Here is a 72,089-nt window from a genome sequence, read left to right as displayed (position 1 = left end):
GGCTCTTTGGCATCCCTGCATCCCTGTGCCCTAAGGACACCTCAGGGGTGACACGACCAGGACAGAGCCCCAGCACAGACAGACATGGGTGCAATCAAATGGTAGAGCCCAGGTGGCAGTGCTGGAGGGCCAAGGAGCCTGTGTGTGCCAGGTGAGGGTCCACCTGCATGTGCTATTGGGAAACATCATGTCTTTGGGGAGAAATGGTTTCTGTTAATGTAGATATTTAAAGAATAACAAAGGCAGAAGAGAAAACCCAAGTGTGAAGTTCGGAGTTGTCTGCAAACTGTAGAATAAAGCAAAAATGAGTTATTAAAAAGTGAGCTCATATAGACAAATAAGTAAGAAAATTGATGTATTATCATAGCTTGATAGATATTTGCTTTTAAAATTATAATTGTAATAATCGTAGTGCTTTGAATCATCAGTCCTTTGTATAATCTTCACTCTCATCAGACTAAAATACATTTTAATACAAATGAAGGGATGGCATTTCATTTATTTTAGAATATTTTCACAGATTTCATACATCTGGAAAACGTAATTATATGTTAAATACATATCTCATTTCCACATTTAGCGTATAAGAGGAAAATTATTTGAGGTCAAAACTCCTTTTGAAATTCCTTTAAATCAACTGTAAATTATAGCGTATGCATGTATTTGTGTACATAATCCTTTTAAGTAATAACTATGCCTCTCGAAGTGTCGAAAGTCACTGAGTTAGACCAAAAATTTAACGAAAAAGAAAACAACACACAGGTAAGAAGCTGTCCAGTCCTCATCATGAATGGGGCATACTGGAGAAGCCACAGGTGTTCCTTCTTGCCGGCAGGGTTGACTCTATTAGGTTCCGCTGTGAACCCCAGCAGACAATCCTAGATTACCTTGTTGTGAAGATTAAGGAGCTCATAGACAACACCTTGCTAAGATTGAGTTTTAATGCTGGTGCTTTAATTATCCTTTCATGCTATAAAACCATGTGAGGCAAGGTATTAACATTTAAGTTTATTTTAAAAGCATCAAGAATTCCAAAATCAGGTACAAAATCAAAAGGCAGATTTGCAAACAGAACATTTGAAAAGTGGTTCTTTAATTCTTAAAGGATCTCACCCTTTTCCACAACAGAGAAGTGTCAAGAGAAGTGAGCAAGAAAAACTTTCTTTGGACAGAGCTTGGTGAAGAGACATCTTTGTGTTTAAAGGCAATCTTGAAATTCATGGGAACTGGGGTCTGGGATCTGAGTCCTGCTTAGGATGTGTGAGGCTCAGAAAGGGCTGGTTTCCTGTAGGACATCAGAGCTGGGAAGTGCTTCTAATCCTAGAAGGGACCTGGGCTCTCGGAAGGTACTGGAGGAAGGAGACTTCATGTCCTGTGCACCAGAAATGGGTAAGTCCTGGGCTGACTGTGGCATTTGGCATTTATTGTCCAAAGAGAGATGTGTTTGAATATGAGCATGTTTGCTATTGATAATTATGCATAAAAAATAGACAAGGCTGGGAGATAAGCCGGGCAATCAGAACCCTGTGGTCACTCTAGCCATGCAGAGAACCAGCCTGGCAATGGTGCCTGGGCAGAGTCTGAGTGAGGTGGATGAACAAGTAAAAGCAGTTGTGGAGGTTCAGGAGGGGTCGGCAGAAGCACACTATGCATTGCTCAGGGGGATCGCCGTCTGCGTGCCTGACAGGGTACCTTCCAGGAGCCCATGAAGGTCTATAGAGAATGCATCAGACAAACTTCCACCAGACCAGAGACCTCAAGCCAGCTGAAGACAGTATGTTACAATCGCTCCTGTCTCTTTTGTGTCCTTTCTTCCCTTTTCTCCCCCTTCCCCTCACCAACCCTGGAAAGATTAGAAACCCTGGAAAGAAGAGAGGGGAGAGAGAAGAGAAACTTTTCCCACCGTTTCCCATCAAAGTCTTCCAGCCTGAGCTGGGAAAGCAAATAATTTAATGTAGAATTGTTTTTGAAATTTTCTGTAATATTTTGAATTGATTATTCTAATTTAGACGGTTTGCAACTTTTAGGGGAACACAGGATTATTATTGACCCTAAGAGAGGTGGTGGAAAGTCCTGGGCTAGCTGAAATTTTCATCCATTTATAGGAAGGATTAACTTATTGGAGAAAATTTAAGGGCTCAGGGAGACAGAATCATGGCATTTTAATGATATCCCATAAATTGCATATCCAGTGTACCTATTACTAGTGATTTTCTTGTGTTTCCATTCCTCCTATTAACAAATACTTACAAAATACTGTGTGAATCACTTTCTTTAAGAAATATAATTATGATATGACTTCAGCTTACTTAACACATGTTGTTTAAAGTTCAAAGCATTTGTGTAAATGCTTTCATTAATCTAATTCTTCTTTACAATAAAAACATAATCCCTCTGGCTTAATACAAAGAAAATTCCCCTTAAAACATTTTGAAGATATTAAGAAGTCTGGTGTATGTTAATGTCTCCCTCAGCCTCCTACAAGTCAGTTTCAAGTACTTTTTACATTTTACTCTGAGGCTTCAGACTGTGACAAGGGGGTTAACTTGGTGAACAGAAAACTACCCTGCATTGAAAAGAACGCTGCTGGATCCACATCCTAGGTTCAGCTTTTATGAGCGGTGGGGCTCAGGGGAGAGGAGATTTACTAAATACATGATCCGGAGGAAGAATAAAAAGAATAGTAATAAAGAACAATGCCCTGAAGATTGTAAACACTGAAAGTTGTTGGCTGAGGTTTATCCTATCATTTAGGATTTTTTTTCGTCTTAAGTTTCAGAATTGCGGCAGGAACCAGCTCAGAGCAGAAGTTGTCTGGGGCTGTTTCTGGGAGGCTGGGTGTTGGGGGTGGAGGTGGGGAAGGCAGGGACCTGAGTCCCAAGGACTGGAACGAAGCCAGTGCCTTTCTCTCCCTTCCTGGTGATCTCAGTTTGTCTGGTCTTGGTTTGGATTCCTTTGTTCCCACAGCAAAGTCTTCTCTACAAGGTTAAACAGCACCCATCTCTCTCTCCAGCCTTTGTCTCTGGTGGCAAGGCTGATTTTACTCCAGTTTAAAACTTTAAAAATCTAGAGAGAGTCTCAGAAAGGCCTGGCCTGGTTTCCATGCCTATCCCGAATCTATCCTGGGTGAATAGGCAGCTAAGATTGTCCAGGTTGGGCCAGATTCCTCCATGGGGTCAGAGGAAGGATGGGGTGCATGCTGCTGTAAAAACTAAAGTGGAGCTTCCTCTTCAAAGAGACTTTCCTCCCCATCTAACTAGGAATAAATAGTAACTCCTCTTAGAAGCAAAATTGATTCAAAGACCTGTGCTAACATTCTTAAATATCTGCTAGCCATAATAAAGAAATCAATGTACTTTATGTTCTTAGCTCCCGCAATTTAGCCTAAATATTTGCCCTGGCATGCTTATACTGAACCAAGCAAGCGTTAGGTCATAGCCTGTTCCTCTTCCTTATTTGGAGGTGTTTTTACCTTTCTCAGCATTCCACAAGTTACTTCCACCTTCCTTTGTTCTCCTCTGCCTTTGACTCTTTTAAAAAGTTCTAAGTTGCTAGCCAGTTGGGACAAATTCAGAATCGGAGGTCCCATTCCAGCCAATAGAAAACAGACATAGCAGTAGGGTGGAACACATCAGGTTATTAATGACCCTGCCTCCTTTGTTCAGTGTGCTCTCATGGCAAAATTGCTGGCGAGTGTACCCTTTCTGCAGAAAGTAAAAAAATGGCCTTGCTAAGAAAATTAAATTTATGTTCAAGTGCTATTTCTTTGCAACATCAGGGAACAAGCATTTCTAACACTGCTAAGAAAAAGGAGAAGAGAAGCCTTGGAGGAGGATCAAACAGAAAGTGGGAGACTATTAGATTTCAATGTAAGTCCACCCAATAAGCCTCTGAGTGTCTACCAGAGGCAGGCAGATGCTGCTGCTTGCGAAGGAGCCAAAGATAAGAAACGTATGTGCATAACCCTTGTAGATGGCACGCGTTCACTATGAGAAACAGAGCTTTCACCCAACAATCACAGCACACTGTGAGGAGCTACTGTAGACATGTTAGAAAGCAGCACTGTGGCAGCTTTCAGAAGGGGTTGGTGGTCTCTGCCCTGGGCAGGTAGGCACCAATGACCTCCTAAGATTCTCGATTGAGGCCTTGTAGGATGAGTAACAGTGTCCCAAAGACAACAGTAGGAGTGGCTTCCAGACAAGGCATGGAATGGCATGGCCTCAGGCAGAACCTGAATGGTCTCAGATTTTGGGATTAAAAGGAGTAAGTAGTAAAATAGAAGAGTCACACCTACTCATGGATAAATGGGCAGGTGTTAGCAATGGAGGGTATTGCCACCATGCTAAAGAGCTGGCAACTTGTTTCTGAGCATGGTTATAAAATAAGCTGGTGACAGGACTATCATGAAGAATAATAACAGATCCTCATAACTGTGGACTCTGGATAGGCATCATGCTTTGTGTGTTTCACCCCTTGAACAGGTGCTGTTCTAGTTCTTTATTTTATTTATTTATTTTTGAGACAGAGTCTCACTCTGTCACCCAGGCTGGAGTGCAATGGCGCAATCTCAGCTCACTGCACCTCCGCCTCCCTGGTTCAAACGATTCTCCTGCCTCAGCCTCCCGAGTAGCTGGGACTACAAGCACGAGCCACTACGCCCAGGTAATTTTTGTATTTTTAGTAGAGATGGGGTTTCACCATGTTACCCAGGATGGTCTCAATCTTTTGACCTTGTGATCCTCCCATCTCGGCCTCTCAAAGTGCTGGGTACGGGCGTGAGCCACCGTGCCCGGCCCGGTGCTCTTCTAGTTCTTACAGTGCAGGTGAGAAAACTAGGCTTAGAAGATCTGTATGCTTCATCCAGGATCCCTCAGACAGTAAATGGCAGATCTGGAAAGTCACTTCACTACACTATACAGCCTCTTGAAAAAGGCAATGCATGTGGCAAACACAGAATATACAGAAATACTGAAAATGAGACGTTATTACTTTCAAGCCAATGTCAGAAACAAATAGTTAATATACTGGACTTTTTAGAATATGTGAGCTCCCAATTTGCCCTGTGAAACTCATCAGCATTTTCCTAAACTCCTCAAATGTCCATTTGAGTGGGGTGAATCACAGTTTGTATTTGTTTTACTATGATTTCTGTGAACCGTGTTTTGAATTTCAACATTTCTTCATCAGAGAATAACCAACAATGATTGCAGGGAAAGAACAAGTTCCACTTTCTTACTAAAACTGGCTATTTCTTTTTTATTTATTTATTTATTTATTTATTTATTTATTTATTTTTTTTTTTAAGATGGAATCCCACTCTGTTACTGACTCTTGAGTACAGTGGTGTGATCTCAGCTCACTGCAACCTCCACCTCTTGGGTTCAAGTGATTCTCCTACCCTAGCGTCCTGAGTAGCTGGGACTACAGGCTTGTGCCACCACACCCGGCTATTTTTTTTTATTTTTTATTTTTTATTTTTTTGTATTTTTAGTGGAGACTGGATTTCACTATATTGGCCAGGCTGGTCTCAAACTCCCAACCTCAGGCGATCCACCCACCCCGGCCTCCCAAAGTGCTGGGATTACAGGCATGAGCCATTGTACTGGTCAAGAACTGGCTATTTCTTAAAGCATGCATGTGTATGTAATAACAGTTCATATTCATGGAGCACCTATTCCATGCTGAGCTCTTTATGGGTGGTCTGCATTTGAATTGCTAATTAACTGCCAAAGACTTAAGTGTGGTTGCACAGAAAAGGATTAAAGTACTCACACACAAAAAAACAGTTACCGATTATGACAGAGCTTTGTGTCAGGCATTGAAGAGAGCAGGAAAAGAAAAAAGAAGAAAAACAAATGGGAGAAAGGATACACCAGGATGAAATAAGCCACCTTAATAATCAGAAGTTTGTCAGGCCTCTGAGGCCAAGCCAAGCCATCGCATCCCCTGTGACTTGCACCTATATGCCCAGATGGCCTGAAGTAACTGAAGAATCACAAAAGAAATGAATATGCCCTGCCCCGCCTTAACTGATGACATTCCACCACAAAAGAAGTGTAAATGGCTGGTCCTTGCCTTAAGTGATGACATTGCCTTGTGAAAGTCCTTTTCCTGGCTCATCCTGGCTCAAAAAGCTCCCCCACTGAGCACCTTGCAACCCCCACTCTGCCCGCCAGAGAACAAACCCCCTTTGACTGTCTTTCTGGATGGATCTAATGTAATTCTTACATATATTGATTGACATCTCATGTCTCCCTAAAATGTGTAAAACCAAGCTGTACCCCGACCACCTTGGGCACATGTCATCAGGACTTCCTGAGGCTGTCACCAGCGTGTCTTCAACCTTGGCAAAATAAACTTTGTAAATTAACTGAGACCTGTCTCAGATTTTCTGGGTTCACAGAAATTTTATACAAAAGGAAAAAAGAAGTTTCCTTTAGTAAAAATCCTTGTTAAAACATCTCCCATTGCATCTTAAGGCTGTATATTTTCCTTCCTATTATGTTGGTGAAACTTTTTGATGGCCCACATCCATTTGAGAGACAGGACTAGCTGGATTTCCTAGGCCGACTAAGAATCCCTGAGCCTAGCTGGGAAGGTGTCCCTTTCCACCTTTAAACACGGGGCTTGCAACTTAGCTCACACCTGACCAATCAGATAGTAAAGAGAGTTCACTAAAATGCTAATTAGGCAAAAACAGGAGTTAAAGAAATAGCCAATCATCTATTGCCTGAGAGCACAGCAGGAGGGACAATGATCAGGATATAAACCAGGCATTCCAGCCGGCAACGGCAACCCCCTTTTGTTTCCCTCCCTTTGTACGGGAGCTCTGTTTTCACTCTATTAAATCTTGGAACTGCACCCTTCTGGTCTGTGTTTGTTACGGCTGGAGCTGAGGTTTTGCTCGCTGTCCATCACTGCTGCTGGCCACCTTCGCAGACCTGCCACTGACTTCCATCCTTCCAGATCCAGCAGGGTGCTCCTGATCCAGCAAGGCGCCCATTGCCACTCCCAATTGGGCTAAAGGCTTGCCATTGTTCCTGCAGGGCTAAGTGCCCAGGTTCGTCCTAATCGAGCTAAACACTAGTTACTGGGTTCAATGGTTCTCTTCCATGACCCACGGCTTCTAATAGAGCTATAACACTCACTGCATGGCCCAAATTCCATTCCTTGGAATCCGTGAGGCCAAGAACCCCAGGTCAGAGAACACAAGGCTTGCCACCATCTTGGAAGTGGCCCGCTGTCATCTTGGAAGTGGCTGCCACCATCTTGGGGGCTCTGGGAACAAGGACCCCTGTAACACTTTCATCCTTGAATGAGAAAATATCTGGTCCAGCATGGTATTGTAACATAAACATGGCGGGTGCATTTTCTTTTCCTTGAATTCCTTCACCATTTACCCAAATTTTCATTCTAACATTCTCGAATGGAGCATAGTCAAAGCGAATGTCCAGTAACCAAGCAACCTGAGGGATGGAGAAGGATTGGGACTGCCAGTGGTCTGGGTAAAGAAGTTGCTCTGTTGCTTTGTCTTGTCTGTGTTTGGGGATTCCCCTGTATAGGGAGCAGCTGTCTGAATCTGGATTTTGGTCTGGTCTGACGTCCATGCTGGACAGCTCACATGGTCAAGTTTAGCCCCTTTCATTTTTTCTTTCTGACCCAGTAGAGAGACAGCTGGCCATTCTTGGCTGGCCCCTGCTGTAGGTCCTGGGGGCCCTACCTGGGACTTCCCATCACTGGTCTTTTATAAGCTGGTCATCTTTGAATGAAAAGAGCTCCCCATTGATGTGAGTCACACCTGCCAGGTGGGCTGCCCTCTCCGTGTGCCCACTCTCATTCATAGTCAAACACAGTGGTGGGTTCGGCCAAGATCTCTGTGCCAGCTGATGCTCTTTAGGTGCAGGTTTCTGGAAGCCCTTCTCCAACTGGTTTCAACAAAACAGAAGAGTTCACTGATGAATAGAACTACAAAGCCCAAGAGTAGAACTGACTGACTAGACTCAGGGGCCGGAATGACGAATCCAGTCTCTTCCTCCTTCTCTGTGTCTTTGGTAAATGTTAGATTTCATTTTCAGATTCCACTCACCATCTCAGGCTTCAATAATCTATATGTTTAGTGATACCTGAGGAAAAAATGTAGTATCTTTATCTGATAATTTCTTAGGAGTCCCAGAACTCACACTAATAATCAGCTCCACCTATTGAAAATTCATAATAATCAGCTCAACCTATTCAAAATCCTAACACTTAACTGTGGCCACCATGGTCAGAGGGATGGAGTGAAGAGGATTGGAGAAGCCCCAGTCATGTGCCTCCTGGTTCCTAATGACAGCAGCAGGGAAGAGGGTGGGTTTTTGATGCTCTGATTGGTCAGAAGGAAAGCCTCATTAAAATCCCCAGGTAATAAAAATAGTGAAATCAAAATAAAATTTGGTACTGTGAGCCCAACAAATGAGTTGGGACATGAACAACATCAACAACAATTGTCTGCTCCGATAGCCACTAATTACCTTTGGGTGAGGCAGCACCATTTTGCTGGAAGAGGTTCTGCCCCTTGTGGTTATGGATGGTTCTCTATTATTGTTACCAGCCCATGAAAGTGATATGGCGCCGATTAGTGGAGGAACACCAGGTTCTTCGTCTCAAGTCAAATTAGAAAAAAAACGACGGGAACACACGTGGAGTAGTTTTAAGGAGCAGAGAGTTTAATAGGCAAGAAGCAAGGGAGAAGACAAAAGGAAGAAGCTCCCCCTTACAGAGACAGAGAGGCGGAGCCTCCAAAGCCAAAAGAGGGAACCCCAAGTGTGGTTGGATACCAGTCAGGTGTATGTAGAGGCTGAAGGAGGCGGTGTCTGATTTGCATAGGGCTTAGGGGATAGGTTTGACCAGGCATGTCATTTACATAGCCCTGGAAAAAAACTGACCCTCTCACCCTAGCCTTTTAATATGCAAATACAGGCCGCCATGATGTTCTACACAGGTGGGGATAGGTGGGTGTGGCCATGTTGCCGGGAACATGTGGGGCAAGGGCAAGAAGGCAGCGGGAATCCCCATGTTTGGGTGGACCTAGTTTCTAATGGCTCACATTTGCTTATCAAAGGTTGCCTGCCTGGCTCTAACAGCTGGGGCTTTCCAGCTAGACAAGAAACGTCTTTAAAAATGAAAATTTCCCAAGTACTCCTTTTTCTCTCTATCCGCCTAAAATAATTTCTTAATAACTCCTACCACAAAAGCATCCTCCTTCTTTAAATACTCCTTTGTTTATTTTACTAGGGAGAAAGAGTTGGTGTTGTCACCATTGTTCAATTTAAAGACCTAATTGGATTTACTCAATTTTACACAATTTCTCAGAATGGGCATCAAATTCCCTGGGTCCATAATCCACATAAAAAGAGAGATTAGGGTGTTCGGCACCTTTCTTAATATGCAAAACTAAAATTCCGGATACTATTAATAAGATAGTCCTTTCTTTTTCAGACTGTCAGAAACATTACAGCCAAACAAAGACTCTGGTTTATTTTTCTCAAGGAAAGTGGAACTGATGTTGGAATTGCGAGGAGATTTAGACATCATCAGAAACAATTCATGTCATGATGTTGGAAATCTCCTTTCTTCTTTAGTTCTGACAATGCGATATAAAAGAGTATATATTTTATTTAAATTTCTATCTTTATTCAGATACAATTGATAAATAAAATTGTAGACATTTAAGATGTACAACATGATGTTTGGAAATACATATACATTGTGGAATAATTACCAAAATCGAGCTATTTAACATATTTCATCTCACATAATTATCATTGTGTGTGTGTGTGTGCGTGTTTAATGAGAGCATTTAATATTTCAATCCTTAGCAAATTTCTAGTATATAATACAGCATTATTACCTATAGTCACAATGCAGTACATAGATCTCCAGAACTTATTTATCCTGCATAAGTGAGATTTTGTACCCTTTGACCAATATCTCCCTATTTTCCTTTCCCTGCGTCCCCTGGCAACCATCCTTATACTCTCTGCTTCTATGAAGGTAATTAGTTTTAATTCACCTCCTGGGGTAGCAGTTTCAGTAATCAAACACTCACATTCCTGCATTGATTAGCAAATGCCTAATTAGAAAGTCCACAGTCCAGAAGTTCTCATTAAAGCCTGTCAGCTGTCATTTTCTATGTCTGCTCAACACTGGAGGTCTCACTAGCTAGTGTAATTCATCTAGAAATGCTTTTTCCTTGGAAAGTTTAGTGGTGTGTTCTCTAGCAACATGGATGTAGAAAATGGGCTTTCATTGATGAGAAAGGCAGATGGAATAAACTGAATCAGTCACTCCCCACACCTGCAAAACAAGGTCTCACCATCTCATAAGCCCCACACTCTATACTTGTAGGGAGAACACATGAAGTCAAACCCCTAAACCACCCTCCATCCAGTCACTGAGATGGCAAATTCTGGTTGCCAGATGCCAACTGTGGCGGATTTCTTCTTTTAGAATGTTGTTATAGCTGTCTCATGGGGATCTTTTAGGGCAGGTGTTGTGGACTGAATTGTGTTCCCCAGGACTCATGTGTTGAAGTCTTTGTTTGTTGTTGTTGTTGTTGTTTGAGATGGAGTTTTGCTCTGTTGCCCAGGCTGGAGTGCAGTGAGGTGGTCTCCACTCATTGCAACCTCTGCCTCCCAGGTTCAAGCAAGTCTCTGGTCTTAGCCTCCCAAGTAGCTGGGATTGCAGGCATGTGTCACCACACCCAACTAATTTTTGCATTTTTAGTAGAAACGGGGTTTCACCATGCTGACCAGGCTGGTCTCAAACTCCTGACCTCAGGTGATCCACCCGCCTTGGCCTCCCAAAATGCTGGGATTAGAGGCATGAGCCACCATGCCAGGCCTCATGTGTTGAAGTCTGAACCTCCAATGTGACTGTACTTGGATATAGGGCCTTTAAAGAATGAATGAAGATTAACTGAGGTCCTAAAAATGGAGCCTAATCCAGTTTGATTTGTGTTCCTCGGAGAAGAGGAAGAGACATGAGAGATGTGCACAATGAAAAAAGACCAAGCGGGGACACAGTGCGAAGGTGGCATCTGCATGCCAAGCACAGGGACCTCAGAAGAAACTGAGCCAGTCAGCACCACACCTTCGTCTTTGACCTCCAGCCTCCAGAACTGTGAGAAATACCTTTCTGTTGTTTAATCCATCCAGGCTGTGTCATTTTGTTATTGCACACTGAGAGACCATTACAGAATGTGTGGTTGGATCACCTATGAGGATAGAGGATCTGGGCATCATACAGTTTACAGAATGTATGGACCGCTATGTTCCTATTGATAATATGTACTAATTATCAAATACTCATGTGTATGGCAGAATTTGTCCTGAGGCTTTGTTTCCTCTTAATCTGATTGTGAAGTTGGAGGAAAGGCTAATCCCTTGCCCAGCTCAAACTCTGACAACTATGTAATATTATTTCAAAAATGGTTGTCCATGACCCAAACGGCTGAGGCTACTTCATGGCATTTGCTCTTTGACTCACCTGGACAATCTCTAGAAATGCACCTGAACTCGCCTGATGAAGTGCCCAATATTTCCCATTGCTCTGGGGAGCTGGGGTCTTTTTAGCATGGAAATGAGATGATAATGAAGCCTGAGGTCTTCTTGAAGTCATTTGGTTGGCTGTCTCGGCTCTAACCAGTTTCAGCTAGTCTGGTTACAAAGGGAACTTTTTATTGCAGGCATCCTTAAAGAATAGCAGAGTTAGGATAGGGTAGAAATTCAGCTTTGTCACATAGGCATTATACTAGGTAACACTAACACCAGAGAAGAGATAGTACCCTTCTCACGAGTGGGGCACTGTCACCAAGGAGATGGTGGGGTGGAGCTCTGCCTACCAACCAAACCCTACATCAAGACTTTATTCTCTTCTTATGCTCTAGAATTTCACGGTAGTATTGGAGATAGGACATTTCCTTAAAGAAAGATGGAAAGCTAAAACAGGTTGCTATTGATCTGCTGGATACAAACAGCTTGCATGCCTGCAAATTATTCTGGTTGACTTGTGCCCAGTCCTGTTCATACAAGGACTTCAAAGACTCACTGGTTCATTCTGGAAACACAGATATTTAAAAACCTCCCATGTTGGCCAGGCACAGCAGCTCTGTAATCCCAGCACTTTGGAAGGCCAAGGCAGGTGGATCACTTGAGGTCAGGGGTTTGAGACCAGCCTAGCCAACATGGTGAAACCCCATCTTTATAAAAAATAAAAATTAACCGGGCATGGTGTTGGGCGCCTGTAATCTCAGCTACTCGGGAGGCTGAGGCGTGAGAATCGCTGAAACCTAGGAGGTAGAGGTTGCAGTGAGCCAAGATCATGCCATTGCACTCCAGCCTGGGTGACAGAGCGAGACTCTGTCTCAAAACTGAAACAAAAACGACAACGAAAAAACCTCCCATGTTCTTAGGCTCCGGCTCTGTCCAGGACATCTGCTGTCCATAGAGGAACCTGAGGGCTATTTCCAGCCACTAATTCCAGAGGTTTCCAGAGAGTTTTCTTCCCTCCTTCTCTGAACACTGCAGTCCATCAGAGTTTCAAGCAGTTTCCCAAAGTCTTGGTTGAAACGTGAAACACAGGACATTTGACCAAAACAAAACAAAACAAAACAAACAAACAAACAAAAACAAAAAGGAAAAAAGCCCCTATCCTAATGCCACAGAGACCCCAAAACAATTCAGCAAGCGCATCAGGCCTTAGAGAATCAAATCAACTCTTTCAGCCTCTGCCAATGGCCACTCTCTCCGTAAGTCTCAGGTAAAATTCCCGGTGGGAGGCAAATGAAGCCATGTGTACACATCTGCTGCCCTCCCTCCCACACACCCTCTCCACTTCCTTCCTTGGTAGGTCACAATCAAAACGTCTATGCAAACTTAGTGATTCTTTATAATTTCTTATCCATTGAGCCTCTCATACTGTGCTTTATCAGTTTTCCATGACCACGAGACGCTCGCAGAATGAGCTAGTGCTTGGGACAACTGAAGATGAAAAAGAGATCATTGGAGGTTGGGATCTAGCAAGGAAGATTAGGTTTATACCTAGAAATGTTAGAACAGCAGGAGCCTAGAGAGCCAGGGTGTCACCATTTTAAAATTAACTCCTTCTTTAAACTCGCAACACACATTCCTTGCCAGTCATGACCCGTGGTTATAAGATGTTTACTGCTGAGGAAACAGCTTGGCAATGCCTGCAAGGACAAACTCCTACAACAGCAGAAAGTCCAGATGTCCCAATATCACATAATAATATGTGCTTTTAAGAAATGTATAATCATGCTTTCATGTACTTATAAACTAAAATGCCAAGGATAACTTTCTTTAAGTGGCCAAAGTACTAAATCTTGTCCCACTGTCCGCCACCCACACACAGAGATAGCTTAGCTTTTATGTAGATAAGACCCCTGTGTAAGAAGAGTTTAAAACAAAGACAGGGCATTCCTCCTCTTGCTTTCTGAGGGCACCCTCTTCTGAATCGGAAGAATTGTCAATAAACGATCTCTTCTCACTGCACTCTATGACTATGAATTCCTTTCTGCACGAGGTCCAGAAACCCTCTCTTGAGGTCTGGATCATAGGGACCCCTTTTTCCAGCAACACAAACACTGACAATATAAAAATAAAGAACATGTTTATCTCTGATATTGATGTCTATATCCGTAAGCATACCTAGCTCAAAATCTGTCTATTTAGTTATCTAACTATATGTCTATCCGTATCTAATTTCTAACATATTGTTGTAGGAGGTCATAACAGAACCTATTATAAAGTGACAGCCTCTTTCTCCTATTTTCTATTATTTCCCATTCAGTCCAGATAAAAGTCTTTTTGGAGGACCCTCCCCCCCACCCGCTGGAACAGTTACTCTGGCACAGCTGCTGCAGCCTGGATCTCATTTTTGCTTCTCCTGGACTTCTCACTGTGCAGAGGTTAGACTCACGCTCTCCGCTGGCCTCCTGCTCCTGCTCTGAAAGTGAGCAGTTGTCCTTCTGGGTGGCATTTGAAGTCAAAGTTGGGTCTCTTGACAGTGCCCACCCCTGGTATTCCCACTGCAGGAGGGAGGCCTCTTCTGTTAGCAGTGACAGTTATTACAGAACAATGCCTGGAGAGATGACAACTTAGAGCAATTTCATTGTCTTTCCGCTTGACAACTCAGCTCCCACGCTGGAGCAGGTGAGGCAGTGCTTAGGAATCACAAAACAAAATCGCAAAGCCAGGACTTCCTTGAGTTTACTTTGTTTTCTCACTAGATTTTTATTATTATTATTATTTTGAGATGGAGTTTCACTCTGGTCACCCAGGCTGGAGTGCAATGGCGGGATCTCAGCTCACTGCAACCTCTGCCTCCCGAGTCCAAGCTATTCTCCTGCCTCAGCCTCCTGAGTAGCTGGGATTACAGGCACCCGCCACCAAGCCCGGCTCATTTTTGTACCTTTAGTAGCGACAGGGTTTCACCATGTTGGCCAGGCTGCTCTCGAACTCCTGACCTCAGGTGATCCGCCTGCCTCAGCCTCCCAAAGTGGTGGGATTACAGGTGTGACCCACGGTGCCCGGCCTCTGACTAGATTTTCGGAAAATTTCATAGAATGATCCAGGGTTCCAGATTCAATTTACTTTTAGGTGAAATAAGTGGGCTGGTTAGCAAGTGGCCAGCTTTTCTTTGGTATGAGGATAAAAAGAGGGTGGCTACTTTCTGTGGCTTTCCAAACAGTCTCCGTTTCACTTAGTTCAAAAACATGTAATGTTCATATAACAAAGAAATGATACATATTTGAGGTGATGATATACTAAGTTGCCTAATTGAATCATTCTGCCATGTATACAGGTATCAAAGCATCACATTTTATTCTATAAATATATACAATTACTATTTGTGAATTTAAAATAAAACTATAAAAAATACGTTACACTCATGTTCTAAGATGACTTCTGAGACATTTAGCATGTATTGAGTACTTATACTATGTCTCTCACTGCTTCTACTCATTGAAGAGGTTTGCATTGTAAGTAAACATAATTATTATATATTCATTTTACAGATAAGGAAACTAAAGTGCAGAAATAAATATTTGTCCAAATCTGCACAAGAAAGAGGTTCGACACAGGGCTAGCACCGAGGGATGTCTAGTTTTCAAGACCCACCCTCTCGCGTAGTACACTGCCCTGCCCTCCATTCACTGCAGTTAGGATTCAGGAGCAATAATTGGACACAGTCAAGCCAGTTTGCATCTTTACAGAAAATTCCACCCATTTTGGTTAGTGAAGATTCACACCTTTAGCTATGATTTGGCTCCCAGAATTCCTCCAAGACAGAATATAAACAGAGCTAGACATAGTTCAGATAGTTCTGTCATACCAAAAAAAATTTTTAAAGAATACAGAATCAATCAATCAAGTAGAAAATGAGACATTTTTCATTAGGCTAAAAATAATTAAGTCAATTATTTGGCACTAATGCAACTCTTAAGCCCCGTGTGTGGGAACTTTTGGTTCATAAAACGTGTTTAGTTCAGATCTGAGCTGAAACAACTTTCTTTTTTTTTTTTTGAGACAGAGTCTCGCTCTGTCGCCCAGGCTGGAGTGCAGTGGCGCGATCTAGGCTCACTGCAAGCTCCGCCTCCCGGGTTCACGCCATTCTCCTGCCTCAGCCTCTCCGAGTAGCTGGGACTACAGGCGCCCGCGACCACGCCCGGCTAATTTTTTGTATTTTTAGTAGAGACAGGGTTTCACCATGGTCTCGATCTCCTGACCTCGTGATCCACCCGCCTCGGCCTCCCCAAGTGCTGGGATTACAAGCATGAGCCACCGCACCCGGCAAAACAACTTTCAATCTCATTTTCAAGTAGAAAGATGGCAAGGGCCAAGGCAGGCGGATCACGAGGTCAGGAGATCGAGACCATCCTGGCTAACACAGTGAAACCCCGTCTCTACTAAAAATATAAAAACTTAGCCAGGCATGGTGGTGCGTACCTGTAGTCCCAGCTACTCAGGAGGCTGAGACAAGTGAATGGCGGGAACCCGGGAGGCGGAGCTTGCAGTGAGCAGAGATTGCACCATTGCACTCCAGCCTGGGTGACAGAGTGAGACTCTGTCTCAAAAAAAAAAAAAAAAAAAAAAAAAAAAAAAGAAAGATGGCAAAGGCTCCTTTACACACCAATAAAATTAGAACAAATACGCATAAGCAACTAGGACAATCCCGGAATATTGTGGGCACCAAGTAAATATCGTGAATGCATTTTATGCAGCCAGACAGGGTGATCCAATAATCAGACATCCGAAGGCTCCTAGAGTTTGAGCCTCTGGATTCACTCTGCAATATGAAATCCTGTTATTCTTGGCAACCGATCGTGCTTTTGAAAAAGTGTGTCCCAACTGAGATAACATTGAAATTTTCTGTTTAAAGACATCTCAAAAGACTGTGTTCAGGAGTCAGTGTTCCCATCAATGGATCTGAAGATATTCCTAAGCTCCTAGCAGTAATAAATGGCATCTGAAATTATTTCAAGATGAATCATCCTGGGTAGACTTTGAAGGTTGGTCTGAAATTGTACATAACAACCTAGAAAAGCTGTGCTTTGCCCAGCTAAAGTGTGGTCCCTGAAAGTCATCACCTGGGCCAGGTAGGCTGCTAGGCCACCCAGAGTAGAAAAATACAGAGCAGCCCAGCGGCATATTTTCTTACCCAAGGCCAGTTTAGACAGAAGAGTCACTTGAGTAATTGTCCACTTCGTTCTTTCTTCACTCCCAGAGGATACTTACTTTTGGAATAGTCACTTGACTCCCCACATAGCCATATTTTTCTCACTTAACTCCATCTCTTCTTCTCTTTAAGGCCTGGTAGAAAATGGCCAAATTTTATAAAATGAGGCAGAAGTGCCTCTAACATTACCCATATGTGGAAAGATGAAACCTAGAAAAGAGAGCTTAGAAGGAGAGAGTCATGGTACCCACTGGGGTTCCTCCATGAGAACATTGCAGAAGGTGTAAATTGGTGGACTCAAGGCTGAATACAGCCATAGGTGTATTTTCTTGGCCTACACATCATTGCTTTTAAAATCACATTGGTTTTCAGTAGTCAAAGTTCAGGGGGTTTTCTATGCAGGGTCCTGGGCTTCAGGCTACTCTTAGAAGTTTGGAAGATGTGGCAATGCTGGGCCTGTGTTTCTGCATAGCAGCAAAGGCCAGGAGCAGAGTAGCAGCTGCTTGCCCCAGAGGTGGCATTAGATCTTCAGGACACCGCAGTCCCCACCACTCCCAATTGCCTTAGCCTGGTTTCTGACACTCATTTATGTCACTTGTCAGGCTGCTATAGGCATTGGAGTTTGTGTCTCCTATTTTAATACCTTTGGAAAACATTAATAAAAAACACATTTCCACAAATAGACTGGGCAGCATGGCAGAAATGCAAAAGTTAATCAGACCTACATCCTGCCCCCATATAAAAGTAAAGTGCAGAAGAGCATATATAGTATGTTTCTATTTGGGCAAAAAAAAAATCCCACATCTTCTCTCTCTCTATGCAATGCAAATGCACAGTGCATAAATCACAAAGAGCTCTTAGCATTGGATGCAGTAGATATATCTACACGATTTGAATTTTTTATCAAATGCTTATATTAATTTTTTAATAAGAGATGTAATTGTTATGATAGTTTCCAGAGATGGCTATCATAAATATTATTCCTCTTTCTATGCACATTACACTCAAACTGTTAAGAAAGGGAGTCAATTTCTCCTCCCCTTGTATCTGGGCTAGCACTATAACTTATCTGGTCTAGCACTATAACTTACCTTGAACAAGAGAAGGTGGTAACAGGTCACTGTGATGATTCCAGTCACAGTCTACAAGAGGTCCAACAGCTTTTGCTTTCTCTCTGGGGAAAGCCAGGCACTGTGTAAGAACTCCAGCCACTCTGTGGCTGCCATGCCGTGAGGAAGCTCACACAAGCCATGTGGATAGGGATGACCCAAGTAACCAGGCCGCCAGTGATCACAGAGGCCTGAGGTGTGTGATCCCAGTTGAGCCACCACTATTTGTGACATCCCAGACAAGGATCCAGACATCGTGGAGCAGAGAAAGCCCCTCTCATCCTAGCTTGTCTGCATTGCTGATACAAAAGTGGTGAGCAAATAAACGATTGCTTTAAGCTCCTGATTTGGAGTAGTTTATGATGTAGTGATAGATCCTTGAAACAATCATGAAGCAGACAGTTGGCATTCTAGAACTCAAACAGTAGAAAAGGGGTGTGCACAAGACAAGCTGGACACGTAGAATCATATCATCTTTCTGACTGAGAAATATCGCAGGTGCAATGACATGCATCTGTCATCAATCAAAGGGCATCTCAGGTAGGTCCAAGTTGAGCTCAGCAGCCTGTGTTCAGTTGGGAGCCATTGAAGGTTATAGCAGGAGTAAGACAAAACAAACCCCTCTGAGCTTTAGTTTCCACACAAATGGGTAATATTGCTATCCCACCCTTTCCAAAGGCTTGTTGAGAAAATGAAATAACATAACTGTGGCTGCACGTGTTTTGTAACCTGGGACGGGCATACAGATCTGGTGAGTTACTAGAGTGGAGTTAGAGAGAAACAATATTCAGGTACTGACTTCAAGCAAAGCCAGTTCATGAAAGGCAATGTAAGTAGGAGATAAGACTGTGGACACAGACGCCTGGTTAAGACCTTGGTTCTGTGACTCATGCACTGTTTGCCTTGCAGCGGGGTGCTTGGAAACTCTGCCTTATTTTGCTGATGGTGAATGAGAATTGTAACACACACATTACGGGGGCATTTTGTAGTATTAATGAGTTAACATGCAAATGTGCTTAAAACAGTGCTTGGCACACATTGAGAGCTTAATAAATATGAGTCATTAATTTTATTATTATTGCTACTATAATTAGGACCTAGAACATCTTCATAGTTCGAATGTAGTTCTGTTTCTACAGCATACAGTTAATTCCTAACATTTCAGATGTGATGCTGCATTTCATCCTACCATTATCTTTATAAGAAAGTTTCACTGAAATTCTCACTAGTCAGCCACTTACTTCTGCTTGAACTTTTTCTGAGATAGAAATTTCTATCTCAGAGAAGCCTCTAATGTTTTAGTTTTTTTGCTTAAGATAAATACATAGGAGAGAAAGTATTGAGGTAATTGGTATGTTCGCTTCCAAGGCAATTGTCAAATCACCCTCCATAAAGCCTACAGTAATTTTTTGACCTCCTAGTAATCCTGTTAGGTGCATACTTCAACATTTTCTGCCAGCAATGAAAATGCAAACTTTTAAAATGTTTTTCAGTTTGATCAGTGAAAATAAGTAATTTGTAATTTTGTGTTGATTCTTTTTGTTACTAATGCTGCTGAATTATTTCTCAAATGTTTAATTTTCACATTTTCTCATATTACTGCTGACTTGCTTTTCCAGGGTTTTCATGCACGATCTGTCTATTGAGTTGTTTTATTATAACTAGATATTTTTGCTGTTATTCTGTTTTACGATTGTGTGTGTTTGTGTGTTTGTGTGTGGCTGTTGCGTAAGGCAGTGTTTCAACTTTGTTTTTCATTTTTGACCTCTCTTACCCTGAGGAAACTTTTAAGACTATTTCCTAATCATTTCCCTCCCTCCATGAAATGTTATGCTGCAGATGTGTTGCATGAGTGTTTGCATACTGCATCTAGGCTTGTATTCTTTTGTGCTCCCTACCAACCCCACCAGCAAATGTTGCCCCTGTAGGGATGCTACTTCTGCTATTGAGACTGCATGATGTTGAAGACAGAAAGGGCATCTTGAGCAGGGAACTTCATTTCTGCCTGATCCCTGCATGTCTGGGGGACACAGTGCATCAGAGCCCCACTGTCCACAGGTTGTTCATTATGTTTGTCTTCCTTTGCATTTTTTTTCTGTTTGTTTGTTGTTTGTCAGGGAATCCGCTCCTGATCACATTGAATCCTGTTGGACTTTTTTGTACATGTCCTGCCACTCTTGTGCCATGGAGACACCCCCCAGCATTCTGTTTTCTTTGCTGTTTGATCTCTAGAGTAGCTGTTTTCAAATTGACTCCCACCACTGCACATGGCTTCAGTGAGGTATATGCCCAACAGTCCCAAGAGACAATTTCCCCTTCAGGGTTCTCCAACAGTAAAGTTCACCAGGCAAAGAGTGCCCCATTAATCTCTTCTTCATGTTGTTGTTTTTAATTTTGATAAAATACACATAACACAATTTACCATCTTAATCACTTTATTTTATTTTATTATTATGTATGAGCCTTGGTCTCATTCTAGCACTCAAGCTGGAGTTAAGTGGTGCAATCTGGGCTCCATGCAGCTTCAACCTCCCAGGCTCAAGCAAGCGATTCTCCCACCTCAACTTCCTGAGTAACTGGGACTACAGGCATGCACCACCACACCCGGCTAATTTTTGTATTTTTTTTGCAGAGATGGGGTTTCACCACCTTTGCCCACACTGGTCTTGAACTCCTAGGCTCAAACAATCCTCTCGCCTCGGCCTCCCAAACTGTTGGGATTACAGGCGTGAGCCACCGTGCCTGGCCAAATTTAAGCATTTTAAAGTGTATGCTGCAATGGCATCAAGTGCATTCGTAATGTTGTGCAATCATCACTAGTATGTAGTTTCTAGAAATTTGTGTCACCCAAAGAAAAACCTCCTACCAGTTAAGCCACCACTTCCTATCCCTTTCCTCCCTAGTCCTTAGCAATGACACATCTGTTTTCATCCCTGTGGATTTGCTTCTTCTGGATATTCCATATGATAAGAGTCTATTGTCTAGAATACACACAAACATATATATATATATATATATATATTTTTTTTTTTTTTTTTTTTTTGAGACGGAGTCTTGCTCTGTTGCCCAGGCTGGAGTGCAGTGGTGCAATCTCCACTCACTGCAAGCTCTGCCTCCCAGGTTCACACCATTCTTCTGCCTCAGCCTCCCAAGTAGCTGGGACTACAGGTCCCCACCACCACACCCAGCTAATTTTTTGTATTTCTTAGTACAGATGGGGTTTCACCGTGTTAGACAGGATGGTCTGGATCTCCTGATCTCGTGATCCGCCCGCCTCAGCCTCCCAAAGTGCTGGGATTACAGGTGTGAGCCACCGCGCCCGGCCTATCTAGAATATATTTTAAAATTCCAACTCAGAAAAGACAAATGCCAGTTTTTAAATTGACAAGATAAATATACGTTTCTCCAAAGAAGATATACAAATGACCAACAAATACATGAAAAGATTCTGCATGACATCACTCATTAGGAAAATGCAAATCAAAACCATATTGAGATATCACTTCACACACACTAGGATGGCCATGAAAAATTGAAAAGTAAAAGAGAGAAGGAAAGAAAGGAAGAAAAGAAAAAAAAGAAAGGGAAAGAAGGAAAATGGCAAGTGATGGTGATGATATGGAGAAACTGGAGCCCTTATTCATTGCTAGTAAGAATGTAATATGGTGCAGCCTCTATAGAAACAGTTTGTTGGTTCCTCAATAAGCTAAACGTAGAGTTATCATATGGCCCAGCAATTCCACTCCTAGGTGTGTACCCAAAAAATGAGAAACAGGGTTTCAAACAAAAACTCCTATGGCCCATCCGTCTTGCAGCTGACTTCCTCTCTTTTGAGTAAGGGATTGTTCCTGGGACCCTGGGCACTGTAGAATCCTTGAGAAAATACTGGTAGTCCCAACTCCATTTGCATAGTTTCTGTCCCTGGTTTTCTATGTTAATGATGCTCTCACAAATATCACAAATATTATTGTGCCTATATGTTTTGTTACTTTTTATTTTGTTTGTTTTTGGGGTTTTTTTTGTTGTTGTTTGTTTGTTTTTGCCAGGCTCTCAGTGATGGGGCTGGGGAAGCCCAGCAGAAGGGGGCTGAGCTGTGTGCGTGGCAGAGTGAGATATCCTGCAATGAGAAGCTGCAGGGTCTGGATGCACAGGTGAGCGGGGCTAGAGTGTGATCGTCTATCACGATCCAGGGACTGGCGGAGAAAACGCGGCCAGTGTTTAGAGGATGGGCAGCTGCTGTAGCCTTTTCTGCTTAATGGCCAGGAAATATATAAACTCAAGAAACAATGGGCAGAGAAAAGCCCCAGAGGGTGAATGAATGTGTTCTTCTTCACTGAGTACAGTAAATCAGGATTTAAGATGCAAACCAGGCCATTGTGGGAACCCAAGATCCGATGCATTGTTTCATTAGACAAGATATGAGTGTCAAAAGACTTTCCTGTACACTTGAGCGATTTCATTCAGCACCCATTAAATAAAGACAAAGTTGGCTGAGAGGGTAGATGACAATAGTAACCACCTTAATCAATAGAAATTAAATGGTCTTTGATTCACTAATCTTTTTCTCATGTATCTAAAATCTAATTTCATTGGGAAAACTAAGTTAAAACTACTTTAATTCTACCTAAATAAACTAAAAGACAAATGCGTTTATAGATAAAACATAAGTCCTGGGGGAAAAAGAATAACACAGTCATTTATTTTAGAAAGTTCCCTGCTTATTTCTGAGTGTTGGCTGGGAAAACATACCAAAGCTTAGGCATACAAAACCTGCTCTAGGATTGGAAGTTTCCTTGAAAACGTTCAGAATTTTATTCTTAACCATTAATTAGGTAACAAAAGCAAAGTCAATTTAACCTCTTTAAGCAGCATAGAGTAAGATCATTGCCAATGCCATGAGGAAACTTCCAAAGCAGTTCTGCCCCTTTGGAGGAAGCCAAGAAGGACTCAATCCATCATCACAGAGGCACTTGGACTGAGGGCGTTTAAGGGAGATTGGACAAGGCTAGAACTCGCAAGGCCTTGTGGTCTATGGTGGGAAACTTGAGGTTGGCTCCATATTGTGTGAGATGTCATTGGAGAGTTCCCAGCGTGGAAGCAATATGACTTGTTACTCCAGGCCTCAGTTTCCCCATCTGTAAAATAAAAGACTATGGTGAACTGTATTCATTACTTTCCATCTCTAACATCTGTAATTTCAGGGAGGAGGATGAACTGAATAAGAGCAACATAAAGAGAAAGTAACAGGCTTTATGAATCCAGAACTAAGTTTGCAGAATTGCAAAGAACGGTGTGTGTGTGTGTACACATATACATATGCATATATACATATATACACATATGCACATACATGCATACATACATATTTGTCTCAGTAAGAACCTGCTTATTAAAATGTTTGTGTCTTTCAGAGGGTGAAGGGTTGGCAGAGGGAGGGGATCAGGAAAAATAACTAATGGGTACTACGCTTAATACCTGGGCAATAAAATAATCTGTACAACAAACCCCCATGACACAAGTTTACCTACGGAACAAACCTGCACTTGTACACTGAACTTAAAATAAAAATAAAAAATAAAATGCTTGTGTAATAAATAAGAAACTATTAGGACATGTGCAAATTGCAAATAGCTTGGAATATTCAGAAAATCTTAAGTTCAGAGAAAGACACTGAAAGAAAGTAGTTACATTTCTCATATGGCCCTAAATCAGTAATTGTCAATTATTTTAGCCCCAGGACCCCTTTATACTGTTAAATATTATTAATAACTCTAAAGGACTTTTATTTATTGAGGGTCCTATCCATCAATATTTATTATATTAGAAATTAAAACAGAAATGACTTTGATGCCTGTTTTTAAAAATACTAAATCCGTTACATGGTAATATAAACAGCATATTTTTATAGAAATAACTTATTCCAAAAAAGTGAGGGAGGAGAATGGAAGTATTTTGCATGTTTGCTAATCTCGACTTTGTCCAACTTAGTAGGAGACAGCTGTGTGTGTGTTCATTCTGTTGCAGTATCGTGTAGCCCCTGAGAAACTCCACTGCACACTCATGGGAGAAAGAGTAAAAGAGCAAAAAGCGTCGTGGTATAATTACTAAGAAGGTAGTTTCTGGCAATCACCAGGGATAGAATATCGGCTTGGTGTCTTTAGTTCCAGAGTTATTGTGCCTTGCAAATTTCTTAACTTTCTATTCTAATTAAATTAACAAAACATGTTCGAAAATTTATCAGGGTCACACATTCAAATGTCTACAGAGGCCAGGGAGGAGGATTGCTCAAGTTCAGGAGCTCAAGATCAGCCTGAGTAACACAGGGAGACCCTGTCTCTACTAAAATCATTAAAATATTCTCCAGGTGGGGTGCCAGGCACCTGTGCTTGCAGCAACTCAGGAGGCTGAGGGGAATCAGCTTGAGCCTGGGAGGTCGAGGCTACAGTGAGCTGTGATTGCACCATTGCACTCCAGCTTGGGTGACAGCGGGATATCCTTTCTAAAAAAAAAAAAAAAATCAACACCACAAATGTCTACAGTCACTCAGTAGATAACGCACATGAGTGAAAGTACGCGGTGCAGCAACATGGACCTCTAAGCGGGGGACACTGGTGAACTTGAACATTCATGCCGCCGAAAGGATGCCTGTTGCTCAGCTCCCGTAGATGTGCCCATGGGAAATGTGAACTCAGCATTGCCCATATTCCAGTATTTCAAAAGAAGCCGTGCATTTTTAAGTGTCTGTCTGTGTGTGTGGGTTTAGCATCTCTTATTTTCCATAAGTGAGAACAATGGGATAAAAATCATCCAACGACGATCTTTTGCCTCCTAGGCTAAAGAGCATACATGTATTAATCGTTTGCCTCTTTTGTCTTTTTCTGATCGCAAAAGTATCCCATCTTCGTTGAGCCGAGGAATGGAGTCCCGAAGGCCGGGTACAACATCTGCTGTCTACAGAGCTCTTCTCTGGGCTGATGCTTCGAAAGCCCAGAGTAAGACACTACTGTGTTCTCTTTGTAAAGACCTGGAGGTATTTCTCAAATGTCTTTGTTGACAGCTGATGAAGTACAAAACAAACCCAGGCCTATTTGGAAGTAAGCAGGAATTAGCATATCAGCAGCTGTGGCATCTCTTCAGACACATAGCAACAGGGATGTCTGCTGAAAAAACCAAGGTAGAGAAAAGACCTTTGCAGAGTCGTGAGTTCACTTCCAGCAGGCTAGAGCGGAAAAGAGGCCATTGCTTCTCATAGAAGTACTTTTGAGGAAGGAGAAATGGTGGTGGTTTTAATTAAAATAGAATCTTTGCTTATGGTTAAAAAACATGACACTGAGGTATTTTAAAAAGTTTTCCCTGCAAAGGAGGAAGATTTCTTCATTTTAATCTTTTCTTTTTTTCCCTCGCTGCTCTAAGATAACTGTGCATTTTCACAATCATGTGTAGATTAGGATTAGTAAAAGCATCCTCTATTTTTTAAGGTCATCAAAATATAAGCCCAAACAAGAAGGGGAAATGTGAGAATTATTTTTTGTTTCAGGGCTGTAATCCCGGCATTGGGAGCCCACTGAGGTGGTGTCTTGGAAACCCAGGGAGGACTGACCTCAGTGCCCATAATTAGAAATGAAATGCCACATTGCTGACTCTGTAGAGAAGCAAAGGATGCAATTATTTACACACCTAGGATAGATGTGCTTTCTCCTCTCAGCAGGCCAGGGGGAAATTCCCTGCAGAAAGATTTTTATCAATCAAAATTGAATGCCAGTCATGGATACAATGAAGATGGTGAGAGCAATATATTTTTCTCTCTCTCTGAGTTTCTCTCCCTTCCATGCCCTGTTACAATTATTTCCCAACAGATAATCTTGTTACACATTCAGATCTCTGAGTCTTGCAGCCTATTATTAAGGTTTCACGATGCTAAAGCTGAACAGTAAGTAATGGAGACTCAGAGAGTTGAGCTCCAAGATGGAGGAGCAGAACTGGACCCTGCCAACAAGCCTTTGCTCTTACTATTGGCTTCCATGGAGTCAGACATAGGATGTCACTGGAGCCAAGACAGGTCAAGACACAGACCTGTAGCAGAGCACTCCAGGGAGCAGCCAAGGCCCTAGGGTGAGTGCATAGAGGCAGGAGATGAGGAGCAAAAGGAGATGAAGGCAAAGGTGCACACTGTGGAACATTTGGACATCACAGATAAGGAGAAGGAAGAAAATAAAAACTGCCAGCTGTTCTAACAGTCAGAGACAGCCTCTGTTACGATTTGGATTCAAATCTTCTAGTCTTTTACTCTTTGCATTTTGGAGTCAAGAAAATAATTCTGTTGTAAACAATAGTTGATAACATGTTTGTTTTTTAATATCATGCATATCTTTTTCTATTACTATTTTTCAGCAGTACCTTCTTTTTAGTGGCTGGCTAATATTACATTATATAAATGAGCTATGTTTTATATACACCAGGAACCACGAACTTAAATACTTCAATATCCAGAGAGGTGATGGAAATGATTGAAGTAATGATTAAGTATAGATCAATAGAGTGATGGGTACTGGGATAAACAGGAAAATGCTTACACAGTCTAAGGAAAGCAGTTCCTATTTTACCGTGGCCAATTTCTGTCATGTTACGATACAGTGTTTGTGGATATTCTGGTGTTTCGAGGCAAACCAACATTCCAGGTTTTATTTTAAAAGCATATTTATAAATATTGGCAAGTGAATGACCTTTTAAAAAAAAATCACTGAGTTGGCCGCAGAAGAAATGCCTCTAGGCTGTATTCTCCTCCTAACTTCCAGTTTGCAACCCTCATATGAATTTAACTCAAATTTAATTCATTCATGAATTTTAGACATTTAGTTTGTTCCCAATTTTTATTATTTTAAGCAATGTAAAAATGAGAATATTTGAGCTGAAATATGTGAATAAAATCCCAGGGTTAAGATAAAAAATATAAGACAGCTAGATTAAAGGTTATATATTGTTCAAGTTTTTGAAACATATTGCAAAAGTGCCTTAGGAAAATTTTGACTAATATACAATCTCCCCATGTTATGGTTTGGCTGTGTCCTCACCCAAATCTCATCTTGAATTGTATCTCCCATAATCCCCATGTGTCATGGGAGGGACCCAGTGGGAGGTAATTGATTCATGAGAGTGGCTTTTTCCTGTGCTGTTCCTGTGATAGTGAATAAGTCTCATGAGATCTGATGGTTTCCTAGATGGCAGTACCCCTGCACAGACTCTCTTGCCTGCTGCCATGTAAGACGTGCCTTTGCTCCTCCTTTGCCTTCCACCATTATTGTGAAGCCTCCCCAGCTATGTGGAACTGTGAGTCAATCAAACCTCTTTCCTTTATAAATTACCCAGTCTCCTGTATGTATGTCTTTATTAGTGACATGAGAAAAGACTAATACACCCCAGCAGTTTGTACTAATATATAATATATTTTTCAAGCTTGGATTATTATTATTAGGTGCATAAAATTGTATATCTAATTTTAAAATACTATGAGTATAAATGTATCTTTAGTGTTTTGTTATTGGAGAGGTTGAGGTTTATTTTTCAGTTCTATTTCTTCTTTGGTAAAGAAGAAATATCTACTCACATTTTAAATTGTTTTATTTCATTTGTTTCTTTTTTATTTCTAAGAGTTCTTTATATATTTAGGATATTATTGAAGGATTGCTATTCTACACCATATTTGAAAACACCTAAAATCCCATCTTAACACAGATTTAATATTTAACCATATGCACACACTATTTCTCAAAATGATTTTCTTTTTATTGAAAATGTTCCAAGATTTGAAATGCATGACATTTTATTCGAAAATTAAAGCCTGCAATTCGAGAATGAGGCCATCTGCAGATGATCAGAGATGTTCTTACATACAACATTGCTACTTGTGCAAAGTGAATATATCTCATTTCAGTGATAAGAAAAAACAAGGTCAAAGGGATAAAAAGGAAGCATGAGGAAAATACAAAATCAGATTAAAATCTTACTTTCCCCAGGGAACAACTGAGCCTTCCTCACCTTGAAATTACTGTGTGGAGCCTGATGACGTCACACACATGTCTAGTTTGGGGTGCCTGTCACTGAAGAGCTGTTGCTAAGTCATCTAAGAGTTTTGGGTAAATTCTTCCATCAGGATTCTGTCTGTGAGAGTTCACGATTCAGCCTCCTAGACTTCCCTATACTTGGTGAACACCTCTGGATCCCTGTGTGATTTCCAAAGACCAGGTCCAAACGCTCCCAGGCTCACAGGCTCGGTGCATCTCATGCCTTGACTACCCAGGCTCTTTCTCATAGGAATTCACTCTCTATCTTTTGTGAAAACCCTTCCCAAACTTTAATTCAGACCCTCTTCCAAAGTGAAACCTGCAACACCAGGTATCATGGCACCACTCACTTTCATTTATTTCCTGTGCATTGGTGTTGATGTATAATATCATTATCACGAGGAGGGGATCTTTTAAGTAAGGCTAATGTAGACATAACTACTCATCCTGAGATATCTTCACCCACCAGGTTAGACTCAACTAACATACTTGGGTCCCGTAATTTTCGTCCTTAGAAGGATGTAGTCTCCCCAGTATTGCTTCTTTATTTTCTTGCCTGTATTTTCATACCATTTCTTACTAAGATGTCTTCCCCTAAACCTACTAATTTAATATAATCTATTTAAAATTATACTAGGATTCTTATATTACCACATACTAATGCCTCTAAAGCCCTTAAATAAAACATTGACTAATAACCTACCTTCACTAAGTAGAGTTCCCTTCTGGTCTATATTATCCAACTTTGTACACCACCATTTCTCCGTTTTACACTTGAGCAATATCCAACTAAATTTGATATAGAAAGAACTGAGATCAACCTGTGAAACACAAAAAGGGCCATGCATGCATTTGAGGTTTCTATGCCATGCTGTTTCATAGTTTTATTCCTTTGCTCACAGATTTCTTCCTTTTGGAAAATCTCTATTATTTTCTGCCTGACATTCTTCATAATCTAACTTGGTTCTCATTCTTTCTGGAAGCTTTATCTGAACTCCAAGCTGAGCTAGGTACCCCTCTTCTAAGTCTGCATAGTACCCTTTATATAAGCCTAACGTATGCGTCTGTCAATTTTTAGTTTCTGAATTTTTTTATGTAAACTATAAGCTTGTGGAAAGGTGTTGGGTGTCATGTATCCTTTATCTCCTTGTCTATCAAAGCCCATGGAACATAATAAATCTTTGGACTAAACCAAGGGGATTCATTAGGGTCATTTTTGAAAGCTCCTTCAGCTCTGATATTTTATTCTACCTATCAGGTAAGTGACCAAAGAAGGAACTATTATTCTTAGTTTAAGTTGTATAGAATGTCAGGCTTCTGGCTCAAGCTCTATTCACAGTATAGTCAATAGAATCTTCTTATGATTTATTGAATCTGCTTAGCTTATGCAAACATAATTCATCACTACAAGCCCAGAGAGCTCCGACCTTCCATCAGATTTGGGAATTGTGCCACCATGGATGTATCGTGACTGTTTTAGGATCCAGTAACAAACATTTCTGCCTCCTATACAGTAGCCTCGGGCTGAAACAGAGGAACTCTATTTCTGGATTGTATTGCCTGGAAAAACAGCCATTTCTATATTACTGGTTTGGGCTTTTGAGAAGGAATTGGAAAGACATATTTTGGATTAGTCAGGGTGTTTATCACCAACTACCAATACACACTAAATTCACAGTAGTACCTGTAGCTTGGTTCTGGCAACTTTGTTCTGCCTTGTAACTGCAGACGTGGAGCAAGTGGCTTCTGGGTCTTTGTAGCAAGGGAAAAGAGAGAGAGATAAAAAAGTACACCAGCTTTTAAATACCTCATTCCAGAAGTGATAGGCATCACTTGCTTTCCCAGAGTGAGTCACATGACCCCCAATTTAGCTGTGGGTGAATCTGAGAAGTTAAGATCTCACTGATATATGTATGTTTCTATCTCTGCCACACATTTCCAGATATTGAGACGTTATAAAACATATTCTGATTTTTTTTTTTTTTTTTGAGACAGCATCTTGCCCTACTGCCCAGGCTGAGTGCAATGGTGTGATTACGGCTCACTGCAACCATTACCTCTTGGGGTCAAATGATCCTCCCGCTTCAACCTCCTGAGTAATTGGAACCACAGGCATGCACCACCTTGCCAAGCTATTTTTTAATTTTTTTTTTTTGTAGAGATAGGGTCTTGCTGTATTGCTCAGGCTAGTCTTGAACTCCTGGGCTCAAGCAATCCTCCTGCCTTGGCCTCCCAAAGTGCTGGGATTTCAGTCTTCGAGGTTCTAGAATCTAGAGTTTGAGAACTTGCCTTTCCCTCATCTGTACAGTAGCCTCTGGCTTCAGGCACAGGAATTTTTGCACTTCAAGTTGTCCTAGTATATTAATTATTTCAGTCACAGTAAAACAAAAAGGATGTTTGTATGAAGAAGTAGATTGAGATAGAGCTTGCGGTGGAGCAATTTTATCCTCTTTCTTTGCCTGTTTTAGGTCTTTTGACTGGATCTGTTCCTCTAATAGGCTTTTAATGACTGTTCCACCTGATATCTGGATGTGACTCCCTGTGCTCACTGCCTTAATTTCCTGGAAGACAAATCAATTAAGCCCCAGGCCTTGCTGACCTTGCCTTGTCGTCTGTCTTATGCTGACAACTAGTATTTCATTAACACGCTTGGAGAGGGTTCACCCCAATTTGTTTCTCCAGATGTTTTCGTCATCCTACATCAGAATAAGATAAATTCTGCCTTCAAGCAGCCCCATAGTTTAATGCCAGATGATGTGAAGCCTTGTTTCAGATATTAAGGACTCTGCCCAGGGGAGGGGGGTACCTCTATTGCCAAGCTTCCCAGGTTTATCTAGAATCATGACCCTTAGTGACTGCAGGAAGCCTCATTTGTTGTTTGATTACTCCAGGTTCATGATGAAGGTGCATTAATTAACAGGTACCGAGGGTCATTGTGACCCAGGTGGAGGCTTCCCAATGTCCTACAATGTCAGGGCATGGAATCGGCCCATGCTGAACGAGTGCTGTGGTGAACTGTGCTCCTGTTGGAAAACAGAAACCTCCTCTCAGTGCACGTCGTCTGAGGGGATAAACCATGCCTGCTTTATTAACGTGTTTACTGAGCACCTGGTAAATTGCATGGCACAGAAGTGGGATTCAATAATGAATGTGTCCATGCATAAATGAAAGCCCCTATGATGAGAAGAAAAAAACATACGTTATTGGTTTTGCTTTTTTCTACCTTCTTAGATATTAACAATTCAAAATACTCAAGAAATTTTAGTGGGGATGTCAATGTGTTGCTCCCAAACCAATAGGGAAACACTTCTAGTCTAAGCTGCACCATTTTGTAAGCCCCCGCACTGCCCCACTCTGTAGTCTATCCTGAAGGGCCCTACAGTCAACTGGCTGCTAACCTAACATCACTTCAGTTTTATCTGTGGCAAGCCCAGGCCCCTGATCAAGCAGGATGAAAGCGTATTTCTAGTGAAGGAGACAAGATGAGAAATGGGCATAGTCCTGGCCCTGCTCAGAAGCACCTGATTTCACTGACCTGTGTCTAAAGCCGTTTACTTCAACCTTCTTTTAAATGCATCAGTACTCCCCTTAAAAAAATTCTTGTAGCCATTTTGACAAAGGTAATAAGATGATATCTCATTTTTTGTTTTCATTTGCATTTCCCTGATGATTATTATTAAAAAGACAGAAAATAACAGATATTGATGAAGATGCAGACAAAAGGGAATCCTTGTATACTGTTGGTTGGAGTGTAAATTAGTACGAACTCCACAAAAAACAGTATGAAGATTTTTCAAAGAACTAAAAATAGAACTACCATTCCATCCAGCAATCCCACTACTAGATATCTACCCAAAGGAAAATAAATCATTATATCAAATTATACATCATTATATCAAAAAGATACCCACACACATATGTTTGTTGCAAAACTATTCACAATGGCAAAGATACAGAATCACCCTAAGTGTCCATCCAGGGGAAAATGGATAAAGAAAATGCAGTATATACACACAATGGAATGTTATTAAATTATGTCTTTTACAGCAAGATGGATGGAACTGGAGGTCATTATCTTAACTGAAACAAGCCAGAAACAGAATGTCAAATATTGCAGCTTCTCACTCATAAACGGGTGCTAAAAAATGTGCACAGTTGGACATAAAGAATGATGGACAATGGAAACTAGAAAGGATGAGGGGATGGGAGGAGGGAAGATAATGAGAACTTGCTCCGTGGGTAGACTGTGTGTTGTTTGAGCGATGGATGCCTTAATCTCCTGACTTGACCACTATGAAATCTATGCATGTAACAACATTGCACATGTACCCCGTGAATTAATAAAAATAAAATATTGTACAGACCCTAATTGTGCCTTGAAATTATTATTATATTACCTAATCTTCATACCCATAACATTGGGAGTAGATATCTTATGTTTATTGCCCTTACAGAAGTATACAACTAAGATCTATTTAAACATTAAATGCAAAACAAAACTGAACAGCAATTTCAGTTCAATTTAAACGTGATAACAGTATTGCTTTTTCTGAAACTTGTCCACTGCTTGCAATATGATTGTGGTCAAGGCCATTATGCTGCTTGTTTGCTATATTTAGTTCAGCTAGTCTAGAGTCCTGTGCATGCTTTAGTGACTCAACTCTCTTACACCCTTCCTCTAATTGAACACAATGAAATATTAACCATATTATGTGCCGAGAGGCCACTGGAATATTACCCAGCACAAACATATCATTTAATGTCTCATATCAAACTTTATCATCTTTTAATTAGTGTGAAGCATATAAAAATACTTCTTGATAACAGTTATAAAAACATACTCAATGCCCCATGCTAAAATGGGCTGGACTCAGTCAGATGGTATTGAACCAGATGGTAGGGGATACAGTGAGATTTTTGCTGTGTCATCAAAATGGAAACTCCCAAATAAAGCAATTTTTGCTTGCAGTCTTTAAAATGCAATTTGAGCTGGGCTCAGCGGCTCATGCCTGTAATCCCAGCACTTTGGGAGGCCAAGGCAGGCGGATCACCTGAGGTCGGGAGTTTGCGACCAGCCTGGCCAACATGGAGAAACCCAGTGTCTACTAAAAATACAAAATTATCTGGGCGTGTTGGTGCATGCCTGTAATTCCAGCTACCTGGGAGGCTGAGGCAGAAGAATCGCTTGAACCCGGGAGGCGGAGATTGCGGTGAGCCGAGATCACGCCACTGCACTCTAGCCTGGGCAACAAGAGCGAAAATCCGTCTCAAAAAAAAAAAAAAAAAAGCAGTTTGAAATATACTGCCTTAAAAACGTTTTCCAAAAATAACAGCATCTTCCTATTAGTGCCCCACAAAAAGCCCAAGAAGTCTCTGAATTCTTGCCTCACTTTGCCTGTATGCCCCACATAATGCTTGTCATGTTTGGCCTCATGGATTTCAAATTCCAATAAAGACAAAGACAGGTCCATATTGCCCAGCGACTGAGAATGTGTGCCCCAGACCAGGCACTCTTGAATCCACATTCCTGCTCAGCTTCCTGCTAGTTACATGACCTTCCTCTTGTGACCCAACCTATCTGTGCCTCACTTACCTCAAATGGTATTAGTAAGAGAACCCACCCTATGCCATTGTGGGGAGATTAAATAAAACAATTCAAGCAAAACACTTATCACAGTGTCTGGTAGATGTACATGATCAATATGTGTTAGCAATGATAAACTATCATTTCAATCCCTCCTAAAGTGGCATATAGCATCATTACTATATGATTTTTCTAATTGATACCTAGCAAATTCCCACAAATTCAGTAGTTTAAACAACACTTATTTATGATCACACAGTGCTGTAGGTTACAAATCTAAAGGGGGCTCCACTGGATCGGTCTCAGGGAATCATAAGGCCAAAAGCAAAATGCTGGTCAGTTACTTGGGCTCTGTTCTGGAGGCACTGGGGATGAATATGCTTGCAGTCACATTCAGGCTCTTGGTTAAAATCCTGTCTTTGAAAACGTAGGACCAAGGTCCCTGTCTCTTTCTTGGCCATCAGCCAGGGACCACTCTCCATTTCTAAAGGCTGCTCACATTCCTCGTCCCCTCTTGGTCTTCAGAACAACAATGGGCACGTCAAATCCCCAGTGGGCTTGGAGTCATGGACTTCCTCTTCTGCTCTCAGCTTGAGAAAACTCTCTGCTTTTAAAGGGCTCGTGTAATTAGATTAGACCACCCAGATAATCTCCCTTTTGTTAAATATGGTAACAAATTTCATCCACATAGAAAAGGGAGGGGAGTATACCATCATCATCATCATCATGACAATAATAGTTAATAATTGCATTAATGTTCTATTGCTGCATGACAACCCACCATGCATGAAGTTCCAGTGCCAGAAACTGTTATGTAAGTGGTTAACTTATATTAAGGTGGGAATTACTATTATTTCATATGTAAGAAAAATGAGGTAGAGAGAGATTAAGAGCTTATCCAAAATCATCAAGTTTACAGCCTTGTATGTAGTAACCATTTCACGATGGCTTGTTGAATTAATATTGGATTCACTCCTACTTTAATTTGCATGCCAACAGTGACAATTCTCACAGTACCACAGGGCAATTAGAAAATCCTACTTTGAAGTGTCTGCATATGGAAAGTTTGTTGCCCTTGACAACTTTCTTCTCATAGGAAATACTTGCATTCAGGAGCTGACTGAGAGCCTGATATATGAATGTGGCTTGTGACGTGCAATTTGGAAAAGCACTTGTTCATGGAATGATAAAGAACTGGTTTCTGTTCTAATTCTGAAATTCATTCCAGGCCACATTTCCCCCTCAAATTAGCCTCCAGGGGAAACAAGCTTCCCTTGGTTACATCAGTGCAGCTCCCCCCGACCCAGAAAAGCATCAATAGCAGTAGAAATTCCCCATCAATAAAAGCAAAGCAACTTCCACATGATTCTCTGTGTTAATGAAACAACAGAGAAAAATGTTGATGCAGTTTTCTTAATAATAGATATTTGAATTAAGTAAAAAATAAGTAAAATAAGAAAATTAAAGGATGCACATCACCCATCTGATTTAACTGGTTGGAAATTTTGGGGATACAAATTCAGTCTGCAGTAAATGATAATATTTATATGACAATATTCTTAACAAAAGCTAATACCCAGTAGTCAATGATTAAAAATTCATCACTAAACTCTGTGTAAAACCTCTCCCTGCCACATGTCCTGAAAATTAGCCAAAATGTGTTTACTTTCTTTCTAGTAGAGAGTTAGAGACTTTGAAAAGTGGATGTTCAAAGGTATTTCCTTTATCAGTAATAAAAGTTTTGCACTATTTATTATACATATCAATTCCTATCAATAAATCTCCTTTATAGAGTGTTCACACTTACTGTTCAATTATTTATAGGTTTTGGACTTGGGTAATATACTTCTATTTGCTTTTAATTTCCTCATTTTATCTTGCAAATGGTGCCACACTCTGTTATGCATGATTTGGTGTTAAATTATGTAGAGGTGCCATATTGCCATGGAACGCCTGCATTTGATGAGGTTATTAAAATAGTAACAATATAAATCACCATAGCAACAAAAACATAAATTCATACCCCATTTTATATTCTGTGTTAAAAATCGTATAGCTCTTGCAAATTCAGGTAAAGTGTAACTCAAACCCAGCCACTGAATCATTCCGGATCCAGAGATACATCAACTTTAAAGAGCATTGAATCTTTGGAATAGCTCGTACCAAATAGCATAAATCACTTTTTAAATAATTTCAGACTCCCAGAAAAGCTTAAAAATTAGTACAGAGAGTTCCAAAATATTCTTCATCCAATTTCTCCTGATGTTACTTACATAACCATATTTGATGCTTAGAATCAGGAAATTTACATTGATGCAATACTATTATATCAGCAAACTTTATCAAAATTTCACAAATTTACTTTCCCTCCCACATCAGCTTTTTTTTCTGGTTCAGAATCCATTTTGGACTAAGTTTATGATATTTCCCTAGTCTCATCCAATCTGTGATAGTTCCACACACTGCTTTATCTTTCATGACCTTCCACTATTGAAGAGTACTGGTCAATTGTTTTGAAGAATGGCCCTCAATTTGCATTTTTCCCATGTCCTGTTTATTTTGATATAAATCCACATAACAGAGGCTGTGCCATTCTCAGTGCATCATACCAGGTGGTGCAGGGCATTGATTTTTTTTTTCTTTTTTTGGACAGAGTCTCGCTCTGTTACCCAGGCTAGAGAACAGTGGCATGATCCCAGCTCACTGCAACCTCCACCTCCCGGGTTCAGGCAATGCTCCTGCCTCAGCCTCCCAAGTAGCTGGGATTACAGGCACCCACCATCATGCCCAGCTCATTTTTGTATTTTTAGTAGAGACAAGGTTTCACCATGTTAGCCAGGCTGGTCTCGAACTCCTAAACTCAAGTGCTCCACCCCACTTGGACTTCCAAAGTGCTGGGATTACAGGCATGAGCCACCATGTCCAGCCAATATTTTGTTTTATTGGTGATGTTAAGTTGTATTGCTTAAAGTGGTATCTGCCAAGTGTCTTCATTAGAAATTACTGGCCTCTCTTTGCAATGAGTAAGTGTCTTGTAGACAGATACTTTGACCCTTGGCAAATACTACGTTTCTCTTAAAACTTTTGACTTTAAAAGTTTTAAGTATAATGTCAGTATACTTTAAAAGTCAAAAGTATACTGATATTAGCCAATAATTTTATTACTATAGAATTGGTCTCAAGATGATTTCCTATTTCACATATTTTTTCTGCATTTTCATGGTGATTCTACTCCTTAAAAAGCTATATTTTCTCCACTATTGATTTATTGATTAACATCAATATCATATTTTCTCTTAAGTTATTCAATACTACCACACTTTGTTGTTCAAATTTTTCCAGCTTCAAATATCTTGATCTCCTCCAATTTGGTTTCTGTGACCTTTCAATAGGCCTTCATCACAGTTGAGTTTTTTCTTATCTTTGGACACCATAAGATGCTCTAGGCTCATCCAGTAATTCCTCTGTCTCAGCCCAATAATCACTTTTTTTTTTTTTCCAGGAAACTCTGATTTCTGTTATTGGAATACGGTGTTAGAGACCAAGATCTGAGAAATAGGAGGTCTCATTGTTACTGGGGTGCCATTGCTTAGGCCCTCTTAAAAGACAGGGCTAGAGAATATATGCGTGTGTATTAAGTTGTGTGTACATGCATCTTTATTTATGTATCTATTCATCTGCACATGGGTGTGTGTTTGTGTGTATGTGTGTGAGTTAATACAATTGCCTCTAAGTGTAGGTGAGGAATTGGATCCAAGACTCCTGCATATACTAAACTTTCACATACTCAAGTCCTGCGATTGGCTCCATGAAACCTACATATAGGAAATGTCAGCCCTCTATATACCTCAGTTTCACATCCCATGAATATTGCTTTTATCTTTGATTGAAAAAATTCTGCATATAATTGAACCCACACAGGTCAAACCCATGTTGTTCAAGAGGCAATTCCTCTAATACTTCACATTCTGATCTAACATGCCTGGATTCACTCTAGCCTTCTCCACTTCCATATGTGTAGTTTTCCTCCATTGTTGAGAAACCTGGCTCTACCATATATTTACATGTGTGTTCAATACTAGTATACATATAAAGTAGTTTCAGAATTCATAGAAAGTAGTTTTCAGAATTGCTAACTTGCACCTTTGTGAGAAACAAATGTGCTACTATATGAAAACATCAGTGTACAGTTCTTTTAGTCTTCAGCCTTTTAGCGTACTGCCAAAATGCTGTTTTCCAGACTTGCTTGGATTAGCTCTTTGCGTTCTCACTCTCAGTAGGTTGATGTTTTTCATTTGTAATATGGATGTCTCTATGTACCGTTTGCATTCCTTTCTTTCTGCCCTCCCCACCCACCACATGCATTTTGGTTGATTTTATTTATTTGTTTATTTAGAAAGTATGTAAAACATTACCATGGTCCCACAAGGCAACAATTAAAAAACAGTGTACTCAGAGGAATGCCACTCCTCCTGATACCTGCAATCTCATCCTCATCCTCCATTCATCACGTTCTGTTTCTATCCTCACCCTGCAGGCAACCTCATTTATTTCGAGTTGTTCCTTCCTGTAGTTCTTTTGTACAAATGACTACATTCATGCATATTTTCTTATATCCAACTTCTTACATGATGGTAGTATACTACAGATGATCTTTTATGCTTTGCCCTCCTATTTAATTTGTAGCTCCGAATCATGCTTATTTCCAGAAATAGGTGACATTTATTCCACTGTATGAGATTTTATTGCAAGCTACACATAGAACAAAAATATTTCAGGTGGATCAATTCATTTCCTTCTATGGCTTTCTTAAATCGCATCAAACACCTTTAGAGAAACAACATATAGATTTGTTTAAATATGCTAATTCTCTCTGTTCTTATCCCGATGTATTTCCACATTAGATAAAAACATACTTTTTCTCCTACAGTTTGAAAATATTATTTTATGGCAAGCCAAATTTTAACATCTTTTCTAGAGCAAACCTAATAGCCATCTTGTAGGTAAATATCTAAGAAGGCCGTGTCTTTCTGTTTCTATAAAGTAAAATAAGTTCCTTAAGTGCTTCAGCACATTTTAAAGAAACAGAAAAATAGACTGACACTTTCATTTTGAAAACTTCATATTATAGGTAAGCAAAACACATCCCTACGTATCAGTGTGCATGGAACATACTGGATATTTAGCATAAAATCTTTTTATTTTGGGGGAGAGTTTATAGATAGAATGGGATTTGCCAAGATTTACATTTGCACTCTTGTGCAAATATGTAGTTAAGTTAGGAAATTCTAGTTTGCATCTGAACATAATGCATGTGTGTATGTATGTATGTAATACATATATTTAATATCTTCCACAGATTTTAAAAAATCTTTGTGGAATCAAAGAGACATCTGAGCTTCCATTTTTCAAAGCAATGTACCTAAGAGCTAAGGGGAACAGTTCTTTTGCCTTTGGGATTGGCCACATCTCTTGATGTAGCTTAGAAAGCATGACCCTTGGTGAGAGCTGACAGAATCGGCTCTATAGGTGACGGCTCATATGTCTGTCATCAGAATCCCCTGTTTGTTTGCCCATAAGCTATTTTAGTCTCAACCATTGGATTGAGATATGGAACATTAGTCAGTTTCTTAGACAGGGTAAGGGAACCATACAACCAGGTATGTTCATTTGTGACATCTTCCAGGCTCATTCAGTACGCACTATTTTCAATTGAGCATTGGTGTCTTTCGAGGAGATGAGAAAATGTGATTGATTTACAAGTGCTTGCCTGTCCCATCCAAGACTTGTGAGATTCAGTCTCCATATATGGGATCACGTCCTCTTTTCTACAACGACCATATCCAATCCTTCTCTGCATAACGTACAGGATGCTTTGTTTTGGTGACTTACCTTCCTATCTATTTTTATGTGTCTGCCATTGAAATAGCACCTTTTTAAAACATTATGTTTTCAGTTATGCCTGGGCCATGATGGTGTTAGTATCATACTCATTCTCATTTTTATGATCTGAACTTTTACAAAACATGGGCACAATAGTCACAATGTTAAAAAATAAATGAGCTCTATTTCTATAAATAGCACAGTAGTTAATCCACAGGCAAAGTTAAAGAGAACTATTAGTGCTGACGACTTCCATGCACTAAAGTTGCATCACAGGGAGAGAGGGAAATAGAATAATGAATGATCCCTTAATGTGAACCTCAGATGATGGTTGCCAGCATCCAAGGTGGTCTGCAGAAAAAAGAGAGACAGCCACAGCAGAGGTAGATAAGCCATGCTGGGACTCTTTGACTCTCAAAACAGCATTGTTCAGCACCCGTTTGGGGGCTACCATATGAGTCTTATACTGTCCTCTAAAGTCTTTTATACCCATTGCTAAAATTCAGGATTGTTCACAGCCTGATGAGGATTTCCAAGGGTGCAGGACTTTCAGTGCCACACCTGGATGGCTGGCCGTCCTAGAACGGGATTTTTAAAGCACCTTGGAAGATATTTGCAAACACGGGAGCAGAGTTGACATGCTCCTTCCACTTTCTTTTTCGTCTTTTTTCCTCTATATAATATCCTTCTTAGTATTCCCTCTGCTTCAGTCTCTTTCCTTCTCAGACTCTGCTGTGAAGTGCTAGCTCAAGTGTTGACATTGCTACTTCATCTGCTGTGGATGAGTCTCTTGGACAAATTTTTTACTAGCTTTCATGAGCCATGGTCTCCTCATTATACAATAGGGATTAAAATTCAGTACATTATAAGTTTATTGTTAGGAGAAAATGAGCAAATAAATATCAAATGCCTGACATCATAAAGGATCAACAATTCTTAGCTATGGTGTATTTTTATTATTGCTTTTTTTTTTTTTTTTTTTTTTTTTTTTTTTTTTTTTTTTTTGAGACGGAGTCTCGCTCTGTCGCCCAGGCTGGAGTGCAGTGGCGCCCTCTCGGCTCACTGCAAGCTCCGCCTCCCGGGTTCACGCCATTCTCCTGCCTCAGCCTCTCCGAGTAGCTGGGACTACAGGCGCCCGCCACTACGCCCGGCTAATTTTTTTTGTATTTTTGGTAGAGACGGGGTTTCACCGTGGTCTCGATCTCCTGACCTCGTGATCCGCCCGCCTCGGCCTCCCAAAGTGCTGGGATTACAAGCGTGAGCCACCGCGCCCAGCCAATTATTGCTTATTTTTATAATTCAAAAGAAAATTCACTATTTAACAAAGTTATTAATGTATAAATGTATAATATATGTATGGTGGAATCTCAAGTGTATTTCTAAATATATTTGTATATATTATGTATTTATTTATATATACTTATGTATAAACATATACATGTACATATACATAATACACATATGCATGTATACATATATACACATATACATGCACACATATGCACACACATATATACACATGTGCACATATATGCACATACACATATACACATACATACACACATATGCATATACACATACATATATACATGCATATATACACATGTATACACATATGCACATACATATATTCACACACGTACATACATATGTACACATACACACATATATACATATACATACATATATACACACACATACATATGTATACACACCCCCACACACACAAACACCCCAGAAGGCTCCTTATTGCCCTTTTAGATACTCAGCACTCTATGTTCTCAGCATTCACTTCTATTGCCATGTTTTTGATTGTTATCTGTTCTTAAATCTCTTATTAATGAAATAATACAAATCCTGGTCCTTGGGTGACATCTTTTGTACATTATTTCTGTGTGATCCATCCAAGTTCCTATGTGTATTTCAATGACACATTTTTTACTTTTTACTTTTAATTCCAGCATGGTATTCCGTATAAATACACCACAATATTTTTTATCCATTCAACTTTAAGTGGTGATTTAGATTATTTCTAGGTTTAGGTGTTACGAATATGGCTGCTACAAACATGTTTTGTGCACACGTTTCGAGGGGCATATGCACCCATTTTCTTTGGCAGATAACTGGGAGTAGTACTGATGAATGGATACTAACTGCAGGTGTTAGATAATATTGCTTTGCCGTTAGTTAATAGTGCCACATAGTTTTCCAAAATGGTGGTACCTCATCTACTCGTTCTGGTCCTCATAAGAGTGTCGGTGAAATCATGTCCCTAACCTTCAGTTGCAGAGATCATTGTACCTAGCCCAATCATGTATCTCTCAGCTTTTCACCTTTCCTTACTGACTGTCCCTCTGGATGCTGACTGTGTAATAGAGAGGTCGAAGGGACAGACCTTCCCATCCACCCTCACTGCCTTCTCTCAGTGATAATCCTGGCCATTGTGCTGCAGAAATTGACCCTTTTCCCATCACTTTATTTTGAACTTCTGTCTTATTTTTGCATCTCCATGACAGCCATTTTCTCTTCTTCTGCTTTGCTTCAAAGATCTGAATTTCTCCAAAAAAAAGAGCAAAGGAAAATTCAATGAAACCAACACGTATCTAGCTAGTTTCAAACATTCAGTTTTCCAGGTTTCTCTACTTTATACATTTTCTTAATTAGAACTCTAACAACCCTGTGTCAGATCACTCTAAGTTTATTGCACTTGAGGAATTGAGCACACCTGGGTAGGTTTACATTCCAGAAAGGGCGACTGCACACATCCAGCCTCTATAGTCACACGCAAACATAGCCCATGGGAATGAGAGCCAAGCTCACTCTTACCACCTCATCCACTCACAACAGTGCCCTCAATTTGCTCTTCGAAAATGAAATGAAGGACCTGCTGTGCCTTCCTCTCAGAGATCAATCTAAGCATCTTCACAGGAGCACGGGGATGCAACTTGGGAAGAGATCAGTGTTAACAGGAAGTCAAAATCTCACACTCCAGTAGCTCAAAATTGCCTTTGTTTCTACTGTTCTAAACAAGTAAATGACTCTCTGGTCTTAGCCAGGCATAAAGAGATTGACTCATGTCATTCATCTAAACTCACAAAGAAGGCTGTTCGTATTTGCTTGGCTTCATTCCCCGAGGGGAGCTTTGATGGGTGTGGGGCTGTGCCCTGGGTAAAGAGAAGACTCTGTATCTCTGTTTTATGTAGTTGCCCTTGCGTCATTCTCCTATGGAGCCAATAGGGGCGATTCCATAAAACTTCAGAACAGGCTTCAGGGAATTACTGACACAGGTTCCTGGGGGGTCCTCTGAGAATGAAAATATGAAAGAAAAACAAACTGTAAAATATTTTAAAGAGGTTTACTCTGAGCCAGTATGAGTGACCATGGCCCCAGGCACCACAGTCTCAACGGAGGCAGTCACATTACAGTTTTGTTTTTTTGTTTGTTTGTTTGTTTTTTAACGGAGTCTTGCTCTGTCACCCAGGCTAGAGTGCAGTGGCACAATCTCGGCTCACTGCAACCACTGCCTCCTGGGTTCAAGCTATTCTCATCCCTCATCCTCAGCCTTCCAAGTAGCTGAGATTATAAGTGCATGCCATCACCCCTGGCTAATTTTTGTATTTTTAGTAGAGAAGTGTTGGCCAGGCTGGTATCAAACTCCTGACCTCAGGTGATCTTCCCGCCTCAGACTCCCACAGTGCTGGGATTACAGGTGTGAGCCACCATGCCATGCCTGGATTACAGTATATTTTTTACATTTCAAGGAGGCAGGAGTTACAGGCAAAGACATAAATCAATACCTGGAAGATACACATTTGTTCAGCCCAAAAAGGTGGGATAGTTTGAAGTGGGGGGTGGTTACAGGTTGTAGGTGGATTCAGAGATTCTTCAATTTGCAATGGGTCAAAGGAGTTAGGCTCTGTTTAGAAAGAGAGGTCTGAAAAGAAAAAGTGGTTTTTTTTGTTGTTGTTGGTTGGTTTTGTCTTTAAGACAAGGTCTGGCTCTGTCGCTCAGGCTGGAGCGCAGTGGTGTAACCACAGTTCATTGCGGCCTCGACTTCCTGGGCTTAAGCAATCCTCCCACCTATGCCTCCCAAGTAGCTATAGGACTACAGGCATGTGCCACCACGCCAAGCTAATTTTTGTATTTTTCGTCTTGTACTGTGTTGCTCAGAATGTTCTCAAACTCCTGGGCTCAACGCATCCACCACCGTGGCCTCCCAAATTGGAAATGTTCTAAGATAAAAATGATGTATAGCAAGACTGATGGTCTGCAGGCACAAATTAACTCTTACTTTGAATGGCCTTATGTCTTGTTTATAATTTGGTATCTTATTGCCACAAACAGTCTGTTTTTTCGGTCATATAACTCTAATTTAACATTAACACTGGTCAGTTTTGCCTAAACTCCAAAACAGGATATAGAGAAGTGTGTCCGACCTTCTGTCACATCATGATACAGAACTATGTTTTTCAGATTTCTCTGGGGTCCTCTTGGCCAAGACCTCTTGGTTAATTTGGGGGCTTAGGATTTTACTTTTAGTTTACAGAAACAATATGGACATATGAAGGTGGAGGACTGAGCCGGTCTGTTTAGCACCCATTAACTTCCTAAGGGTTCTACTTCTGAGATTTAAAAACAAACCAAACACAAACAGCATTGCTACGCCTCTCCTTTTTAAGCTTGGTCAGTCAAAGAAGACATTTTAAATCATGAGACAGTGATGAAAATGAGCTAAATTGCCTACATATTACATGTATTTAGGGTGAACAAATGTCAACACTGAGAAACACTGAAAGAGGAAAGACAAAAATAGACTTTCTTTTGCCAAAAGTAAACTTTCTGTAATTGGCAGGCTCCTGTCTTCTAATTCCATGCAGAGTGATCAAGGCATGGCTGTCTTGGAAGCACCTAAATAACAGTACTGTAAGAAGCATGAGTGACTCTCCAACCAGGCATTGTCCAATAAGGTAGATGTTGAACACACTGAAAGTGATGCATTGGAAATGATACCAGTGCAACCAAGAGACTGAATGAGTGACCCATAGCCCATGGCCGAGAATGTGCTCCTTGAGTACCAAGTGCCATAAATGCATCTGGGTCCGCAGAGCAAGGCAGGCACGGGATGCTCAGGAAGGAAGCACGGGGTTTCTCTAAAGTTAGCTCAGGACTTAACTGTTCACAAGGAGGATGTGGTTAAGGCTTAAATGTCCAGGGAGAAGAGGATGATAGAGCAAGCCTTGCACATAGCAACTGGCGGGGTAGCCTTGTAGGAAGTCATCTCTCTGTGAGGCTGGACATCTGGATTCCATGAGAAACCTGTGCTCGCCTCCACCACACAGCATTTGCCTTTGCCAACAGAATACCCCTATCCATAGGTCTCACAACTGTCACTGCTCTGCAGCCACTCTGCCTTGATGGTGACAAGGAGCCGACGGGTTTTACAAGCCAAATAAGCATTATGGGGTAGGACCCCAAATCAGAGAGAGCCAGCTTGAACCCTGGACTGCAGAAATTTTCAAAATAACTGGAGTTCTATGAAGTGAGTTTGAAGAAGAGGAACTGCCTTATGGAAAAACCTCCATGAACAATGACAGTCGAATGCTGTGTGTGGTCATCACCCTAGAAACTCCAAGGAGACTCTCTCCTGGGACTCCGAGGTATTACTTATGATCTTCATAGCCACAAAACTCCTTTTGTGAGTTCCTGCTCTTCCAGGAAGATGCTGGTGCATCTACATCAATAAGGTAGACGCTGAACATCTACGTCTATAAGGTAGATTGAATACCGGAAATGAGGCACTGCAAATGATACTAGTGCAATTGAGACATTGAATTTGCGACTTCAATTAAATAAAATTTAAATTTGAAAACTGACAGTATAAGTTTTATGGGAGGGGAACGAGACTCCCTCTCTCAATCAGAGGAGCGGGGTGAGCATACATGGCAGGAGGAGAGGTTGGAGTTGCCTTTGAGGATGACCCATCACAGTGGGATTCCCCTAAACACATGTTGATTGACTCTTCTCAAAACGTCCACAGATTGCACAATGCTCTTCCAGAAACTCACAAAAGCATATGACAAGAGAAAAGGTGAGTTCACTTTAGCTAGGAGGTGCTGACACCAGGTCATTACTGTGCAGTTGAGGTAAGACATGTTCTGCTCACTCACCTCCTTTTCTCTCCTCTTATCCAATTTTATAGGAAGGGGACATGGAAAGGAATGAGAAAGTGAAAAACTTACCATGCTTTCGATTTTAGCAGCAGTGTTCTAATTCAACAAGGGCCTGAAATGGAAAAAAAGAAACGTTAAATTGAATGAAAAGACAGAATTTTGGTATTATATTGCACAAGACTCCAATTACTACAATGAGATTTTTTATGTAATAAAAAGAATCAGCAAGACTCTGAACTGTGCCTGTAATTTTATCCAAGAACAGAACAGAACAAATCAAGAGATCTGATTTTTGAATTAATTTTCAATTAGAATATAATTTACATATGGTGACATTTATTGTTTTAATGTTTGGTTCTACAAAATTTGACAAATTTGATATATTTTGCAGAACCATACATCAAAACAGTGAATTTCACCATATGTAAATTAGCCACCTCTACAAAGTCATGGGGTTAGTTTCATCCCTCTAAAACCTCTGTCATCCCCTGGTAGGTAATCTACCCCACGCCCCACTCCACCTCCTGACAACCACGAATCTATTTCCTGTTCCATAGTTTTGCCTTTTGCAGTGAAGTCACACAGCATTTGACCTTTTGAATTTGGTTTATTTCACTTAGGAATGTGTATTTAATTGTCTATGTAGAAAATCCCAAGAAATGTACAAAAAAAAGATGAAGACTAGTAAGTGAGTTCAGCAAGGTGGCAGAATTCAAGACCACCATACATACAAGATCACCATACACAAATCAGTGTGGAATACATTATCTCGGTCAGAGTTGGGCAAACTATGGCCTAGGGGAGCTGCTTATTTTTACAAATAGAATTTTTATTAGAATACAGCCACACTCATTCATTTACATATTTTTTAGGCTGCTTTGTTGTTACAAGAGCAGAGCTGAGTATTCGTAATAGAGACCATAAAATATTTACTCTCTGGCTTTTTATGGAAAAAGTTTTCTAAACTTTTCTAGATAATAAGCATTTAGGCATTAGGATTAACTGGGAAATATAATACTTAACACAGATTTTTGTAAAGATTCAATGACATAATATATGGGAAATGTAATTATAATGTAAACAACATATACATGCCTATTAATGTAATTCAGCACATAGACTACAGAAAGCGTATTTATCTATTGTTTTAAAAGTATGGAATAAAAAAATACCATACTCTACCATAAAACCATACTTACAGAGCTACCAGATCTGCAAATTTAGAATTTTGTTCTGATTTTTTTAAATGGCACCCAGAGAGCATCAATTTGATTTTAAAACTGTGTATAGTATTTTTCCCATGCAAATTAATTTTTCAAAACATACTATTAAGTGACCACTGTGTGATTTTAGTATACTTGCTCTGTCTTTTACATAAACAAATGGTTTTCATCTTTCTTCCATGGATCCTTTAATTCCACAGAGGTTCAATTATATGTAGGGAGTGACCTAGCAGTCCTGGGAATTAGAACACAGGCATCTTTGATAGGCCATTGTTTAGCCTACCGTGGTGGACACTCCCAGGGTTGACTTGGAAATTCCTGGAGGTCTTTTCCCATCCTCTCCTGCCTTCTTTAGCTTATTTAAGGCTTAGTCGTTCATGGTCCCTAGGTGGTTGCCTCAGATTCAGCCACCATCATGTGGTCCCCACAAAGCAGGACGGAATGTGAGTGCAGTTGAAGGTCTTTACCAGGTGTGAATACTTTCTATGTGTCAAGGAGAAAAATATTTCTAGTGCTTTAAGACGTCCCGTCCTGTCTCATTGTCTATCAATGGGTCATGTGCTTGTGCCTAGACCAATTACACAGGAGACAAATTTGTCACGAGTGGCTTAGGTTTGACTTCGTTTATCTCCTGGCGCTGGGAACATGGGCAGCCGTGTCGAATCAGGGTCCTTGTCGTAGAAGGAAGGGGGAGAGTGCCTGTTGAAGAGACAATAAACAGTGAAAAACACAGGAGGCCAATAGATTTGAAGACTTTTCAGCTGTAGTTAGCTGGCACTTAAGGTGAGAAAGAAAAAAGTAGAAAAATATCCTTTTTAAATAAACATAAATTAAGTCCAAAACTGACTTTGCCCTCAAAAAGAAAGTACATTGCAGTTAAGAATAATTGCTAGGCCAGACACTGTGGCTCACATCTGTAGTCCCAGCACTTTGAGAGGCTAAAGTGGGTGAATCACTTCAGCCCAGGAGTTCGAGACCAGCCTGGGCAACATATCAAGATCCCATCTCTACAAAAATACAAAAATTAGCTGGGCGTGGTGGTACACACTTATAGTTCCGGCTACTGAGGAGGCTGTGATGGGAGGATCACTTGAGCACAGGAGGTTGAGACTGCAGTGAGCGGAGATCGCACCACTGCCCTCCAGCCTGGGCAACAGAGTGAGACCCTATCAAAAAACAAAACAAAACTGCTTTTTATGTATTTAAAAACTGTACCCCTATTTTTTGTAGAGGTTAATTATCCTCATTTTATCTTGCCAGAAGGATAGAGCTCCTCATCTCTGTTAGAAACGACCATCAAAAAGATACATCAATTCATTAGAATCAAAAGGTAGGCTTTTTAAAGTGTTAAATGACAGGAACATCGTTGTTAAGCTTTGCTTCTAAAGCACAGATCCTTTCAAGGTGACCTAGGAAATCTGAGCAAGGTGGGTGAGGAGGAAATTATTTTATGTTAGAAATAGTTACTTCATTGTTACCTCTTTTGAATTTTCCAGGTCTTTTGAAATCTGATCATTTAATGACAAGTCATATTTCACAGTCATTAAAAAAAGTTTCAGGTGGTCGTTTCAAATGGGAAAAATGGCTGGGCGCAGTGGCTCATGCCTGTCATCCCAACATTTTGGGAGGCTGGGGTGGTTGGATCACTTGAAGTCAGGGGTTCGAGACCAGCCTGGTCAACATGGTGAAACCCTGTCTCTACTAAAAATACAAAAAATTAGCTGGGCGTGGTGGTGGGCACCTGTAATCCCAGCTACATGGGAGGCTGAGGCAGGAGAATCACTTGAACCCAGGAGGCAGAGGTTGCAGTGAGTCAAGATTGTGCCAGTGCACTCCAGCCTGGGTGACAGAGGGAAATTCTGTCTCAAAATAAAAACAAAAACAAATGGGAATAATATCTAAAGTTATAAATTTGGCAACTTAACAACTATATCCTTCAAAATAGAACCATGCAAAATTCATGTATCATGGCAGTCATAATCGTGTGAAAACAACATCCACATATTATGCAGGTGCATCATAAATGGACATGCCCTGTAATTTATTCCTTCCGAACCAAGTCCATCTGAATTCATCCTGGGAAGACTGACACTTGAATCTCTGATTAGGTTCATAAGTAAATAATCATCATATTCATTCATGCGTTTCTGCCACAAATATGCCCTAAATCAGGAAGGTACATAGCTATGATTCATGCCTTCAGTGATTTTAAGGGGAAAAAAAGGCAGGTCTGTGTCAGTTATGAGTCTGAGCCAGGGTGAGAATAAAATGACATGAGCTAATCACAGTAGTGAAAGGTGTCATTTTCCCATCAGACTGAATCGTGATAACAAGCACAATAACAAGGTATGTGTGAGAACATTCCCCTGCCAGAGGACAACCCTGCAGCCTCATTTTCAAGCTAATGACATTTTTCATTTTTAAACCATTCTATTTTTCTTATAGATGTATTTGATTATGTGAAATACAATCATACACTCACTTTAGAATAATCAGAACTACAGATTATTTTTAAAAACATAAATAAAAATTAAACTCACTGTTATGGTTTGGATATTCGTCCCCTCCAGATCTCATGTTGAACTTGCAACCCTGGGAATGGCATTCCAACATGAGATTTGGAGGTGATTGAATCATGGAGGCCCAATCCCTCATGAATAGTTTAGCACCATCCCCTTGGTGATAAGTGAGTTTGCATTCCATTAGTTCACACGAGATCTGGTTGTTTAAAAGTCTGGCACATGCCCACCCCTCACTCTTGTTTCTGCTCTTACCATACAATGTGCCTGCTCCTGCTTCACCTTCCACCATGATCGTAAGCTTCCAGATGCCTCCCCAGAAGCTGAACACATGTTGGTGCCATGCTTGTACAGCCTGAGGAACCATGAGCCAATTAAACCTCTTTGCTTTATAAATTACCCAGCCTTAGGCATTCCCTCATAGCAACACAAGAGTGGCCTAATACAGTCACCCATATCCCCCACCATCAAGAGACAAAAACAGTTTACATTTCAGTAACATTTTGCAAACAAATATAAACCTAAAAATGCAGCATTATATAGTATTTTCTCCAACAATAGCAATGCCTTTAGTTTCTAAGAAATGTGAAATTTCAAAGAATATTTGCCAGATACAAATATGCAAACTTTCAAAAATGTAAAATTAATTTCAAAGAATATTTGCCAGATACAGAAAGGTAAAATTTCAGCCTAACTATGACATGCAAAAGCAATGAGACAGACAAGGTTTCTCTGATTCACTCCTGATGGAGTTTAAGGCATTGTTCTGTATTTTACAAAAATGTAAAATTAATTTCGAAGAACATTTGCCAGGTACAGAAATGTAGAATTTCAGCCCAACTATAACAGCAAAAGTAATGAGTCAGACAAAGTTTCTCTGATTCACTCCTGATGGAGTTTAAGGCATTGTTCTGTATTATAGACTTGCCTCTGTGGCCATCTGTTAATACCTTTTGTGCCTGCGCTCTGCCATGTCCCAGTGAAAGCAGATGGCTAATTTAAGATGACCTTATGCTGACTAAACAAAAGGTGGGCCAGGCAGGCTGGAGTGAGAGTAAAATGTTTAATAACTAAGGATATAAAGCAACTTTTCCCCCCAAAGAAATTGTCTTGTGGAAATTTTTTAAATCAACAAAATAATGGTATTTGCAGCAACCCGGATGGAGCTGGAGACTATTATTCTAAGTGAAGTAACTCAGGAACGGAAAACCAAATATTGTGTGTTCTCACTCTTAAGTGGGATCTAAGCTATGAGGATGCAAAGGCGTAAGAATGATACAATGCCTTTTCATCCTCACGGCTTAGATCCCACTTAATAGTGAGAACACACAATATTTGGTTTTCCATTCCTGAGTTACTTCACTTAGAATAATAGTCTCCAGCTCCATCCAGGTAAAAATACAACAAATTAGCTGGGCGCAGTGGCAGGCGCCTGTAGCCCCAGCTACTCGGGAGGCTGAGGCAGGAGAATGGCGTGAACCCGGGAGGCGGAGCTTGCAGTGAGCCGAGATTGCGCCACTGCACTCCAGCCTGGGCGACAGAGCCAGACTCCATCTCAAAAAAAAAAAAAGAATGATACAATGGACTTTGGGAACTTGGGGGAAAGGGTGTGGGGAGGTGAGAGGTGAGAGATAAAGAACTACACATTTAGCCAGTGTTCACTGCTCAGGTGATGGGTGTACCAAAATCTCAGCAATCACCGCTTAAGAACTTCCCCATGTAACCAAACACCACCTGTTCCCCAAAAACTATTGAAATAAAAATTATGATAATGTTTTTGAAAAGACAAGTTTAAATCTCTCACTCACCCTTTCTCTCCCACTCCCTCCTCTCTCTCTATTTCTGGAAGGAGGGGAATCGAATAAGCAGTTGGCTGCAATTTATATTAATTAAATGTTTAGTTTATTGTAAAAGCTTTTTATCTTTATTTTTAAATCGTGATAACTTACAAACAAACTTGCCGATGTTTGAGTAGTTATAGTTTGACTTTTCCATGTCCATATTCTCTTATGCTTTTTATATAAAAAATTAAAATTACAAATGTGAAAGTCTACCAAGAGGGTAAAGAGCAGAAAAAACCTTTTTTATTAACAGATATATATCTAAGTAGCGAACTTGCGGAAATTATGCACATGGACAAATTCCAATTTCACACTGTAGGCTTCTGTAATTTTATTTTTCAGGACGTGAGTTATCAGAATTCTTTCTCCTGAAAGAAAGTGGAGATCAAAGGTAAAACTTCTAGAGAATGAGATGAAGGCAGATGAAAGAAGTTAACAAAACATTACACGACTTGATAATATTGCATGTATACAAAAACCTTATGAAATCAACTGTGTCCTAGTGACCACTTGTTTTTCTTTTTGTCATAATACTTTTTTTCTCTTGCAATGATATTGATTCATCTGCACTGGACATCAACTCTGCATTTGTAGAAGGTGATAAGAATACAGGGAAATGGAATAAGTGACTTTGCCTGCAATCCCGCAGCAGCAGAAATGTCCATTTCCTCTCTCCTGAATAATACCACATTCTCCACTGGGTTCCACAAGTTTCGAGGTAAGAGCATGAACATACACAAAGTCACCATCACCACCCTCACCACCACCACCATTATTTCCACCATATTCACCCTTTTAATATGCAAACTTCCTCCAAGGCTTCCTGAAGTCACCCAGAAATGCGTTTCCCCAAGAGTGAGTTGTGCTAACTTTGTATCCTATGGAACTCTGGGAAGCTACTCGGATCCTCAACTCTTGGAGTCTTGCTGACTGCATGTTCCAGGCTCCACATTTAAGCTCCAGTGATTGCTGATGACCGCATGACCTAACGCATGTCCTCAATCGTTTCTTGGCCTCAGTTTCTTCACCAATGAATTCTGGAGACTGGAGTTGGCAATATTTCAGGTTCTTTCCAACTGGAAATACCCATCTAATAATTTTAGTAAGGCAATATCCATAGAAACCTACTGACAAAATGAGTATTTTAACAGAGACAGTCGTAGTTTCTTAATTTTTACCAGAAGGGAATGCATATGTATAATATCTGTGTTGCCTTTTATGTGTAAAAATAAATACACAGACACAGATGTCTTGTTTTTTGTAAGTTCAGAGACCATTATTCATTCATTCGTTTGTTCCACAAATATTTATTGTGTATGTCAGTTAAGTTCTCCTGCATAATAGACTGTTTGCAAACAAAGTAGCTTTAAATAGAATTATTTGATTGCTCACAATTTTGTAGGTTGAGAATTTGGTCTGGCTTCAGCTGAGATGGGTTCACTCGTGTGTTTACAGTAACTGGGGGTTCAGCAATGTAGTTATGTGTCAGGCAGTGGGTGCCAGCTCTGGGCAGAGGTGATAGGGAATCACAGGGAATGTGTCCTTCACTCAACAGGCTGGCTGAAGCCTGTTCAGTGGTAGCCATTGCAGGCTTCCCAAGAGCAGCAAGAGAGGGCAGGCTTCAAAAAGGAAGCACTTTTTTAACCCCATTTAAGTGATATTTACTAAATTACTATTGATTAAAGCAATTCCCAGTTCCAACTTCAGATTGGAGATGTGAACGAATAGATTTCCCCTTTGGTTAGAAGGATGGGGAAAATCATTTGCAAAGGAGTGTGACTAAGTGAGGGTCAAAGTTTGTGGCCACTTTTGAAGCCTAACTCCATGGGTTTCTACTCTATGCCCAGCACTGGGTGATTTGATAACAAAGCATCCCACCCCAACAAACAAAGGTACAGCAGACTGGACCAGTTTTTGTTGTTGTCAGTGGTGGGTTTTGTTTGTTTGTTTGTTTTTGTTTATTTTTTTGCTGTTGGTGCTTCAGTTTTACATTTCATTGTAATAGAAAAAATTTTTTAACAGCAGTTTTAGGCTTACAGCAAAATTTAGATGAAGGTACAGAGATTTCTTTAATACTCCCTGCCCCCACACATGCATAGCCTCCCCCATTATCAACATCCACACCAGGGTGGTACACTTGTTACGATGAATGAACCTATAGTAAGACATCACTGTCACCCAAAGTCCACAGTTTATATATCAGGGTTCACTCTTGGTGTTGTACATTCTGGGTCGGGACAAATGTAGAGTGCCATGTATACAGCATGATAGTGCCACACATTATGGTTTCACTGACCTAAACATCCTCTGTGCTCTCCCAACCAACTGGATCACTTTTTAGGGTAAGAATGGTCAAGGCGGGGGATCTCTAAGGAAGAAGCACTTAAGCTGAGACTAGAAAGATGAATAGGGGTTAGCCAGGTGAAAGAAGTTAGACAGGACAGAGGATTGAAGAGTTCTCCAAGCAAAGAGAAGGGCATGTTGGGGGGTATGGGTTAGGTAAAATCCTGATGTGTTTAAGGAAGAGGAGAAAGACCAGCGTGGTGGGTGAGGGATGAGGGGCATAGGGTGGGCATGTGGCTGGAGAGGTGGGCAGGGCTGGTGCACAGAGTGAAGGTGATGGAGAACACTAAAGGGTTTTAAGCTGGGAGCCTCAGGGTCTGCATGGTTCTTTCTAAGAGGCCTCTGGAATGAATAGGAAGGGACAAAAGTCAGAGCAGATAGACTGGCCCACTTTCCGATGCTCTTCTTTCCCTTCTTGCTCATATTCCTCCATGGTGGACCCTCCAGAACATCAGCTATGTTGAGTCCTCCACCTCCCATGAGCAGCAGGCATGGAACACAGACTACTTGACCCTCAAGAGGCCTAGAGGGAAGTGGTGCTGATGTGACCTGCCCGGGTGAGTGGTGTTCAAGGCAGGGCATTCCACTCTCAGAGGCAACAGAGGCAGATCTGTTTCTTCTGGGGCCTCTGCAGGGTTAGGGGCTGACAGAGTGGGAGCATCACCATCTTGGACAAGCCCCTCATTCTAAAGTTCGCCTTAATAAAAAACCACCTAAATCCAAAGAGCATCAACCTAATCGCTAAGGTCAGCATGATCATAAACCACAAATAACATCTCTGACCAGAAACATTCCAAACGCCCCCCACAAACAAAGACATGCTAGCCCCAAGATAAGCCCTCTCTGACTGGGAAGATGCCAGCCCCAGAATAATACCCCTCCTGCCGGAAAGATGTCTGTCCTAGACAAACTCACCTCCTCCCAGAGACATTCCAACCCCACCATAAAACTTCTCCCTTGCACAGGAACATTCCAAACTTGTAATAAGCCCCTCATCCTAAAACCAATATGTAGTCCGTAAGAGAAAGCACTCCTGACTGAAATCAGCCAGAAGCCCCTCTCAGGTTTTATCTCAAGTAAACCTGTCTTTAACTGCCAGGCCGTGTTTCATGTTTATTTCCTTTTTCTTTAACTCTTACAGGGGTTTCCTCTGCCTTAAGGACTGGTGGAGATGGGGGACCCTGGGCTTTCAGGAAGCAGTTTAACTGCTCTAAACAGGCTTCAATTGTAATGCCCAGGAGATTTCCTTCTTTTCGTAGCTAAGGAGGTAGTAGAATCTCAACGCTAAATTCTCGAAGGTATATATTATTTTGCAGGGGTAGCAAATAGCATGCCCAGGTTTTAAAGAACAAAAATATTCATCTTTGTTGCTATTGTTTGTTTTCTTTAAGAAAAATGGAAAACTATGCATGAACATTGACACAAATATAAACATATGGTGTGTGTTTCCAGGACTGTAAACACAGTGATCTGGCCAGCTTGAAGTCACCCCAGCACTTCGCCCCATGTGAACTGCAGACCTAAAGGGTGCCGCCCCCGCTGCACCACCATCACAGCCTCACCCCATCTCCCTTTTACACCCAAGCACAAATCCATGGGAACATGGGCACGTGGCCAGAGATGCAGTTCTTATCCTCTTCAGCCAACAGGACTCTGAAAAGCATCTTACATTAAGTGATTTATTAATACACCAAGAAAGTAAAGGACCTGAAAGAAGCTTCTAATTAGAATGGTAAAATAATGTATTATCCACATTAGGGCATTTCTAAGAGTGACAGGAGAATGCTATAAATAATTAGCGGGCACAATAGGCGTAAACAGAGCCTGCATCACATGTGGGTGATAGATGAACAATTCAGTTACCTAGTGACAGATATTTTTGTTTACAAGGATGATTTCATGCTCATTTAAATGGTGCTATATTGCACTAGATATTGCCTCTAATTTTCAAAATCATTTTTCTTAATTTAGAGACATAAATAATAATATGGAAAAAACAAATGTATTGATAATGAAAATAAAAAGTAATATGAATCACATAGAAGCACGAAATTATTTGCAGAAAATACATTTTTCCCCACGAAGAGTAGCTTTTCTGGCCATTTAAGAAAGCAGAGTTGACAGGAAAGTCACATGGGAGCCAGGGCTTAGAACGTTTGCAGCTGCTTCTTTTGTTCTGTGATGCATCATCTTTCATGTTTGACTTCCTCCTTGCTTGCAATTTCGCAGTTTGAAAAAAGCTTTTTCAATAATTGGGATGAGTTGTACTTAGTTGGTTTCCTAAATTGCATCATTTTTGAATGGGGGAATATGGCCTAGTGGTAGCCACATTGAGAGTGTGTGAAAATGACTGGGTAAGGAGGGGGAGTTCTTACACAATGAAACCCTATTAATTCATTTCCAAACTCTCTGCATTCTATTGGACCATGTCTTGGAGAGCCATCTCTCAACTCTGCCCAAGCAATCATGACACAGCTATCCAGAAACAAAGGGTCAATATCTACCCATATTTGCAATCCAAACCTTTTTTTTTTTCTTTGAGACAGAGTCTCGCTTTTCACCAAGGCTGGAGTGCAGTGGCTCGAAATCGGCTCACTGCAAGCCCCGCCTCCTGGGTTCATGCCATTCTCCTGCCTCAGCCTCCCGAGTAGCTGGGACTACAGGCACCCACCACCACGCCCGGCTAATTTTTTTTTCTTTGTATTTTTAGTGGAGACGGGGTTTCACCATGTTAGCCAGGATGGTCTCGATCTCCTGACCTGGTGATCCACCTGCCTCAGCCCCCAAAGTGCTGGAATTACAGGCATGAGCCACCACGCCTGGCATGTAAATCAAACCTTTAAGCACAATGATTCACTTTATTCCAATAACCATTGGTCTCGATTTGCATTTCCCTAAGGACTGAAGATATTGAACATTCTTTACTGTGCTCATTAGCCATTTTTTTTGGAGAAATATCTGTTCAAGTCTTTTGCCCACTTTTTAATTGTGTTACTTGTCTTGTTGAGTAGTAACAATTTTTTGTTTGCCTTAAAATATATTTTTATGCTAAGATACAGAACCCAGACACCAAATGTCACAATATTTATGATTCTATTTATATGAAACATCCAGAATAGGAAGATCTGTAGAGAAAAAAAGGCAGATTCCTAATTATCAGGGGCCATGGGGAGAGGTCATTAGGGAGTAGCTGCTTGTTGGAGAATGGCTGTTATCAGGGTTTCCTTTTGGATGATGAATTTTTTTTTTTTTTTTTTTTTTGAGACAGAGTCTCGCTCTGTCATCCAGCCTGAAACGCAGTGGCATGATCTCGGCTCACTGCAACTTTTGCCTCCCAGGTTCAAGCAATTCTCCTGCCTCAGCCTCCCAAGTAGCTGAGATTACAGGTGTGCATCACCACGCCCAGCTAATTTTTGCGTTTTTAGTAGAGACGGGGTTTCACCATTTTGGCCAGGCTGGTCTCAAACTCTTCAGGTGATTCACTCACCTCGGCCTCCCAAATTGCTGGGATTATAGGCGTGAGCCACCAAGTCCAGCTGGGTGATGAAAATATTTTGGAACTAGATAGAGGTGGTAATTTTACAACACTGTGAATTTAGCAATTAAAAAAATTATTGACCCTGGATAATGCTGAATTAATGAGATGGAGATATTTCAAATAAAAGAATATCTGCAAGTGTCACATATTAATGTTAAAAAATAAAATAATAATAATGTGTTGATCATGTATCTCTTGACCTGTGTCACTGCCATTACTGTATGGTTGTGATGAGGATGGCCAATTGTTCCCAAATATACTTTCACCTTCTTTATTTTGTAATAGAACATGTGTTTTAAACCAGATGACCAGGATAAAGACTATTTTTCTGGATACTTTGCAAATAATTAGGTGTGGTCATGTGACTGAGTTGTGGCCACTTGGGTGTACACTAAATGAAGTGTATATTATCTGGGATGTGCATTGAAAAGGACGCGGCAGGGCGTTCTCTTCCCCATGTCCCCTCCCATGTTCAATTGCTGCAGTAATTGAACATCTTAAACCAGTGGCATCACAACATCCCCCTAGGCATGGCTGAGCAGCAAAACAGCAAGTGTCTGAGCAAGTGATATCCGACAAAGACAGTCATTAAACTGTCTTTGCTAAAGTGCATATTTAACTTGTTTAAATCTGTATCTTCATTAAGATATCAGCAGTAAGACCCAAGCAAACCAGAAAAAAACAAATGCTATTCCAGACCTCAAGAAGTTTAAAGTATAATAATAACAGCTACCCTTTGTGGAACCATTTTTATGTGTCTGTCCCTCCCTCTGACGATGTGCATCTCATGTATCATCTCATTTTACCTTCACAACAACTCTAGGATGTAGCTATTATTACTCCAATTTACAGAAGAGAAAACTGTGTTTTGAGAGATAGATGTTATATTTCTTTTTCTAGATAGTAAGCAGGTCCCAGGATTTAAACTAGAGGAGGGGCGGTGGAAGGGTGTTATGAATGATTAGACTAGTCTTCCATGGGTAAGGAGAAGTGGAATGGCAACATTTAGGATAGGTATTTATAAGAGGAGCCACTAGAGAGGACGCTGCCTGAGAACATACGACAACTTCACATGGGTAATATACACAGTGCTTTTCTGACGTGCCCCTACAGTCCATTTCCTAACGGATGCCAAATGTTTCCAGGAGCTCAATCATCAAAGTAAGAATCATGCCATGGAGGACAGGTGTCAGTTCGCTGCTGATAAAGTTGCAAAGGCTGGCAGTCAAAAACCTGAATTGCAGAGCGTGTTGGTAGTGACATCAGAATCAGAACACAGATTGTCCAGTGGTGGCTAATTATTTGGAGTGGATAGAAACATGGTAGAGTTTTGGAAGCCTTTTAACATAAATTACCTGTGAAAAGCAGGATCTCAGTCTCACTGGCAAAAGAAGCTCAAACATTGAGTTGCTAGCAGAGAGCTCAAGACCAAACAATATTCCTAGAAAATACCCATGCATCTTTCCCTCTTCCCCACCTGGCCTCAAGTGCAGGCAGGCAGCATTGCTGCTCTCTTCTTGTACCTGGGGAAATTCAGGCCTAGAGAGCTGGAGGCATCTAACCGAAGGTCCATGTGACAGTTTGGCAGGCCCGGTCTCACTAACGCAGGCCTCCATCACAATTGTTTCAGCACGGACTGAGTGGTGAAGTTAAATATTAAAAGCTGAAAGAGCCAGTGTCTTTATACAAAGGCTGGAATGTAACAAAAGCCCCCAAAGAGTTTTGCCTAGGCCTTTTCTGGGCCTTGAAGCATGACAAGATGATGAAAGAATTCTTAACAGGAACCGCTTAGGATTAAACAAGTTTTACTGGGGGTCTGAAGAAACTCCCTAGGTCTCCACAAACAAGCTTTAAGGAAATCCCCAAACCTCTATGACTTAGCAGGAGACAAGATAAGGGGAATCACCCCAGCACCTGGACCCATTTAGATTAAGTAAATTGACTGAGGCTCCAGATGAAGGTCTTCAAGACTCAGATCTTGGTTACAGATGAAACGAAGTTAATCACTTACGTCTTTAGATGAATGCACACTTACACACAGACACGTAACTTAGAAGGTATATAAGCTCTGGGAAACTTTGCAATTTTGAGTTGGTCTGCTAATATTTTCCAGGACTTCTCCCTGGAACCAGTTACAGAAATAAAAACTCTCTTCCTCCTCAGTTCATCTGCATCTCGTTATTGAGCAGCGAGAAATAGCACCCTGACCCTCAGTTTGGTCCAGAAACAACAGAGGTTGCACAAAAATACAAGGATCCTTACTCCTATTTGAAGTCAAGTGGCTTTATCCCTCTCCACTATGAAGACTGGATTTGCTCCTGTATGGGGATTATTCTTTGGCCACACACATTCCATTCCAATCTAGTTGGCACAGCCCATTCTTTCTTTACTGTGACAAGAGGTGGGAAAGGACATTTTAAACTAAGACAAGCAACTGTGCTTCAAGTAGTCAAATATTCTCCATTGCCTTAGCAACATGCGGCTCTTGAATGCGATTTCCATGACTGTGAGTTGCTCACCTTTTCAAAAATAAAGTGAACAAAGGGATTTCCAGAATGGCTAAGGCTGGCAACTTCTTTGGCTATAAGCTCTTGTATATTCAGCAGGATGAACAATGAGAGCAAAAAATCCGCATGTATTGGCTGGAAAATAAGCCTCTGAAACTATTTTGAGCACTGTTGGAATTGTTTAAAATGGTGCATTCTAGAAATTTCAAAATATAATGATATAGCTGAAATTTTTTGATACTCTTATTTTTTATTTTTTATTTTTTTTTGAGACAGAGTCTCGCTCTGTCGCCCAGGCTGGAGTGCAGTGGCGCAATCTCGGCTCACTGCAAGCTCTGCCTCCCGGGTTCATGCCATTCTCCTGCCTCAGCCTCTCCGAGTAACTGGGACTACAGGCGCCCGCCAACACGCCCTGCTAATTTTTTGTATTTTTTTAGTAGAGACGGGGTTTCACCGTGGTCTCGATCTCCTGACCTCGTGATCCGCCCGCCTCGGCCTCCCAAAGTGCTGGGATTACAAGCGTGAGCCACCGTGCCTGGCGATACTCTTATTTTTTAATATATCATTTCATTTATACAAAATGTTAATCAAACTACAATAATGTGGTTAAAAACAAAGAGAAAATAAAAGCGATATTCATAAAAGGCAAATCAATAGAGACAGATAATATATTATTGTTTGCCTAATGCTAATAGAGGAAATATTTTAAAGTTATACCATGGCTATGGTTGTATAACTATAAATATACTAGAAAAATTGAATCAAATATGATACTATGCAAATTTTAGAATGACAAATTTTTTAAAAAATAAGTATGCCATAGAATAATGAGATTGCTAAATTACTTTCTGAAAACCACCCCACAGAATCTGAAAACCAAATCTATTTCTTGTCCATTTCAAGGAATATGGAGTACAGTTTCTCTATTTGTCTGCTGTGTCTAGATAGTATATTGAAGTCAACAATTCTCATTGTAGAACTTTCTACTTCTGCCCTTAACTTTGTCATTTTTTGCTTATATACATTGGGGTCTTTGTTAGGTAGCTGGGATTTCTAATAGGATTTTATTATTCAGAGTGACTGCAGTTTCTTCTGACAATCTCACACTTACAGCAATATTTAGAGAAGAAGGTGAATAAGGTCACTTAGGATGATGCCGCTATGACCTATGATGGTGACATTAACAGGTGCCTATCTCAGCTGGTCCTTCATAAAAGGAATTCCCCAACCATTTCCAGCTCAGTAACGAATGTCTGGCTAGAGAGCCAAAGAAGGAGCATACACAGAAAAGTGAACACCCAGGAAAAGAGATAGCACATTTGAGCACTTGGGTCTTTACCCTGACACTTAAGAAAAAAAAGGAATAGTTTTTCAATTGACTATTGTTAGCCTGAAATACAAAAGATCACCAATTTAAAAAACAGTATCAAACACAAATTTTGGTTAATTCAAATCCTTTATGAGACTCGTTAAAAAACAGAAACTCAGGGAATTGTTATTTTCCTTTAAGATTAATATTAATTTTAATTAGAACTATTTTTCCTTTCATTAGGATTTTTCAGAGGCTACATTATGACTTTCTTAGATTTTTTCAGAAACTGAATTATCAATTTCTTAACCTCTGAGTTTCAGGAGGGTTTATTCAAATTCAGAAATTCAGCTTAGGCTAAATGACGTGTCTCAGACCAGGTTTCCCCCACATCTAATTATTTTACTTTACAAGTCACCTCCATGTATAAAATGTGATATATGGGGAAATGCAATAAATATATTCTAGGAAACACTTAAAGCCTCCTCCATTGCTAACATCTGTATGATATCAAAATGTATTTTAAGATTTTTTATATAAAATACTATATTTAGTCATCTTCTTTTCCCCTCCATTGCTAACATCTGTATGATATCAAAGTGTATTTTAAGATATTTCATATAAAATACTATATTTTGTCATCTTCTTTTCCCCTTATATTATTAAAATGAATTGTAGACAAATGGAAAACTTAAAACTAGCATTTGAATGGAAACAACTCAAATGTTCTTCAACTAATGAACGGATGAACACATGGAGTCTCTTCATTCCATGGAATATTATTCAGTCATTAAAAGGAATAAAGCTCTTACACATGCTACAACATGGATGAACCTTGAAAATCTTATGCTGAGTGAAAGATGCCAGACACCGAAGACCACATATTAGATGTTTGAAATTATGTGAAACATCCAGATTTGTCAGTTCCATAGAGATAGAGAATAGGTGGGTGATTGCCTAGGGTTGCGTGGCAGAGAGTGACTGCTAAAGGGTACAAGGTTCCTTACTGAGATGATGAAAAAGTTCTGAAATTAGGTTTTAGTGATGGTTGCACAAGTCCGTGTGTGAGTATACCATTAGCTATTGGATGGAATTACATACTTTAAAAGGGTGCATTTCATGATGTGTGAATTCTATCTCAATCAAGTCATTAAAAACACACAGACAACTATTTGGGATTCTCAGTGATGCTTTATATGCAAGAAAGGTTGATTTTCTCCAAGGAGAAACAGTCAGAGAGTTTGAGTTGACAGTGACTCCAGGGCAATGAGCTGTCTGAGCATCCCTGCTGCTCCTGGGCTCTGCAGACAAGAGACCCAGCTCTGTTAGCAGGAGATACTTTAAAACTATAACTTTAAACCTATAAAGGGGTAGTGAGTTTAAATTGAGATTTCAGGCCACATTTCCAGCTTTTACTTTCACCATTTTGTTAATTAAACAATAAATTCATTTTGAGAGATGCCATTTTTATACAGCATCTGTGTTTACAAAGGCAGGCAGTTTAATATGGCAATTGGATCTCAGACTTTGTTTACCCAAGTAGACCTAGGTTCAAGTCTCAGATTTGCCACCTTCTAAATATGGAACCTAACCAGGTAGATTAAACTCCTGAGCCTCTGCCCTCTCATTTGTAAAATTGAATAATAACATCTACTTCATACTAATAGTTAAAATGATTGAAATAAATAAGAAAACAAATGGGCCTTGTGTGTGTGTGGGTGGGGGCAGGATCTTTTTTTTTTTTTTTTTTGGATCTGCTTAAACTAACCTTAGGTGATCTTCATGAGGCTGTGAAACGTGTTACTCTGTTAACAAATATACCACTTAGTATGACTTAGTACGCTATGTGCTAGACCCTCTCCGCAGTCTTTAATAACTAATACACTCACTCATTTTCACAGCAACCCTATAAATTAGATATTATTTCTAATGATCTCTTTTACAGGTTAAAACATGAAGACATGATGTGGTTGAGACATTTTGCATGAGGGGAACTTCAATTTGAGATATTGAGGAGCTCAGCAAAATCTCTTCATAATAAACTATGACATTTGACCATGTGGTAAAAAGCAAGCATTTCAGTGATCTGGCAATTGACCAAAGACACAATAAGTTGGTGAATGTTTATTCATGGAAAAACTATAAAACTTCAGGTAACAATAGTGGGACAAGGCTGAGCATTCATGCTTCAGTAGTTGTGGATCCCAAAAAAGAAGAGGAGACAGACAGAGAGAGAGAGAGAGTGGGTGTGCTCTTATTCCTCTGGTCTCTGTGGAATGTATGATATTGCTCTAGAAGCCCTGATGAATAGGGTGACACTTTGGAGCATTATGCAATAAGTAAAGTGGTATAGCTGGGATTTAAACAGCTTGCAGTAGACTGCATTATTGTCCTTAATGCTTCACTTCCTACCATTTATAAAAATACATTTTTGCATCCTTGGTCATGCAGTAATGCACACCCTCCCTCTCTGATGAAATATACTAGCCCTCCTGTAGACTCTGGGCTTGGGTATATCACCTGCTCAGCCCAGTGAAATGTTAGCAGATGGGACAAGAGCAGAGGGCTTCAATATGATGCCCGGCTTGGCCTGCACAGCTATCATTCACCACCAGAGGAACATGCCCCAGGTAGGTGCTGCCCCCAGAGCACCAACTGGCCTTTAAAATGGAGAAGGTCAAATAGCGTACGTTCACAGTATTTTCCATCTAAAATGCCACCTCCTCTGTGCCAGGTAACAAGGACCTTTACCTCCTTTCTCTCTCTACTCAGTCTCTCCAATGTCCAAGCCCCACTTCTTCAAGACTCACCTGCTCATTCGTTTTCATAGGTGTCTAGTCTTTCATATCAGAGATCAAGACCAGATTAAAATAGCCCACCTGGGCATTGTTGAGACCCCGAACATTCGTGAAGACTATAAATGATGTAAGAAGGTAGGGATAGGGATCCATGTCAAATCTCCTTTCATGAAATTACTGAATATAATTTTTATATATGAGTTTAGATATTCTAATATATTAAAATAATATATACTATAATTATGCACTATATATTACATTATACTTATTTTGCATTATATACAATGCTTGTTTTGTACAGAACTGTATTATATACCAATATATACATACATATATGGACATGGATAGAATACATATATCTCCAGTCAGACCTACCAAGAATAAGGTTTCTAGTTAACCTCTGGTTTGGCCATTGTTGTTTTTGAGCGAGAACTCAAACTCAAGGACAGAGCTGACTTGTTCAGAGCAAATAAAGTTACTCCGAACAAGTATTTTCCTGTCTTCTTTCCCCATCTGAAATATTCTACCTATTCTCTAAATAAAAGTGAGGAATATTTAAAAAGAAATAAACCATAGAAGAATTGCCAAATGTCAGCCAATCCTATACACCCACATATCTTGGTTCAGCCCCATCATATTATAGAAGTTTCTTGTTTTCTGTTCAAAGAAAATTTCAATCAGAGGTGATGTAACGCTATAAAGAGCTGATCCAAAGATAAAGAAATGGTGTGGGAGGATTTAGAAGGAAATTCTGGAGACTGTATTAGCTTAAACCAATGCTTTTATAATAAAAATGAAAAATAATATTCTTTTACTACTAGTTACTGGAGCTCTGCAGAGGCAATGTTTTATTTTCTTTTAAAATTTGCATAATTCTTAGATGGCAGTGACACAAACTTCATATTTGAAGATCATCTTAAAAGTCACTCCAATCAACTTATTTAAAATTAAAAACAGTTATCAGTAACATGAGAGTTTTAATCATGTATACTTTTTAAGAAAACTTATTTTCCTGTGACAATAAGGTTTGGCCTTATGCAAAAACAATTTAGTCTTCTCCTACATAAGAAACGGTCTAAGTTTTGGAGGATCCTGATATAGCTAAGGCTGTGACATCCTGCCTCCTGAAGAATGGCGCCCCGGGGCCATCTCCCAAACTGCAGTCATTTGGGGCACCTGTCTGCTTCCTTTCCCCACAAGCTCTCTCATGCATATGGTTCCCAGGGCATACAGGACGCTCACCTGCAGATCAGATCTTTCTCCACCCCTTCCCCACCTCTGCCCAGAATCCCAGGAAACTGCAGTGTCCATGACTCCTTGCCAGCTGGCTTCAGGCTCAATGTAGCCAGTGAGAGGCACTGCTGGGAGATTGGGAGGTGGGAGGAGGAAAGAGACCAGGGTGTTTCTTCCCTTTGCTCCACTCCCCGGGCTAGATTTTCAGCACTGGCCAAGTCTCCTCTGGCTCCAGCTCCCACTGGGAATCTGGGTTTTATTTTATTTGTTATTATTATTTTTTTGAGACAGAGTCTTGCTCTGTAGCCCAGGCTGGAGTGCAGTGGCTCAATCTCGGCTCACTGCAACCTCTGCCACCTGGGGTTGAAGCAATTCTGCCTCAGCCTCCTGAGTAGCTGGGATTACAGGCACGCACCACCACGCCCAGCTAATTTTTGTATTTTTAGTAGAGACAGGATTTTACCATGTTGGCCAGGCTGGTTTTGAACTCCTGACTTCAAGTGATCTGCCCGCCTCAGCCTCCCAAAGTGCTGGGATTACAGGCATGAGCCACCAAGCCCTGCTGAATCTGGGTTTTAGTAATATCATTTTCTTGCCTTGTCCCTCCAGCCAGGCAATGTGCAAGAAACTAGGAAGAAAACAGTGAAAAGTATAGATCTCACTCTATCCATGTGGAGTCTGCAGTCTAGTAGCTAAATTTCATTATGTTTAACAAAAAATGACAGTGGATATTCAACTCAAATAGTACCTGTGATCATACAGTCATTTGGCATTAAAAGAAAAAAATGTTGTGCTTCCCGCCCCCACCCCCCAAGAAGGGGCTGGGAAATCCAGTGCCCTCCCTAAGTTAGTTGCAAAATTGTGATGGATTTATGTTTCCCTGATTTTTTTGGTATCTGCATTTCAGATGTCATGTCTCGCCCATATCACATATCTAAAGACCCAGGTTGTCCTCTTACCTTTGTTCTGCCCAAGATGAGAACCCAGGACCACACATATCCTAGTGGGATCCTACTCCAGTTGACATCAGTGGGGTAACACATCCTTTGTTGGTTCTCTTTCCTGTATCACTTTCCCACTTCTCTACTAGTGCTTTCTGGATTATCTCCCACATAAAACCTGAGAACTTGAAACCTTGTCTCAGGATGTATTTCTGTGTGACGTCAAACAAATTCATCTCACACCTGGTGAAGTGGAGAGGAGCATCTTCCCACTACAATCTCATATGGAGGGGAAATTACAGTACAGGGAAAATGCTCTTGAAATTAATACCTTTTTAATGTCCAATTTTCAGGGCTCTTCCATTTCAATCCTTTGATATCCTCAAGATTTACTGCATCACCAGTGGCCAGCACCTCACTTTGGAAAGGGGGAGTACTTGCCTTCCATCTTTTTCTGAGTCCTGAAAGAATCCGCACATAACACCTTGCTATAGATATCAAGAATAATATAACAAATGGTGGTGCACATAAGGTATAATTTGGAAATAAAACATTATGAATACTGATCATGCCTCCTGGGTGCACTTCTCCAATTTTCTCCTCCCTTGCTTTCCCCTAATGTAACCATTGCCCTAAATTTTGTTTTAATCATCCTCAGGGCCTCCTTTAATAAGGAGTTTATTTGGCAAAAGAGCGTGAAGACATCATCTACAATAACATCTGTGATAATTCATAAAGTAGAGGTTTCACATTTAGACTCACAGTTATCAGATCTAATGAGTACTAATGTTTCCAGTAGATACAATCTATTTCATTATTGGGTCTAATACGTCATTTGCCAATAGGAGAACTGAAAACTTAAGACTTTAAAAGAAAGTTCCATATCAAATCTGTCAGATATTTACTCTAACATAGAAGTCCAGTATCCACTTTTGTATTGCCTCCTTGCAAATAATTTGTTTTTCATAATTAATGTTTACTTGAAATGTGACAAGGTGCTTGTTTCTGTCCATGGAAAAGTTCGCTTGAACACAAAGCAAATATCATTTTCTATAATTATAGGTTGTGATCATGCTAATTTATGTGCATTATTTTCTAGTAAAACATTATTATTGGCAGCACATTTCGTAGGGGAAAAGAACTAAAGATATTTTATGGGGTCAGTCAGTGTTTAGAGAAGTAATTGAAATGCATAATGAAGTCGAAGAAAGCTACAAGGATAATTCACAATCCTTCATTCAGCAAAAAGTTATTGGCATGTAACTTGCAAAAAATAATGTTTGGGGAGGAATCATACACTTATTTTGTAAATACAGGCAGGTAAATTGGAAGCTCTGTGAAATATCTAAGTTCATACTTTTTGGGTGTGTCTTGAAAAATCAATGGAATGCATTGACTTCTGTTCTTTCTTCCTAACTCAGCCAGGAGTCTGCGTGGTAAGGGATCACGTGGGGATGTGTCTCATGCTGGAGAAGGTGGCACCTTTCATTCTATACAGGGACATTGAACATCTTTGAAAGGAAGTGGAAATATCTTCAAACTACCTGCGTATCAAAGAGAAAACATTTACTTAAACCTCAGAGAATGTAACAAACACTTCGTTTAGAAAATACCTGACACTAAAGCTAATAGTCCACCTTAGAAAACAGAACATTTGCCTTCTAACATTTTGTTTAGAGAAACACTGAACAGGAACTGAGATCTATAGAGTTTCAGGAGAAATTGTTTTAACGCTTCAATCGCTACATCAAACAGTGTTTCATGTTCAGAAGTTAAGATATACACTCTGACCAATTAATGCTTTAAACCTGAAAAACACTATCCTTTTAAAAACAATATCACCATTCAGCAGTCAATTTTTAAACTATGTGTCAAACCTGCTGTGGCCAATATTTTATTTATTTTGGAATAGCATCCAAATAGGAGGCACAGCCCCGTCTCTGATTAAAATGGAGCACACTAAATGTTTTGATTCCTGAAGTGAAAGATATTAAAGGGCTTAATGGAATAACTGTGTGGCTGAGACCAGCACTATCTGTCAAGTCTGAGGGTTGTCTTGAGCTGTGTCCCTGGGCGGGTATCTGCCCGGCAGCTCTGAGCCACAGGGCCGGGCGGCTCCACCTCCACCTGCCGCTTGGATTGTGGGATCTTCAGGACAGGGCTGCCGAATTGGGGATAGGGGTGTGGCCGCTCTGCCTGCCCAGTGACCTCTCCCTGTCGGCTGCCGCTCACTGACCTGTGCAGGCAGAGGGCCCCTTTCCCCGCCAGCATCCTCTCTACCTGATGGAGGGGTTGGGGTTCCTTCTTCATCTCATGATGGAGAAGAAAGGTTTTGCTCAAGGGAAGATGAGGCTGCTGGGGACTGGGCTTCTGTGCATGGACTCTCCTGTGCTTGTAGGTGGTTACACATCTGGAATTATATTTGGACGAACAAATGCTGAACATGTCCAGTTTCACTCCACTTCCCCAGCACCAACGTCCCCATCATTCACATGCAATTTCCGTCCCAGCATCAGCAGCTTACTCATGGATCAGGCCATCAGAGGTGCGTGAAGGCCCAGAGGATTCTTTTTCTTGACCTGATAAGCTGTTTTTTTTTTTAATGGCAAAATGCTAATATAGGATTACAGAAACTGTCGTGTATTTCAAATGCTTACGTTCTCTAAATTAATACTTTAAATAGATGAATGTATGTGTACGTACTTGTGCTAGCAACATATAATTATACCCCTTAAGACACAGTGACTCGCAGTGCACTGCAGATTTTGTTGCCAGGTCCTGTGTGTGTGTTTTAAATTTGGTTTATGGCTGCTGGCTGTCTTTTTTTCCATCGTTCTGGGGACACAGTCTCCCTGGCAGATAATGCTGTAAGTCATCTTCAAGATCCTTCTTGAATGACAGACGCCACTTCAAGTGGCCGTCCTGGCACCTACCCACAGTTTGTGCTCTGGGGAATGCACTGTTCTAATTCTCTCTACCCTGGTGAGGAGCATAGCTTCGGAGTCAGAGGGAAGTGGATTTCATTCTGGCTGCTGCTGCATACTAGCTGTACGACCTCAGACAAATCAACTTTTCTCTTTTTCTCATTTGTAAAATAGGTATAACAATAATCTAGGCTTCTCTGCATGAACTCTTCTGTGCTTGTAGGTGTTTATACATCCAGGCATACATCGAATTTATTCAGTCCGATAACTATTAAAATAGATGTATAATAACTACATCTATTTTAATAATAATAGGTGTTATACATCTATTTTAATAATTGCTGGATGGAATAAACTAGATAATGCATATTAAACAATTAGCACAATACCTGGTACTTAATTGTTGCTCAATTATTATTATATTATTAAAAATTAGCACATTAATAATATTCAAATAATAATATTTCTAATTGCTCTATTATTCTAAGTACATGTTATAAGTATTTTACATCTATATACTATATACTTGCAAGTATTCATTTATATATATACACACATTATATATTTATAAAAAATATATATATAAAAACATACAAATGTACTACGACTTTCTGAAGATCAAGAACTAATCTACGAACATTCTCAGTAGAGTACTGTGCATGAAGATAGAGTCTGGGGAGTATTTGTATCAAGGACTTGGTTAATTTAAGAAAAGAACATGGATACTCTTTTTCTAAAGTATAAATCCTGCTTTAAAATAATTAGTTGGTTCAATACAATAAAGATGATATCTATATATTTTAGCATATTCTTACTTCAAATTAAAGGTAAAGATTCATTATAATCAACTGAAGGATAAAAATAAATATTAGGCCAGGCATGGTGGCTCACGCCTGTAATCCCAGTACTTTGGGAGGCCGAGGCAGGTGAATTGTTTGAAGTCAGGAGTTTAAGACCAGCCTGGCCAACATGGCAAAACCCTGACTCTACTAAAAATACAAAAATTAGCTAGGCAAGATGGCTCATGCCTGTAATTCCAGATACTCAGGAGGCTGAGGCGGGAAAATCACTTGAACCCAGGAGGCGGAGGTTGCAGTGAGCTGAGATTGTGCCACTGCACTCCAGCCTGGGTGACAGAGGAAGACTTCATCTAAAAATAAAAATAAAATCAATTCTGAAAATACAATGCCAGCAGGCTTTTCTTTTTCTTTTTGTAGTGATCTGAAGCCAATTCGTCAAACTATAAATTTGGCAAATTTAATGTTATTCTCTATCCATTGATCTGTGTTTTAATATCTCAAAATGTGTAAAGCTAATGTAATGATTACTGATTTGAACCAGGACTGAGTTTGCAACAGTGCATCTCCAATCTCACACACAAGCATGGCATGGCCTGCGTAAAATATTGTCCTTTCTGATAATCTCATGCCCTGTAATTTAGTTGTGGGCCATCACGGTCATCATAACTGGGCAGCTTTTTGTTTAGAGTTCCAAGATTGAGACAGGAAAAAATAGGACAGATGATGTGCAGAGAGCTGTGTGTTTTCCCATGAATTATCACAGATCAATGAGATAGGGTGTATTTGCCAATGCAAAGGGCTCTGATCTTTTGGAAGTCATGCCCCAGTTGATGACATAAATGTTGCTGATTCATTCCTCAGTATGTGAACATACTGAGGATGTCAAAATATCTCCATTCTGATGATGTCCCAAGGCCAGTAATAAAGCAAGAGTTGCCAAGGAGCAGTCATCTCTTCCTGGCAGGATCCATAGGACCTCCTGGCCGGGACCTGCCAAGAGAGGATGACCGAGTTCTTAGTGTTACTGGAAAGCAGTCTGGATCCAGACCCCAAGAGAGGCTTCCTGGATCTCATGCAAGAAATAATTCAGGTCAAGTTCATAAAATGAAAGCAAGTTTATTAAGAAAGTAAAGGAATAAAAGGATGGCTACTCCACAGACCCAGCAGCAACACAGCAGCCCCCAGGGCTGCTGGTTGCCCATTTTTATGGTTATTTATTGATAATTTGCTAAACAAGTGTTGGATTATTCATGCCTTCCCTTTTTAGACCACATAGGGTGACTTCATGAAGACAATCTGTGTGTGTGTCTCTCTCTCCCTCTGATATGGTTTGGCTGTGTCCCCACCCAAATCTCACCTTGAATTATAGCTCCCATAATTCCCACACGTTGTAAGAGGGACCTGGTGGGAGATAATTGAAACATGGGGGTGGTTTCCCTCATACTGTTCTCCTGATAGTGAAAAAGTCTCACGGGATCTGATGGTTTTACAAGGGGAAACCCTGTTTGTTTGGCTGTCTGATTCTGTCTTGCCACAGCCATGTAAGAAGTGCCTTTCTCCTTCCACCATGACTGTGAGACGTCCCCAGCCACATGGAACTGTGAATCCATTAAGCCTCTTTTATTTTATAAATTACCCAGTCTCTTGTATGTCTTTATCAGCAGCGTGAAAACAGAATAATACACACTCTCTCTTTTCCATTTTCTTTTCCATTCACCTTGTCGGTGGCTGTCATGAAGAAAGACATTCAGTTGGACTCACCCACGCATTTCAGCCTGCTCAGGAAGTCACAAATAAGACCCAGGGTGAAGCAGCAAACACTAAAAGGAAAACATTCCTTGCCTCCTCAGAGCAGGCTTTGTGGGACAAAGATGCACACCTCCCCCCAGGGACTGCAAGTAAACTAAATGTGCTAAGAAACTTAAACCCACAGTTTGTGCTGGTTGAATTATTTTGGACCGGATTACACCCATCGTGGCATTGGGCTCACCACAGCATCCCTCCTGAAAGTTTAGAGAAAGATGTGTTTAGAATCTCCTTAAAGGTGCTGATGGCATTAAGGGTCTAAAGACATTTCAGAACAACTTCATAAACTAAAACACGCACACACACACACACACACACACACACACACACACACAAAACAAAAAGCATCTAGGAACAGAAGCAACAGAGAGGAATTGGAATCTTACCAAAAGATTGTCTGTGGTAGAGACACCCATCTAGAAGGTGAATCCCAGACACGTTTTTAAGAACAAGGTCAGTATTAACTGCATGGAAACTTCAAAAGAAAATTCAGCCTGGGGACAGGAGCATATCAAAGTTTAAATCCAATAAAGACTTGTGTAATCATAAGCTACAGGCAGTTATGGGATAAAGAGAGTCCCACTATCGCATTGTTAAAATATTGTGGAATTTATTACAACATGCCCTGCCGCTACTAAAAACTAGAATAATGAAGAGAAAAGCTGGAAGGTTTTATATAGCGGTCTTAAAAATCTATCTAAAAAAATGAAAATTTTAGCCAAACATCCAGATGGTTGCTCCCAATTTACCATTCCAGTGCAAG

At 40.5% G+C, this 72,089-nt stretch overlaps 1 protein-coding gene and 1 long non-coding RNA gene across 2 annotated transcripts in view; both read right to left on the bottom strand.

The window, feature by feature from the left end:
• LOC129460267 (uncharacterized) overlaps positions 1–13,179 on the bottom strand; it is a 21,665-nt gene extending 8,486 nt beyond the window's left edge. The window contains 3 exon segments of the mRNA XM_055237881.1: positions 8,511–8,593; positions 11,527–11,604; positions 13,164–13,179. Coding sequence (XP_055093856.1) covers positions 8,511–8,593; positions 11,527–11,604; positions 13,164–13,179 — 177 coding nt within the window.
• A 9,343-nt stretch (positions 13,180–22,522) lies between these two features.
• LOC129460085 (uncharacterized) lies at positions 22,523–46,279 on the bottom strand. The gene is made up of 2 exons (XR_010115169.1): positions 45,614–46,279; positions 22,523–22,981 (listed from the first exon to the last, which is right to left on the bottom strand). It is a non-coding gene; the product is annotated as an uncharacterized lncRNA (long non-coding RNA).
• Between the last annotated feature and the right edge of the window lie 25,810 nt (positions 46,280–72,089).

This window comes from Symphalangus syndactylus, chromosome 13 (genome assembly GCF_028878055.3).
Source record: "Symphalangus syndactylus isolate Jambi chromosome 13, NHGRI_mSymSyn1-v2.1_pri, whole genome shotgun sequence".
Classification (NCBI taxonomy): Eukaryota; Metazoa; Chordata; class Mammalia; order Primates; family Hylobatidae; genus Symphalangus; species Symphalangus syndactylus.
The sequence above is the reverse complement of the archived record's forward strand: the minus strand, read 5'-3'. Positions and strand labels throughout refer to the sequence as shown.